General features: G+C 52.7%; 3 protein-coding genes across 10 annotated transcripts in view; 2 read left to right on the plus strand and 1 right to left on the minus strand.

Moving 5' to 3' along the window:
- Positions 1-1,577: 1,577 nt before the first annotated feature.
- On the minus strand, positions 1,578-16,796 carry LOC132381378 (N-acetylaspartate synthetase-like). Its single transcript, XM_059950742.1, has 2 exons — positions 16,658-16,796; positions 1,578-3,533 (listed from the first exon to the last, which is right to left on the minus strand). The coding sequence occupies exon 2, from the start codon at positions 3,484-3,486 to the stop codon at positions 2,746-2,748; it is 741 nt and encodes a 246-aa protein (XP_059806725.1). The 5' UTR covers positions 3,487-3,533; positions 16,658-16,796; the 3' UTR covers positions 1,578-2,745.
- LOC132381377 (N-acetyltransferase 8-like) lies at positions 16,294-30,619 on the plus strand. 6 transcript variants are annotated; one of them, XM_059950739.1, is made up of 4 exons: positions 16,294-16,317; positions 26,362-26,657; positions 28,017-28,073; positions 28,704-30,619. In XM_059950739.1, exons 3-4 carry the CDS (start codon positions 28,071-28,073, stop codon positions 29,544-29,546), a joined length of 846 nt encoding a protein of 281 aa, XP_059806722.1. In that variant the 5' UTR covers positions 16,294-16,317; positions 26,362-26,657; positions 28,017-28,070; the 3' UTR covers positions 29,547-30,619. The 6 variants fall into 6 exon arrangements, with proteins under 6 accessions (XP_059806722.1, XP_059806724.1, XP_059806719.1 ...); XM_059950741.1 differs by lacking the exon at positions 16,294-16,317 and adding an exon at positions 16,629-16,767 and having other exon boundaries at positions 28,017-28,099; XM_059950736.1 differs by lacking the exon at positions 16,294-16,317 and adding an exon at positions 16,629-16,767.
- A 19,787-nt stretch (positions 30,620-50,406) lies between these two features.
- slc22a17 (solute carrier family 22 member 17) overlaps positions 50,407-69,595 on the plus strand; it is a 20,335-nt gene continuing 1,146 nt past the window's right edge. The window contains exons 1-9 of one of the 3 annotated variants that reach the window (XM_059950744.1): positions 50,407-50,562; positions 63,925-64,402; positions 66,024-66,127; positions 66,212-66,366; positions 67,093-67,258; positions 67,677-67,822; positions 68,061-68,169; positions 68,393-68,616; positions 68,840-68,951. In XM_059950744.1, coding sequence (XP_059806727.1) covers positions 64,034-64,402; positions 66,024-66,127; positions 66,212-66,366; positions 67,093-67,258; positions 67,677-67,822; positions 68,061-68,169; positions 68,393-68,616; positions 68,840-68,951 — 1,385 coding nt within the window. In that variant the 5' untranslated portion in view covers positions 50,407-50,562; positions 63,925-64,033. Of the gene's footprint in view, positions 50,610-63,924; positions 64,403-66,023; positions 66,128-66,211; positions 66,367-67,092; positions 67,259-67,676; positions 67,823-68,060; positions 68,170-68,392; positions 68,617-68,839; positions 68,952-69,595 lie in introns of all 3 variants that reach the window. The other 2 variants (XM_059950743.1, XM_059950745.1) reach the window with 2 other exon arrangements.

Below are 69,595 nucleotides of genomic sequence, written 5' to 3' on the forward strand. Positions count from 1 at the left end.
CCTCCCTCACTAGCCCCCCGGGGTGACCCCTCTCCCTCCCTCACCAGCCCCGGGACCGATCCCTCCTCCGGAATCCCTCTCCCTCCCTCACGCAGCCCCGGGGCGACCCCTCTCCCTCCCTCACCAGCCCCGGGGCGACCCCTCTCCCTCCCTCACCAGTTCCTGGGCCGGGCCGCCGATACCAAGCGCCGACATTTTCGCAGGCGGGAGCGGAGCGAAAGTGAAACCGAAGTCGGAGCGGGACTTCCCGGCCCGGGGGCCCGCCGGGAGTTGGAGGCCTCGCCGTCTCCCGGTAACGGAGGGTGAGGAACATCGCGGTCTCCTTGGTAACGGGGGAGTGGGTGGGGGGCGTCACCACCAAACTAGGAGGTGGGAGGGGCATCAGTCCAGGAACGGGTGGAGGGGGTAATGTCGCCGTCACCATGGGAACTGGGGAGGTGGGTCCTGTCCCATCCCATCCCCGTGTATGTGAACAGGGTGCCAGGGTCTCTCCCCCTCACTGGGCAGCTTCACCCCCGTCCTCCTCCCACCCCAGCTTCCGATCGGCCGCTCGATCCCAACTCTACAGCAGAGGCTTCGGCCCCCCCCCCCCCCCCCCCCCGAGGTGCCTTCCTGACCCCCCTGCACCTGTCCGAGCGGTGACTCCCCTGCCTCCCCTCCCCTCCCCTCCGGCAGCTCGGGCCGGACACTCCACACCCTCTGATTTTAAAAAGAGCTGCCCCTCCCCTCTCCCCTGAAATCCAGAGGAAAAAGACAGTGACGATTCACCCCATGGGAGGGTCTCGGCCCGAAACATCCACCTTAATTCTCCAGTTGCTGCTGAGTTCCTCGGCCCGTCCCAGCAACATCCCGGTGCATCTTTCCTGCACCCCTCTCCCACCCTGTTTGTAACCAGAATCCCCCAGGAGAGCGCGGCCTCGCCAGATGCACATCCATGTGTCAAACTGAGTCTTTTCATTCCCCCGCACTCTGTGTAAAACAGAACTTGCCCACATATATCCCCCCTTTCACTTTAAATGCACGCCCTATGATTTTAGGCGTTTCCTTCTGGGGGTGGGGAGATACCAGCCGTATTTCAATGCCTCTGCCTCTGGAGAAAACAGCCCAAGTTTGTCCAGCCTCGTGGACCCTGCCCTCGAATTCAGGCAGCATCCAAGTGAGCCTCTTCCCCACCCTCCCTAAAGCCCCCACACCCTTCCCGTAAAGGGGCGACAGGCACTGCTCCCGATGCGGCCTAATGTCACCCTGTGCCGATGTGGTCTTGGACCCAAAGACACGACGCGGCCTAACCAGAGTTTTGTAAAGTTGTAACATGACTTCACAGCTCTTTGACTCAGTGCCTGAACTAATAACGTAAAGGCAAGGCTCGTCTTCCTTAGCGCCCTGTCAGACTGCGGCCACTTGGACCCTCTGTTACAGCGCCAGCGACCCGGGTTCAATTCCCGTCGCCGCCTGTACTTTCCTCCCGCAGTCCACAGACGCGCCGGTTAATTTGGTCGCATGGACGCCGTTGGAGCAGTGCGGGGCGGAATGGGTCTCTGACTGTGCTGTTTTGCTAAATAAAAACTTCGACAAGCTCGTCACGATCGATTTATTATTGCCACAGATTCTAAGTGCACACCAACCATCAGCACGTCGGTCAGCTGGTGGCGCGACGTAGTACACAGAGGAGGTGCGGTTCAGGGGGGAAGACATGGGGTCATCAGGACTTCCAACAGTTCGTCTTTATCTTAACGCCCGGCAATTTGAAGTTGCTGAGGTGAGACTGGAGTGAAGGAGGCCGGGAGGGGTGACCTAAACGAGGTTTAAACAATGGGCAGGAGGGGGAATCACACACCAGTCTACATTGTGAATGCGTGTGGGGGTCAGCCAACTTCAACATCTGGAAAGACATTTCGGCATCTTTCTTCTCCAAAGGGGTTGGACGTCACCCCACCCCCCCTCACCACACTGACAGCCCGACAGAGGCAGTGCCCCGACTGGTTGCTTCACGGTCCGGTTCGTATCTTGGAACCAGAGCCCACCAGTCCCTGAAGCGCGTTTAAATCAACCAATCAGGACACTTACCGCGGTCCCTCTGTTAACATTTGTTACGGTGTTCGGTGACAAGCCGAACCTCCTGGACCCCACCATCGGTAGTATCTACCGCGGGCGCTTTCTCAGAAAATCCCCCACCATCTCTCCAATGGGCAGGAGGTGCAGAAGCCCGAAGTCCCACCTCACCAGGAACAGCGACCTCCTTGAACCAACCAACCCTAATCATCTTCATCACTTTGATCATTTTGCACCAAAATATAGTTTTTTTTTCTTCCTTCCAATCGTATTTCTTGTAAAATAATTAAAAAGTTCAATCTGGAACCGCGAGAAGTGCTTCATTTAAAGGTCAGATCTGAGGGCAGATCTAGGGTCCTCAGCAGAACGGAGGAACGGGCATCTTGGGGTGAAAGTCCACCGATCTTTCAAAGTTGGTGTTTCTGCTCTGTAAAACTCTGGTTACACCACACTTGGGAGTGTTTTGTACAGTCCCGTTCGTCTCGTTACAGGGATGGAGGATAGGTGATGGGATGGGGTGGGGTGAGGGATTGGGGGATGGGTGACGGCATGGGAGATGAGGAGGGGGCGAGGGGAGTGGGAAGGAAGGAGGATGGGGAAGGGGATGGGAAGGAGGAGAGGGATGGGGAAGGAGTGGGGTGGAGCTGTGTTGGAGAAAATTCATCCATTGTTGGGGCGAGGAGCAGGGGGTGCCTAATTCTCATCCGGAACTCGCCGTCCCTCCCCTGTCCCCTCTTCCAGGTCCTTGATCATCTGGATCACGTATACGTTGGTGACCCAGGTCAGGAACGCCACCAGCGGGGGGTAGGACTGCTGGTATCGCTGGAGGTGGAACCCCAGCCGTCGGTACAGCCGGATGGCCGGCTGCTGGGCGGTGCTGGTGCCGAGGACGCAGCGCCGGTATCCATGGCAGCGGCCGAACTCCAGCACCTGCTCCACCAGCCGGCGGCCTATCCCCCGCCCGTGGCAGCGCACGTCCACGGCCAGGCGCAGCAGCTCGCAGGAGCCGGGGCCGTCCTCGGCCGGCACCGGGCGGACCGCCACCACGCCCTTCAGTCCGTCCGCGCCCCCCTCCTCTTCGGCCACCCAAAAGCCGGCCCCCGGCCGCCGCAGGTAGCTGCCCTCGATGTCGCCCATGTCTGCCAGGAGCTGCTGCCTCACGTAGTTGGCGAACATCATCCAGCAGGCCAGGTACAGGAGGACCAGCAGCCCGGCCCCCGACAGGGCGGCCCACGCAACCGAGCGGCTCAGCCCGTAGACGGCGCCGCCGCCGGCCAGGATGAGGGCGGGTGCCACCGGCGAGAGGAGGGCCCGTCGGAAGGCCGGCGACGGCAAGGATTTCATCCCCTCACTGAAGATCCGCCGGGCCTCGGCGCCGTCCCCCGGCCGGAACGGGCGCACGACCAGCCGGGGGACCTTCCCCGGCGCCTCCATCCGTCGCAGAGGAAGGGGTGCAGTGGATTCCTTCCAATGCCCAGGACCTGTTGGAAGAGGGGGAGCAGAGAGAGAGAGAGATGTCAGGGTGGAGTGTGTCAGGGCCACAATGGAGCCTTATTTTATGTCTACCATTAACCAAGGGGTCCATGGACGCTGGTTGGGCACCCCTTTCTGCATTGTAATAATAATGAAAAAGGAGCAATTGTGCAATACTTGATCTCCTGTTAGGAACTGAGACATGGAAGGTGACAGAAGTTTGTGTTGGGGACCACTTTGCATCTAGCGATCACAATGCCATTAATTTCTAAGTATATATATGAGGAAAATTTAGGTTTAGTCTGCAAGCTGAGATTCCAAGTTGGAGAAAGGGCAATTCTGATAGTATGAGGAAGTGTGGGCCAGGACAGCCGTTTTCTTGGAAAGTGAGGGACCTTCAAGAGTGAAATTTTGAGAGCACATTGCTCGTACGTGTGTTACAGATTCAAGCAACAATAAATATACAAGTTAGGCAGGGGTTTTTATAACAAATAACACGTTTATTAAACACTGAAAACAAACCCCCCCCAAAAGTAAACAAACCACTCGCATAACCGGAAATCAGCTGCTGTGCGGCAGCTTAAACAGTTCTTCAAAGTAGTATTGCAAAAGTTCAAAATGCTCACAGTCCATTTCAGGGAGAGACTTTTTAAGACGGGTTAAATTCTCTTTCACGTCGTCTTGTTGCAGTTCCCAGTCGAACCACACTTTTCCCACGAAGAATTTTACGAAGGTGAAAAATGAAACAGCTTAAAGGCACTGACCTTTCCTTTACAGAACTGTTCCCAATCCTTTCTGCTATTTCACAGGAATTAATACAAGAACAGTCAACGAATTCATTCCGAATGAGGATCAAACAAGGTCAAACCTGTTTCACCGTCGAAATCGATTCTCCTCAATCTTTTAACTCCCAAACTCCGATCTTCACTCTCCACTGATTCTCAACTTGCAGTATTGTAAAGAAACTGCTGGCAATGACCTTTTAAACTTTAGGCATTAGATAAAGCTTCATCTTTCAACTAAACTGCGTCATAACATTAAATCACACAGTGGCATGAAGTCAACATGGCAAATCCAGCCACGAACTGCCCTCCTCACAGGGAGGGGTCCTCTTTTTATACTGTTATGATCCCAGCCCCCTCCTTTGTGAGAATTGCAAGAGCACCCGTTGGGGGGGGGGTCAGTAGACCCAGGAAGTGAGAGAGAGAGAAACGTGAAAAATTGCACGTCCCACCAGGGATACAGAATAAGATGCCAGCAACTATTGTCTCATGGAGACCACGTGAAAAGCCCTCGGGCAAGGTGGGCTGGTTGAGAGAGAGATTGCATCATCCCAACCTGATTGACACCTGCGACCCCGTGAGGAAGTATAAAGGAGAGTCTCAGGGGGACAGCCCCTCAGACGCACCAAGAAGACACGAGAGTGATCCCGCAGCAGCGGGAAGCCATTCTGAAGGAAGCCACGTGCGTTAGATTCCGGAATTGGAATTTGTGGCTGGAATCACAGAAAACCATTTTAACTAACATCGAGGAGAGGAAACCAACGCTCCCCCGATTTCACGGAAGATTCATCGAAACTCGGCAAGTTCTTTCTCTTCTCCCCCCAATCTCTCTCTCTCGGTCGCCCCACGCAAAACCCAGCGATTTTCAAAGGGCTGAGGCCTGCAGACTTTCTGAGTGACTTTTATATTTCCAACGGACAATCAATTAACCCCTAGACACCAGCAGAGCTCACTTCTTAATGATGATTATTACTATACCCACGCTTTAGATTGAATGTTGACGATGTGCACTATCTGAATGTATGTATTAACCTTACTTTTGTGTCCCTTTATAAATAAAACGTTTGAAAATAGTGACATCAGACTTCAATAGACCTCTCTATCTTTGCTGGTAAGTTATCCAGTTACGGGATTCGTAACAATTGGGTTTCTCGTCCGGGATTTGACACCAAATTGGGAGGCCAGTGAATCGGGCTTGTAAATCAAAGACTTGAATCTGGTTATGCGGGTAGCCAGACGGGAAAACAGCAAAGATGGACGTGGGGGAATTTATGGAAAACTAGAGGCGGCCACCAAATCAGACTTGTTAAATTTGGCGAAGGGGTTGAACCTCACAGAAGTGAGGTCGTCCATGAAAAAGCGGGAGGTACGAAGGGCCATAACCCAGTATGACATTGGGAAGAAGGTGTTTGAAGCTGAGGTATTGGGAGATATCCCTGAAAAGGTACCATCAAGTGGGACGGTTCAGTTAGAGGTGGAGAAATTGAAGTTGGAACATGAAATTAAGTTAAAAGAGCTGGAAGCGGCTGAGAGAGAGAGGGAAAGGCAAAGGCAGCATGAAATTAACCTAAAGAAGCTAGAAGCAGAAGAGAAAGAGAGGGAACGGGCCGAGAAAGAGAAGGAACGAGCCAAGAAAGAGAAACAGAGGCAACATGACCGGGAAATTGAAAAGATGAAGAACGAACGAAGAGATCAAGGGTTAGATCAAGCAGAGCAGTTTAATGTTAGTAGGGAGTTGAGATTGGTGCCGCAGTTCGAGGAGACAGATGTCGATAGCTATTTCTTGCTTTTTGAAAAGGTGATAGTAAATCAGAAGTGGCCAAAAGAGCAGTGGGTGGCGTTGTTACAAAGTGTGTTAAAGGGGAAGGCCCAACGAGCATATGCGGCCTTGTCCCTGGAGGAGGGAGTAGCGGAGAATTATGATGTAAAAAAGGTAATTCTCCGGACTTACGAATTGGTACCTGAGGCCTATAGACAAAAGTTTAGAAATTTAAGGAAGGGGTGGAATCAAACGTATACCGAACTAGCCCATGAGAAGGGGGTGCTCTTGGACCGTTGGTGCACCGTGGAAATAGTGGGCGAGGATTATGGGTGTCTCGGAGTTGTTTTTGATTGAGGAATTCAGAAGTTGTGTTCTGGAGGAGATCCGGGTGTATTTGAATGAGAAGCCGGATAAGTCCATTTCAGAATTTGCTAGGTTTGCGGACGAATATGCCCTAACCCACAAGACAAAGACTTCCTCGAATAAAGGTCCCCAGCGAGACTGTGGGAACGATCGAGAAAGTCCGACGAGTGAGGCAGAGGTTCCACCGGGAGCAAGCGGTAAGGTTGAGGGGGAAAGGCAAGATGGCCACAGGGTTCCAGGTTTGACCTGTTTTAATTGTGGAAAGGAGGGGCACATTGCATCTCGATGCTTTGCTCCGAGAAAGGAGGTAGGAAGAGGGAAAGCCGCAGTCCCTATCAGGAGTGTCGTGGTAATCAGCAAATCGACCAGAGAGCCGAGGGTAGACAGAGTACGAGAAGGCTCTGGGAGTTGTCTGTCACACGGAACCGTGTCTGTGACGGAGGGAGACACACCAGTTTCCGTACGAATCTGGAGGGATATGGGCTCTGAATTATCCCTGGTTAGCCGTAAGGTACTAGAATTTGGTCGGGAAACGGGCATGGTAAAGGTGGAAGGAATAAATAAACGGATAGAAATGGAGCCCTTATATAAGGTCATTCTGGATTGTGAGCTGGTTTATGGATCAGTTGAAATAGGGGTGCCCTCAGAATTCCCGAGAGCTGACGTGGACATCCTGCTGGGAAATGACTTAGCAGAGGGTGAGGTTTGGTCAGCCATGCTGCCAACCTGCCGACCGGAGAGTGTGGTGGCCCCGTCCCTAGCGCCCAAGGACCATCTCGCCGGAGCGGTCACTCGCAGCATGTCAAGAGAGACAGCTGTGAACGAGAGCAGTTTAAATCTGGCCAGTTTTGATTTGGCCGAGACGTCTTTGCCGACCCTGTGCCATGAGGGTTTCGAGGGTGGTAAGACGAAGAGTAGTAAAGTGAAAGGGGGTAAGGGAGAGGAGATAGATCTGCCTTTAGCGAAGAGAAAGGTCCTAAAGGTAGGAAATAAAGATGAGAAACAGATAAAGCTGTTGAAAGGTCCAGAGTTGGACATGGATGATCTGTCTGGTTTGGCAGAATTGTTTGAAGAACTTGAGAGTTCTAAAGGTGTTCCCGATAATGAGAGGAGGGCAGTCCTAGATGGAAAGGATACCCTTGCCTCGAAGGAGTCTGCTGAAAAGGCCGAGGAGGTTGTTTCAGCTCGCAGGGTTGCGCCTTCCCCGGGTGGGAGCTGCCCAGAGAGTAACTGGGAGGATCGGGGGAAGTTAGAATTTGAAAAAGGTATGGGTGTTGAAAGCCTGGAAGAGGCCAATGTCCCGTTTTGAGTGTGTCCGAGATGGGGATGCACGTGGTGCTGAACTGGTAACGGAGCTCAGAAGAAGTCTGAGGTATCTGATTCAGGGGAACAGGGCGGCCGTCCTTGTGGGGCAGATGGACTCGGTTCAGTGGGAAAAGGGTTAACCTTGGTAACCGGGGAAAGTGTGAGTTCCCCGATGTCTGTACTCGAAGGAGTGTTCAAAGTTAATGCAGAATTTAAGAATGGGGGGGGGGGGGGGTGAGGATTGTTGGCGAAGGAAACGAGAAGTCTGTAGTTTCCAGATCGAAGGAAGAAATCTTAAACCTGGCAGATCGCTCACAGAGTGAGCCGGGGAATAGCGGGCCCCCCACTCTATTGTTATGCCAGGATGGGGTGTGAAAAGGCTGCCTTCGACAGGCTACTTGAGCGAAGAGTTCGAATCAAACACCAATAGCCTGAAGGGGACTGATAAAAGGGCCAGCCACCTGGGTAAAATCGAAGAATTGGGTGAAAAGGGTCTAAGTTTGGGGCATGGTGTTGCAAAAATAACCTCGATGAACGAGGCTGGCGGGAGTTCACCACGAAAAATTACTCAAGTTCCCCACGGGGGGGCTCACCGGAAAAGAGCCGACGGTTAATGGGGATGCCATTGTCAGACAGCCAGGTAGGTTGAACAGGTTTGCGCCAAAGCCTGTGAATAATAAAGACAGCCCTTTGGAGACCTGCCGGTTAAGTTAAATGACTGAAACGATTAGTATTCGCGTAAACTTTTGTAAATGCACCTAAGCTAAGGTCACACCTCCTTAGTTTTGTTGCTTAGAAAAAAAAATTAAATAGGTGGTTATTGAATTGAAGTCTGATGTACGGTTCGCAATGTTAAGATATGAGAGAAAGGGACACTGTAATCGTTAACTATTTAGATACTGACTTGTATGTCTAACGGTAGTATTTTGTGAAAAGAAAAACTTGTGTATTGTGTTAGATCCAAAACTCCTGTAGGACTGTGGACCACTCCGTTTTAACCGCTGGTAAAACATCTTTTTAAGAGGGGAGGTGTTATGATCCCAGCCCCCTCCTTTGTGAGAATCGCAAGAGCACCCATTTGGGGGGGGGGGGTCAGTAGACCCAGGAAGTGAGAGAGAGAGAAACGTGAAAAATTGCACATCCCACCACGGAAACAGAATAAGATGCCAGCAACTATTGTCTCATGGAGACCACGTGAAAAGCCCTCGGGCAAGGTGGGCTGGTTGAGAGAGAGATTGCATCATCCCAACCTGATTGACATCTGAGACCCCGTGAGGAAGTATAAAGGAGGGTCTCAGGGGGACAGCCCCTCAGACGCACCCAGAAGACACGAGAGTGATCCCGCAGCAGCGGGAAGCCATTCTGAAGGAAGCCACGTGCGTTAGATTCCGGGATTGGAATCTGTGGCTGGAATCACAGAAAACCGCTTTAACTAACATCGAGGAGAGGAAACCAACGCTCCCCCGATTTCACGGAAGATTCATCGAAACTCGGCAAGTTCTTTCTCTTCTCCCCCCAATCTCTCTCTCTCGGTCGCCCCACGCAAAACCCAGCGATTTTCAAAGGGCTGAGGCCTGCAGACTTTCAGAGTGACTTTTATATTTCCAACGGACAATCAATTAACCCCTAGACACCAGCAGAGCTCACTTCTTAATGATGATTATTACTATACCCACGCTTTAGATTGAACGTTGACAATGTGCACTATCTGAATGTATGTATTAACCCTACTTTTGTGTCCCTTTATAAATAAAAACGCTTAAAAATAGTGACAACAGACTTCAATAGACCTCTCTATCTTTGCTGGTAAGTTATCCAGTTACGGGATTCGTAACAATACCCTGTAAAAAAAACCTGTCACATGACCTCTACTGGCAGAACAATGACATCGCTCCACCATCACAAGACCATGACATCTTCAACCCCAGTCACGGGACAAGGGTACGTAACACATGCCTGTCAGAATAAAAGGCAAAGATAACAAGTGTAGGGAACTTTGGTTTTCAAGAGAAATTGAAAACCTGGCTAAGAGACAAAAAGCAGTTGCAGAGCGGGTATAGGCGGGTAGAAATAAATGAGTTGCTTATGAAGTGTGAGAAACCCAAGAGAACACTTAAAGAAATCAGGAAGGCTTAAGGAAAACATGGGACTGCCCTCACAAGCAAGATGAAGGAGAATCCCAAGGGATTCTACAGATATGTTAAGAGTAAAAAGATTTCAAGGCACAACATTCTCAGTGAGGCCAAATTTGAAGTATTGTTTGCAGTTTTGGATACCTAATTACAGGAAGGATATTAATAAGGTTGAAAGAGTGCAGGGAAGGTTTACAAGGATATTGCCGGGACTTGAGAAACTGAGTTAAAGTGAAAGGTTAAATAGGTTAGGACTTTATTCCCTGGAGTGTAAAAGGGGAGATATGACAGAGGTATATAAAATTATGATGGGTATAGATAGAGTGAATGCAAGCAGGCTTTTTCCACTGAGGCCAGGGGAGAAAAAAAAAACAGAGGGCATGGGTTAAGGGTGAAAAGTTTAAAGGGAACATTGGGGGGGGGGGCTTCTTCACACAGACAGTAGTGGGAGTGTGGAATGAGCTGCCAAATGAAGTGGTGAATGCGGGCTCACTTTTAACATTTAAGAAAAACTTGGACAGATACATGGATGAGAGGTGTATGGAGGGATATGGTCCAGGTGCAGGTCAGTGGGACTAGGGAGAAAAATGGTTCGGCACAGCCAAGAAGGGCCAAAAGGCCTGTTTCTGTGCTGTAATGTTCTATGATTCTAAAATTGGTAACACTGGACAAACAATGATTTTGCTTCCTGAATACTTTTGGGTGTATCTTATGAATTTTGGGCTGCTGATCACTGTGAAATTTCCCTATCACACAACTTTTTTATTGCCTGTATCTGTTATTTCAATTCATAATTCAAGTCAAAATAACGGATGCCAAGAAGGCATTTTCCTTGCTCCACAAATCAAACAGATCGTCAATGACAGGCAATCTGAAGAACTTTTAGTGGGACTGGAGAAAGTCAAGTGGAAAGCATTCAAGGACTTTGTTGAAAATTCTCTTGGCAACTGAAGAGCACCAAACTACGTGCAGCTGGTCGAAGCATACAAAACCACGAAGTGCGACATGACACTAAAGATTCAATTTCTACATTCCCATCTAGTGTGCTTCCCTGCAAAATCTTGGCACTGTTAGTGACAAGCATGGCGAAAGGTTTCACCGGGACATTGCAATCACGGAGAAACGGTACCAGGGCAACTGGAATCCATCAATGCTGGCTGACTATTGTTGGACACGTAAAGCGAGAAGCCTCAGACACTGGGTACAAATGAAAATCATTAACAAAATATTTTCAGCTTAGTTGAACTATTGCAAAGAGTCAGCACCATTATGCAATCAAACACACTATATTCAATAAAAGTTAATTGCTTACTTCTCCAAATTCCTACATGATAGAAATAGTCAGAAATTATACTTGAGTTCAGGTTCAAGCAGACTATTGTAAATTCTGAGGAAGCAACACTTTTGAAAAAAGTTTGCTGTGCAGTGATATCTGTGCGTGGAGATGAGAGACGGGGGAGATCATCAATGGAGTTTCTTTTGCATCCATATTTACTCGGGAGACGGACATAGAGTCTAAAGATGCGGGGCAAAGCAGCAGTGACTTCATGGCCCCTGTACAGATTACAGAGGAGGTGTTTGCTGTCCTGAGGCAAATCAGAGTGGATAAATAAATCCCCTGGGCTTGACAAGGTGCCGCTCATGCCCTGTGGGGGGCAGGTACAAAAATTGCAGGGGCACTAGCAGAGATATTTAAATCGTCCTTAGCGACAGGAGAGGTACTGGAGGATTGGAGGACAGCCAATGTTGATCCACTCGAGAAAGGATTCAAAAATAAACCAGGAAATTATAGGCCAGTGAGCCTGACAACCGTAGTTATTGGAAGCTATTCTAAGTGACTAGATATCTGAGTATTTGGATTGATTAGGGATGGCAGGTCATGTCTAAGCATTATTATAGAGTTTTATCAGGAAGTACGTGAAGGAAAGGCAGTGGAAGTTATCCTCGTGGATCTTGGCAAGGCATTTGACAAGATCCCAAATGGGAGGGTGGTCAGGAAAGTTCAGTCACATGGCATAAAAGATGAGACAGCAAATTGGATTGGACATTGGCTTTGTGGAAGAAGCCAGAGGGTGGTAGTAAATGTTCAACTAGCGGAGTGCCACAGGCATCAGTGCTGGGTCTGTCATTGTTTGTCATCTATGTCAATGACCTGGATGATAAAGTAGTGAACCAGATCAGGACAGTTGCAGTTGACACAAGACTGGGGTGGAGTGGACAGTGAGGAAGACTATCGGGGCAAGCTGGGGTGGAGTGGACAGCGAGGAAGACTATCGGGGCTTTCAGTGGGATCGGGGCAAGCTGGGGTGTAGTGGACAGCGAGGAAGACTATCGGAGCTTTCAGTGGGATCGGGGCAAGCTGGGGTGTAGTGGACAGCGAGGAAGACTATCGGGGCTTTCAGTGGGATCGGGGCAAGCTGGGGTGTAGTGGACAGCGAGGAAGACTATCGGAGCTTTCAGTGGGATCGGGGCAAGCTGGGGTGGAGTGGACAGCGAGGAAGACTATCGGAGCTTTCAGTGGGATCGGGGCAAGCTGGGGTGTAGTGGACAGCGAGGAAGACTATCGGGGCTTTCAGTGGGATCGGGGCAAGCTGGGGTGTAGTGGACAGCGAGGAAGACTATCGGAGCTTTCAGTGGGATCGGGGCAAGCTGGGGTGGAGTGGACAGTGAGGAAGACTATCGGGGCTTTCAGTGGGATCGGGGCAAGCTGGGGTGGAGTGGACAGCGAGGAAGACTATCGGAGCTTTCAGTGGGATCGGGGCAAGCTGGGGTGTAGTGGACAGCGAGGAAGACTATCGGGGCTTTCAGTGGGATCGGGGCAAGCTGGGGTGGAGTGGACAGTGAGGAAGACTATCGGGGCTTTCAGTGGGATCGGGGCAAGCTGGGGTGTAGTGGACAGCGAGGAAGACTATCGGAGCTTTCAGTGGGATCGGGGCAAGCTGGGGTGTAGTGGACAGTGAGGAAGACTATCGGAGCTTTCAGTGGGATCGGGGCAAGCTGGGGTGTAGTGGACAGTGAGGAAGACTATCGGAGCTTTCAGTGGGATCGGGGCAAGCTGGGGTGGTGGACAGCGAGGAAGACTATCGGAGTTTGCAGTGGGATCGGGGCAAGCTGGCAAAATGGCAGACAGAACTTAATGTTGGCAAGTGTGAGGCATTGTCTTTCAATCAGACCGACCAGGGCGGATCTCACACAGTGAAAGGTCGGGCACTGAGGAGTGTGGTAGACCAAAGAGATCCGGGAAGACAGGTCCAGGGTTACTTGAAAATTGTGTCACACATAGACAGGGCCGTAAAGAAAACTTCTGGCACATTGGCCTTCATAAATGAATGTACTGAGTCCAGGAGAAGGGATGTTCTGTTGAAGTTGTATAGGACATGGGTGAGGCCAAATTTGAAGTATTGTGTGCAGTTTTGGTCACTCAGTACTTACTTGGTCACTTAGGAAAGATATAAACAAGGTTGAAAGAGTACAGAGAAAATTTGCAAGGATGTTGCTGGGACCTGAATTACAGGGAAAGACTGAATAGGTTAGGACCTTATTCCTTGGAATGTGCAAGACCGAGGGGAGGTTTGATAGAGGTTGCGTTTTCCACTGCGGGTGGGCGGGACTACAACCAGAGGTCAGGGGTGAAAGGTAGAACATTTAGGAGGAACAGGAGGAGAAACGTCTTCATTTCCGACAGTCAGGAGAGTCTGGAACGAGATGCAAGAGTGGTGCACGCAATTTTGATTTCAATATTGAAGAGCAGTTTGGATAGGTGAATGGTAGGGGTATGGAGGGGCTACGGTCCTGATGCAGCTCGATGGGAGTAGACAGTTTAAATGTTTTGCTACAGACTAGATGGGCCAAAGGGTCTCTTTCTGTGCTGTAATTTTTTTCTGACTCTGAAACTCTTAAAAAAAGTAAATGGGTCACCAAAAATGATCTTTATCATTCTATAGAAGAGATTATATTTCAATTATGGAGAGAGAGTTGGGCAGGTTGGAACTTCATTCCTTGGAGTAGGGGAGGCCGAGGGGTGACCTTATTAAGGTATATGAAACCAGGAAAACATGAGATGCATAAAATCACAGACGACCTCACCTGGCCCCGCAATATCACCTCCTGATTAAGACAGCACAGCAGTGCCTCCATTTGCAGAGGAGATTGAAGTAGGGCTTCTCCACAACACCCTAACTGAGCACCATCGAGACAAGTTATTTCTCCGTCTGGTACGGGAGCAGTCGAGCATTGGACGGGAATTCCCAACAAAAGACCGTGAGAACAGCGGAGAGAACACCCTACCATCCATTGGTGGAATTTATCGGGAGCGCTGCATAATCAGAGCCATTCGTATTATTAAGGATCCCACCCATCAATCCAACATCCTCTTTGACCTTCTGCCGTCAGGCAGGAGACTCCGATAGAAGAACGGTCAGGATGGGAAACAGTCTCTTCCCCCAGGCCATTAGGCTTCGGAACCCCCTGCCACATCGTGTTCAAAGTGTCACCAGACAACGTCACCCTACTATACTTAATTTATGCACTTTACATAATTTCTGTGTAATTCATTTGTAGAATTATTTCCTACTTTCCTAGAAAATCATGTGTTATGTGTACAACTGAACTTTACTCTCTGGTCTGGAGCAACTTCCTCTTGTTTGACGGTATGCTTGTATACTGTTAAATGACGATAAATGAGGGGCAGAGAGAGGGTGAATGCTCACAGACTTTTTCTTCAAGGTTGGGGAATCAAGAACTAGGGAGGGGAAAGAGGGGGTGGGGGAGAGAGGGAGAGAGGTGGGGGTGAGAGGGAAGTGGGGGAGAGAGGGGGTGGGGGAGAGAGGGAGAGAGGGAAGTGGGGGAGAGAGGGGTGGGGGAGAGAGGGAGAGAGGTGGGGGTGAGAGGGAAGTGGGGGAGAGAGGGGGTGGGGGAGAGAGGGAGAGAGGGAAGTGGGGGAGAGAGGGGTGGGGGAGAGAGGGAGAGAGGGAAGTGGGCAGAGAGGGAGAGAGGTGGGGGTGAGAGGGAAGTGGGGGAGAGAGGGGGTGGGGGAGAGAGGGAGAGAGGGAAGTGGGGGAGAGAGGGGTGGGGGAGAGAGGGAGAGAGGGGGTGAGAGGGAGAGAGGTGGGGTGAGAGGGAAGTGGGGGAGAGAGGGAGAGTGGGGGTGAGAGGGAAGTGGGGGAGAGAGGGGTGGGGTGAGAGGGGGTGGGGGTGGGGGAGAGAGGGAGAGGTGGGGTGAGAGGGAAGTGGGGGAGAGAGGGGGTGGGGGTGGGGAGAGAGGAAGAGAGGTGGGGGTGAGGGAAGTGGGGGAGAGGGGGTGGGATGAGAGGGAAGTGGGGGAGAGGGGGTGGGGAGAGAGGGAGAGAGGTGGGGTGAGAGGGAAGTGGGGGAGAGAGGGAGAGAGGTGGGAGTGAGGGAAGTGGGGGAGAGAGGGGTGGGGTGAGAGGGGGTGGGGAGAGAGGGAGAGAGGTGGGATGAGAGGGAAGTGGGGGAGAGAGGGGTGGGGTGAGGGGTGGGGTGAGAGGGGGTGGGGGAGAGAGGGAGAGAGGTGGGAGTGAGGGAAGTGGGGGAGAGAGGGGTGGGGTGAGAGGGGGTGGGGGAGAGAGGGAGAGAGGTGGGATGAGAGGGAAGTGGGGGAGAGAGGGCTGGGGTGAGAGGGGGTGGGGGAGAGAGGGAGAGAGGTGGGAGTGAGGGAAGTGGGGGAGAGAGGGGTGGGGTGAGAGGGGGTGGGGGAGAGAGGGAGAGAGGTGGGGTGAGAGGGAAGTGGGGGAGAGAGGGAGAGAGGTGGGGGTGAGAGGGAAGTGGGGGAGAGAGGGGTGGGGTGAGAGGGGGTGGGGTGAGAGGGGGTGGGGGAGAGGGGGTGGGGGAGAGGGGGTGGGGGAGAGGGGGTGGGGGAGAGGGGGTGGGGGAGAGGGGGAGAGAGCTGGGATGAGAGGGAAGTGGGATGAGAGGGAAGTGGGATGAGAGGGAAGTGGGGGAGAGGGGTGGGGTGAGAGGGAAGTGGGGGTGGGGGAGAGTCTGAATCAGGTTATATGATGTGAACTTTGTTCTTTAGTGGCATCGTGTTATGTGCCATAGTGGTTATGGCGTTCGTCTAGTGATCTGTAGGTCGCTAGTTCGAGTTTGTATCCTTGAGCAAGGCACTTGACCACACATTGCTCTGTAAGGACACCGGTGCCGAGCTGTATTCCAAGCCTAGAGCCCTTCCCTTGGCTGGTCTTAAAAAACCTTACCCAGGCAATTCCAAATACAAAACGTACCAGAATTTACCAAAAACAGTGAACAGAAGAGTGGAGGGGTAGTGGGGGGGGGGGGGGGAGAGAGAAAAGGAAAGAAATCAGGTATACATGACGTCAGTCCTTATAGGCTGATCAGTTGATGCCAATTTCCATGGTGACCCCCCCCCCCCCCCCAGAGAGCACACCAGTCTATCGGGAGGTTAACCCCCATCTCAGAGTGGAGCATGGTGAGGCAGTGGGATTTAAAACGATCAAAGAAGAGGGTGGGAGAGGGCGGAGGAGAGGATCAGGGGTAGGGGAAAGGAGAAAGTGGCAGAGGGGGTGAGGAGGGGGGAGAGTAGGACAGTGAGGGGGAAGGGGAGGTAGGGAGGGGGAGAGGATCAGGGGTAGGGGAAGGGGAGGTAGGGAGGGGGAGGGAAGGAGAAGGGAGGGGGAGAGGTGGTGACGGGGAGGGGGAGGGAAGGAGAAGGGGGGGAGAGGTGGTGACGGGGAGGGGGAAAGATAGAGCGGGAGGTGAAGGGGGGAGACGGACGGGGCAGTGGGTGAGGGTTGAGCGGAGGTGCATACCGCCAGTCAGGACGATGAATGTGGAGGCCCAAGGAGACCAATGCAATGTTCCGGCCGCAATCTCCAGCGCTTCTTCCGGCCCCGTGCCCCCGCCGACTCGGAGTTTGTGGGTAAGAGGGAAACACGCAAGTTACCCATGATCTCCCATAAACCCTCCCCATCGCGCCGCCGTGACCTCCTCCCCTTCCTCCTCCTCCTCCTCCCTCCCTCCCTTCCCCTACCGGGGCCTGGCCACCCTCCGCGGCGGACATCTGCTCGCTCGCTCGCAGGTAAGCCCGTCTCTCACCGGGTGGAGGGCGTTTGAAACGGGTTCCGGACATGGGCAGGAAAGGTTTCCAGAGCAGATGGTGCGAGCATGGTGGGAATCTGGGTCTGAACGGACCCGTCACAGAGCCACAGAAACGGGCCCTTCGGCCCATCGAGACCGTGCCCGACCATTTAAACGGGCCTCTGCCATCGAGCCGCCCCGGGACCGTATCCCGGCCAAGCATGTACGCATCCAGACTTCTCTCAACATTGAAATCGAGCTCATTTCCACACTCCCACGACCCCCGAGTGAAAACGTTTCCCCTCATGCTCCCCTTAAACATTTCACCTTCAACCCGTGACCCTGCTTGCATTTACCCTATCTATACCCCTCATAACTTCGTATGCCTCTATCAAATCTCCCCTCAATCTTCTATTCTCCAAGGAAAAACAATCCCGCACACTCAAACTTTCCCTGTCACCCAGGTTTGCATGAGTTGACTATCCTTGTCAATTTTCTCTCTAATCTTTCAATCTTGTATCTTTCTCATAGGTAGGTGATCAAAACCTGCACACAATACTCCCGACTGGGGCTCACCCACACGTTATTCAATTTCAACATCTCCTGTACTCAATACCTTCATTTGTGAAGGCACAGCTTTCTACCTTGGACACATTTTCAATTAATTCTGTCCTACCACACTCCTCGATGCCCTGCCGTTCACCTGCCCTGGCTGGCCCTCACACTTGCCTGCATTAATTCCGCCTGTCATTTTTCAGCCTGTTTTACCAGCTGGTGCAGATCCCTCTGCAAGCCAGGATAGGGTTCCTCGCTGTCCACTGCCCCCCGAATCTTGAGGTGACCCACACATTTGCTGATCCAGTTAACCACATTATCCAGATCATCGATATACTCTGGACGACAAAGACCAGAGGGCCCAGCACTGATCCCTGCAGCACGAGGCACAGGCCTCCAGCACGGGCAGTGGGCCGATTGGCCTGGCCTTACACCCCAGGATGCCTGTGGCCCTGCTGCCAGACTTCCAGCTCCCCCTCCCTGCGCGTCCGTCTGCCTGTTCCAAAGCTCCCTTCATTGCCTTTATCACTCTCTGGTTTAAAAAATAAACACCCCTCACACCTCCTTTGACTTAACCCCCACCCCATCTCACCTTACAGATATACCACGGAGAACATCCTGACCAGCTAATGGGGGGAGATGGGGAGGGGGCTACTGCAGAGGATCAAAATGTAACCTCAGTCAGCTCCATCACGAGCACTGGACATCTTTAAGGAGCGGTGCCTCAAAAAGGCAGCGTCCATCATTAAGCACCCCCGTCACACAGGTCATGCCTGTTCTTATTGCTACCATCAGGAAGGAGGTACAGGAGCCTCAATGATTCAGGAACAGCTTCTTCCCCTCTGCCACCCGATTTCTGAATGGACACTGAACCCGTGAACACTACCTCACTAATTTTTATTTCTGTTTTTGCATTACTTGTTTAATTTGACTATTGTGTAACCCCCTGGGTCGCCTCAGGCTCGCTCAGCTCGTTCTCGTCTAGGGGGAGAAACCTTCGGCCCCGCCAAACTGGGTAATCAGCTGGTGTGGATGCTGTGTGATGTCCCCTCCTCACCCAAAAACAGACAGTACATCATATGCGATTAAATGAGTACAATTTATAAAGGTTACTATAACTAAGTGATTAATAACGATACAGTATATATGAAGGAAAAAAATAAAGAAAAGGCGCCAAACTTATCAAAGTCCAAACCACTTCGTGCACAACCGTTGGAGCTCAATTACTGAAGTCTTCTGGCCACCATTCGATCCCCTCCGAACTCCTCGACTCGCAGCTTAGGACCCTCCGAACTCCTCGACTCGCAGCTCAGGACCCTCCGGGTGGTCAACCAAGCACATCTAGCTTCATCCCCCCTCCTTGGAGTACCTCCGGGCCTCGGACCCCCGCTTGGGGTCCGTTCCTCGCCCAGCTTACAGCATTGCGTCCTCTCTCTCGACCCCCTCGCGCTGATCTGCCCAAAAGCCCGCCAACAACAGCTTACAGACTCAGAAGAAAGAACATTAATCCCCATTTGGTTTACAAAGGAATACAATTCTCGTTATCAGTAAATTTTAACCCAAACAAGCTTCCAGCACACTCTCGCAACAAAGAAGCATTCCTACTTTTAACAAAACAAAGAAGCCATTTTGATTAACATTAACAAAGAAAAAGAAGAAACCCCCTTTGCAATTGAATACACATACAATCTTACTGTAATTCACAGTTTTTTTCTCTCTGTTATCATGTATTGCATTGAACTGCTGCTGCAAAGTGAATAAATTTCATGCTGGTGATATTAAACCTGACTCTGATCCTCGGACATTTCCCACTCGCTCTGTGCCCCTCATGAGCCTCTGTGGGGGCTCCCCTTCAGCTTCCACCGCTCCAGAGAACACAACCCACGTTTCCAATTCAGGCAGCATCCCGGTGAATACCCCCCCGCCCCCTCTCCAAAAGCCCCCGCACCCTTCCGGCGATGGGGCGGCCGGAACTGAGGGCGACGCCTGACCGGAGTTTTGTAACATAACTTCCTGACTCAGTGCCCCGCAGGGTGGCAGGGTGCGCCTCCTTTACCCCCCTGTCGAACCGTGCGGCCACTTTCCGGGAGCTGTGCGCTTTGACCCCGCGGCCCCTCTGCTCATCAACACTGTTAGAAGTCCCCCCGCCCCTGGGGGCTCCCATGAGTGATAATGGTCTTTAAAACCTGGCGCAGAAGAGTTTTATGAAGAACAACATGAACAAAGACTGACAGACTATGTGCTAAAGACGACAAACTGCGCGAACAAACTGAAATCACCGAAAACCCGAGTTGTAAAGCTCCTTTGAACGCGAGTCCATCGGGCGTGCCGTGCTGGCGGCTGAAGGTACCTGTGGCCGCTCAGGAGCCCGGCGGGTGCTATGGGACCCGAGGCTCCTGTGCCTCCTGCCCAAGAGTGCCCCCCTCACCCCACCCCACTACCCCTCCCAGTCCCAATGAAGGATCTCGGCCTGATATGCTGCCTGCCCATTCCCCACAGGTGCCGCCCGACCTGCTGCGTTTTCCGAACACTGGCTCCGGATTTCCAGATTCTCCTTGTGCCCTCCTGCGTGCCGCCATTGGCCATGAAGTGGGGTGGCTCAGTAGCGTAACGGCTAGCACAAGGGCTTACAGTGCAGGCGACCCGGGTTCAATTCCCGTCGCTGTCTGTAAGGAGTTTGTGGTTCTCCCCGTGACCGCGGGGGTTTCCTCCGGGTGCTCCGGTTTCCTCACAGTCCAAAGACAGACGGTTTGGTAAATTGCTCCGTGATTTAGGATTAAACCGTGGTATTCCTGGGCGGCATGCCAGGGGTGGGGGATGCCTATACTACGTGGTAGATAGAAGTTAGGAGGTCAGGTTGCATCTTTACAGATCACTGGTGAGGCCACGCTTGGAATACTGTAATAATTTCTGGTCAGCACACTGCAGAGGAGATCCCCAGGATGCTGCCTGGGTCGGAGTCTTTGGTTAAAGGGAGAGGCCGGGACTGTTTTCCCCGGAGCAACAGAGACTGAGAGTGAGATGACAGAAACACAGACGTACGGCACTCTGCAATCCAGATTTCTTATGTGGTTTCAGCCCTGATTGAGGCTGTCTGGCTTACCTGGAGAGACAGAAAGAAACAAGACAGCCAGGGTCTGCAGAAGAACAGTGGCAAGTTCTCCAAGATGCTCGGAACAACCTTCCGGCCGATTTTCTTATAAAACTGCTTGACAGTGTACCGATAAGAATTGATACAGTTTTAAAGGCAGGGGGTGGGCATACCAAATATTGATTTGATTTAGTTTCCTGCTCCTCATGGTAAATTGTTTGATATTTAGAAACTTCTCGTTTCATTATTTTTGAAGTCACCTTTGCTTTACAGAATTTTTTTTTACACGCGTGCTGAAGACAGCAGAATACAGGCCCTTCGGCCCACAATGTTGTGCTGACCCTTTAACCTACTCGAACACTTCTCTCCCAAACAGCCCTCTATCTTTCATGGTCCAATCTGACAGAGGCTTAAACCACTCTTCTACCACCCCTGGCAGTGTAATTGCACCCACCACTCTGACATCTCCCCTAAAGTTTCCTCTGATCGTCTTAAAAGGCATTCCCCGTCAATGTGGCTGTCTCGGTTTTACATCTGTCACACTATCAACGTTAGGAAACGTTTTAGAACAGACTCTCCTTTGTCAAATAGTAATGATGTACAATTTTAAATTGAATTAAAGAGAGACTGGCACAGATCGAAGAGGAGTTAACCAACTTCAAAATCCGCAACCAATCCTCTGTTATCAGGGTCATGTTAAGCTCTCTCTCCCAATCTTGCTTAATCTTAAGTGAAGGATAATTGTGCTGTTGTAACAATAATTTATGAATTTTCCCAATAAAACCTTTCACTAAAGAGTTCATTTTTAAAATAATATCTAACAGGTCAGAATCCTGTATATATGAAAAAATATGTTTTGGTCGTGTTCTGTATTGAAACATTTTTGGAAGTCTATTTTCTCTACAATTTCTAAAGTTTAAAAAAGTAATTTACAATCTAATAAATTGACAGTTTTATTTGGTATAATCCCTCAATATATTCATGGTAATTCTCTGTCAGACCAACATGTAATTGTATTTGTTCCATTATTGGCCAGAAGGGCTATTTTGTCGAAATGGAAAGATGCTTCTGCTGCGACTTTGATACAGTGGTTTTCTCAGGTGATGTGATGTCTTAGTTTGGAGAAAATCAGAAGTCGAACTTTTCATCCTCGATTTGATTTTGAGAAAAGTTGGGGTTCATTCACCCGCGACTATCATCTGAGTTGAGTTAATCAATGCGGTTTCCTTCTGATTTTTCTTTAAATGGACTCGAGTTGGGGGATTGATGCTTTTCTTCTACGGGAGTTTGTATGATGTACAGCTCCGGGTTGTGCTCCCAATGGGGGTTTCATTTTTTTAATAGTTAGTAGGGGTTCTTCTTTTTCTTTCTTTTCTTTCAAAAAAATTCTTAACACTTTATTTTTTCTTATTATTGATATATTGCTTAGCTTAGCTCAGTTATTTGCTAATTTAATTCTTCATTGTACATAATAACATATTGACTTCATTACCTTAATGTATATTCTTGTTGATCTTCAATAATAGTTATTACGAACCCCGTAACTGGGTGTCTTATCAGCAAAGATAGGAGTATCCGTTGGAGTCTGGTGATACTATTTTCAACAGTATTTATTAGTAAAAGTACACAAAAATAATATCAATGCAAATATACAGATACTATACGTCATCAATACTAAACCTAAAAGTGCGGGTATAATAATAATCACTAATGAAACAAGCTCTATCGTTGTCTAGGGGATAATGAATTGTCCGATGGAAATATAAAGTTCAGTTCAGTTCATGCAGGCTGCGGTAGTTGTTGGTCACGGTGTTGTAATTGTTGGAGAGAGAGAGAGTAACAGCTATTGAATTGCCGACTTTCCTTTACGATCTTGATCCGTTGATGCATTGTTGTTGTGGCCATTCACGTATGACCCCTCCGTCCTTTAGCTAGACTGTTCCGTGGTGGACTCGTCACCCAGGCAAGGGGGGACACACACACAAGCCCCCACCGGTCTCGTAGCGTCTCTCCTGGTGCATCTGAGGGGTGTCCCCCAGACCTTACTTTTATCCCCACTCACGGGGTCTCAGGTGTCAATCAGGTTGGGATGATGCAACCCATCAAACCCGCCCCCTCTGGTTGCCCCCTGAGGGGTTTCAATGAATAGAACAGTACTCAATACAAAATCCTTCTCCAAGAGACAATAGCAGTAATCAGTGGTTCCGTTCCGCTTTTGTTAGGAGGAGACATTCCACTTTTGTGTATCTCTGCGTTGTCTCTCTCTCTCTCATTAACTGACATGAGCTGTTTATCAATAGCAACTATCTTTTGCTGTTATCTCTCTCATTTCCTTGGTATTTTGCGACAATAGCGATTTTGCAATTGTCAAAAGGGGGGGGGGGCGACTTTGCACCCTTCTGCCTATCAGAGTTGCTCCTCATTCGTAACATAATTAATAAAAAAGATTTTTAAAATGAAAAGGTGTTCCCTGGTATTGCCAGTGCTTCCTTAAGGAAAAGGTTCCGTCTGTTCATTGCTTTTATGCCTATTATAACACCTATAAATTTGCCTCTTACGTTCAGAGAGGAAAGCCCTGGCTCCCTCAACCTATCCTTATAAGATTTTATAATTAAGGTTTTGCAGTTTGCATGATTTGTTTTTGTTTTAGACGCAAGAGATGCTGGAAATCTAGAGCAGTGGCGCGCTGGAGGAGACCAGCAGGCCAAGGCAGCATCTATGGAAGGGAACAGTCGGCGTTCCGGGCCGAGACCTGCCCACGGCCGCTGCTGCCTGCCCTGCTGAGCTCCTCCACCGCATCGTGTCTGTTGCTTGTTCTTGATTTGTTGTGCGTAGCTTTTCTTCTGAACGGGTTCCATGCTGTGTCTGTGTTTCGTGGCTGTCTGTGGAGAAGACGAACCTCAGGGTTGTGTACTGCATGAAAGCTTTGATAATACATGAACTTTGGAACTTTTATTCTAATGCCGGCTTCACCCTGGACAATCCCCTCTGCACCTTCACTGTACCTTCCACCTCCTTGCTGTAACGAGGTGACCGAGACTGAGCGCAAAACTCCACACAACGTGCACAAAATGGCTGTTGAGGAGCTCCACATGCACTCTCGCCACTTGCCCTCGCTGGCTTGCAGTTGATGAACGTGGTCACCCGACTAACAGAGGGCAGCAGAAGAACAAGAGTCAGGTTTATTACCACCGTTGTATGTTGCGAAATTTGCTAACTCTGCAGCAGCGGTACATAATGATATAGAAAAAAATGAATTACAGGAAATATATAAAATAACTAAATTAAATTCGTAGTGCAAAAACAGAAAAAGAAAGGTAGTGAGGTATTGTTCATGGGTTCAATGTCCATTTGGGAATCGGATGGCAGAGGGGAAGAAGCTGTTCCTGAATCGTTGAGTGTGTGTCTTCAGGCTCCTGTACCTCCTCCCTGATGGCAGAGGGGAAGAAGCTGTTCCTGAATCGTTGAGTGTGTGTCTTCAGGCTCCTGTACCTCCTCCCTGATGGCAGAGGGGAAGAAGCTGTTCCTGAATCGCTGAGTGTGTGTCTTCAGGCTTCTGTACCTCCTCCCTGATGGCAGAGGGGAAGAAGCTGTTCCTGAATCGCTGAGTGTGTGTCTTCAGGCTCCTGTACCTCCTCCCTGATGGCAGAGGGGAAGAAGCTGTTCCTGAATCGCTGAGTGTGTGTCTTCAGGCTCCTGTACCTCCTCCCTGATGGCAGAGGGGAAGAGGCTGTTCCTGAATCGCTGAGTGTGTGTCTTCAGGCTCCTGTACCTCCTCCCTGATGGCAGAGGGGAAGAAGCTGTTCCTGAATCGCTGAGTGTGTGCCTTCAGGCTCCTGTACCTCCTCCCTGATGGCAGAGGGGAAGAAGCTGTTCCTGAATCGCTGAGTGTGTGTCTTCAGGCTCCTGTACCTCCTCCCTGATGGCAGAGGGGAAGAAGCTGTTCCTGAATCGCTGAGAGTGTGCCTTCAGGCTCCTGTACCCCCTCCCTGACGGCAGAGGGGAAGAAGCTGTTCCTGAATCGCTGAGAGTGTGTCTTCAGGCTCCTGTACCTCCTCCCTGATGGCAGCAATGAGACCAGGGCGTGACCTGGATGATGACGGTCCTTAAGGCACTGCTTCTTGAAGATGTCTTGGATACTACGGAGGCTGGTATTTCTGTAGTTGAGCTGACTATTTTTACAGCTTTACAACGTCCTATAGCTTCTTTCGGTCCTGTACAGTAGCTCCCACCCCCCCACTCATGCAGCCTGTCAGAATGCTCTCCACGGTACATCTGTAGAAGTTTTAGTTGACATACCAAATCCCTTCAAACTCCTAATGAAGTTTTTTCGCTGTCTTGCCTTCTTTATAGCTGCATCGATATGTTGGGACCAGGTTAGATCCTCAGAGATACTGACACCCAGGAACTTGAAATTTCTCACTCTTGCTCCTGTTCCCTCTTTGTGAAGTCAACAGTCAGCTCTTTGGTCTCGTTGACGAGGTTGTTGCTGTGACACCACTCAACTAGCTGGTATACCTCGCTCCTGTACGCCCTCTTGTCTCCATCTGAGACCCTGCCAACACAACATACACTTTCTTAACCTCCCTATTCACTTGCAGGCAGCGTCAAGTGATCCTACAATCCCTCTGTTCCTCCACATTGCTAGAAAGTCTGCCGCTAGCCCCGTTTTCCACCTCCAAGTCTGACCGTGCAAAGTGAATCACCTCACACTTTCCCCGCACTGAACTGCATCTGCCACGTCTCAGCCCAGCTTTGTCTATCAAATCCCGTTGTAACTTACAACCACGACACCACCAGCCAGGACGGTAGAACCTTGTGTGCAGGGGAATCGCAAGGAGCTGGGTGCTTAAGGTGAGAGAGAGGATATTTAAAGTGGGGGGGTGTTTTGAGGGTTCCTTTACACAGGGTTCTACTCTCAAAGATTCAGACGAAGTTAAGTTTATTGCTGTATGCACAAGTGAAGTGAAACGCACATCACGTCATTCATAAGAGAAGGCAACTTAATCTGAATTTATACAGTTTTGTTTACAAGATAAAAAATCAGAATCAGATTTATTATCACTGGCATATGTCATGAAATTCGTTGTAGCAATTCAATACAATACACAACAATAGAAAAAAAGAACTGTGAATTTGAGTAAATATATATATATACACTTAAATTTTTAAAAGTAGTGCAAAAACACAGAAATTTGAAAACAAAAGTAGTGAGGTAGTGTCCATGGGGTCAGTGTCCATTCAGGAACCGGATGGCAGAGGGGAAGAAGCTGTTCCCGAATCGTCTTAGAGTCAGTTTTATTACAAAGTGTTGAGCTCAAGGAAACATTTAACCTCCGAGTACAGACATGTCACCACAGTCAACCCCGAGATGCTTTTTCCTGCGGGCATACTTAGCAAATCTATAGAATGGGAACTGTAAACAGGATCAATGAACAACTGTGATTGTACTGAGGCAGGTGTCAGGGTCAAGAACCGGATAGTTTAGGGAAAGATGGTGGTGAGAAACTTCACCTTCACCAATCAGACATTTAAATAGGCATGGTACAGCAGGATATGGTGATATAAACACAGAAGGGTGACAAAGTCAAATGAAGTTGCGTTTATTGTTATTTAACTATATGCATGAATACCGTCAATCAAGACGATGTTTCTCTGGACCAGGGTGTAAAGCACAGTAGTACACATAACACACAATAACCTAGGAAAGTAAGAATTCAAATATTCAAAGTACATTTAATATCAAAGGAACATGTAAATTGTATGACCTCAAGATTTATCTACTTACAGGCAGCCATGAAGTAAGAAACTCAGCTGAGGAAAAGGAAGACTTTTCCTGGACCCAGTACGCAGGAAAAGAGAGGAACACCATGTAAACAAGCACAGAATTCGGAGCCGAATTGAGTCCATCCCTGGAGTAGGCCCAAAGCCTGGGTCTCAGTTCATCAGATTAGTGGGGCAATCGCTGCAGAACCCACAGACACGAGGCACAGCAGCCAGGGGAGTCTCACGGCCTCAGCACGAACTCGGCCCGACCCTCACCCCCGGTCCCGACACCCTCCTTTTCCAGTCATTTAAATCGTCAGGTACAGTACCAATTATCCGGTGAGATTTCGAATGCGATACACAGGGAGCTCAGGAGCTGAATGGCCGGAGGGAAGAAACGGTTTCCCATCCTGACCGTTCCTGTCTTTATGCGTCGGAGTCTCCTGCCCGATGGGAGAAAGTCAAAGAGGGTGCTGGGTGGACGGGTGGGATCTGTAATAATACTAATGGTCCTGCATTTGCGGTGCTCCTGAAAAATTCCCCGGATGGATGGTAGGGAGACTCGTTGATCCTCTCAGCTGTTCTCACACAGTCTTTTGTTGGGAATTCCTGTCCGATGCTCAGCTGCTCCCGTACCAGATGGAGATGCAACTTGTCAGGATGCTCTCAGTAGAGCTTCTGGAAAATTCAGATCACTGATCATTGCAGATGAAATAGAGAATTTCCAAAGGACACAGCGGGATGTGGATCAGTGGCAGAGAAATGGCAGGGACTTGTACTTGGGAGGCCAGCTGTAAAGGACAGTTAATGGCAGGGCTCCAGGACAGTGCTGATGTACAGAGGGAGACTGGTGGCCAAGTCCACGGCTCCCTGAAAGAGGCTGCTCGGCTGATAGGGTGGGACAGATGGCGCAGGGCACACTCACCTTTATTGGTCAACGAACTGAGTTCAAGAGTTGCTGCTTTATAAAACTCCGCTACAGATAGATATATCTGCCTGTCTGTCTATCTGTCTCCCCATCTGTCTGTCTCTCTATCTGTCTCCCCATCTGTCTGTCTCTCTATCTGTCTGTCTGTTTCTCTATCTGTCTCCCCATCTGTCTGTCTGTCTCCCCATCTGTCTGTCTGTCTCTCCATCTGTCTGTCTGTCTGTCTCTCTATCTGTCTGTCTATCTGTCTCCCCATCTGTCTGTCTGTCTCCCCATCTGTCTGTCTGTCTCTCTATCTGTCTCCCCATCTGTCTGTCTGTCTCTATCTGTCTGTCTCCCCATTTGTCTATCTGTCTCTCCATCTGTCTGTCTGTCTCTCTATCTGTCTATCTATCTGTCTCCCCATCTGTCTGTCTCTCTATCTGTCTATCTGTCTCCCCATCTGTCTGTCTGTCTCCCCATCTGTCTATCTGTCTCTCCATCTGTCTGTCTGTCTGTCTGTCTCTCTATCTGTCTCCCCATCTGTCTGTCTCTCTGTCTGTCTGTCTCCCCATCTGTCTGTCTGTCTCTCTATCTGTCTGTCTATCTACAGTGACATGCAGAAGTTTGGGTACTCCTGGTCAAAATTTCTGTTACTGTGAATAATTAAACGAGTAAAAGATGACCTGATTTCCAAAAGGCATAAAGTTAAAGATGACACATTTCTTTAATATTTTAAGCAAGATTACTTTTTTATTTCCATCTTTTATAGTTTCAAAATAACAAAAAAGGAAAAGGGCCTGAAGCAAAAGTTTGGGCACCCTGCATGGTCAGTACTTAGTAACACCCCCTTTGGCAAGTATCACAGCTTGTAAATGCTTCCTATAGCCAGATAAGAGTCTTTCAATTCTTGTTTGGGGGATTTTCGCCCATTCTTCCTTGCAAAAGGCTTCTGGTGCTGACCGTTACGCTACCCCACCCCCCTGCCACGTCTGAGTGTTGTCTGTGGTTCTGACTGGAAGGGTGAGGGTGGGGGTGGGGGAGGGGGTTCTCCAGGATTAGGGAGGGTGAGCTGCAAGAAGAGGTCGGACAAATTTGTTCAATCAGGAGAGGGGAGACCAGAGAAATTTTGTAAAATTTGGAAAAGAGGGGGGGATGGTGGAGAGGGGAGAATGGGCACAGGGAAACAGGGGAGACGGGATAGGTGATGGGGAATGGCAGGACTGGATGGAGGGAGGGTGTGTGGGGAGAGAGGTGTGGCAGGGGGTGAGGGGGAAGTGGGGCAAGCTGGGGAGGGAGGAGGGGGTAAAGGGCGAGATGGGGATGGGGATAAAGGGGAGGAGGCAGGCAATGGGGAGACGGGAAGGGGGGAGGGGGAGAGGGAAAGGTGAGAAAGCGGGAGGGCTGAGGGGTTGGAGGGAAAGGAAGGCTCCAACATCTGTCTCCTCAATCTCCCCAGGCTTCAAGCATGGCCGAGCCCCGCAGGAGGCGGATGGAGGAGGATGAGGAAGAAGAGGAGGCAGAGGTGGAGGAGGTCCCGGGAGGCTTCACCATCCGGCCCTGCCAGCGCAGCGACTTCGAGGCAGTACGGCGGCTGTACCGGGAGGCGGCAGCCGAGCAGGTGGGGACGGCCTTCCGCCAGGCTCTGCGGCGGCCCGCAGTCCGGACCCTGCTGAGCCTCTGCGCCGCCCTGCCCTGCCTGGGCCTGTGGCTGGGCCTGGGGCCCGGGCTTTGGGCCGCTGCCACCCTGGCGGGCCCAGCGCTGGCCGCCGCCTCCCTCTACGGGGCCTGCCTGCGTTTCGGCCGGGCCTCGGCCGCTGGACCGCTGCGGGAAGACCTGGCCGACATTGACGGCTACTTCCTGCGGCCCCGCGACGCCGGCCTCTGGGTGGCTGAGGTGGGTCGGGCCGGCCCGCCGGTGGGGATGGTGGCGGTCATGGCCGAGACCGACGGCCCGGCCGGCAGCTGCGAGCTGTGTCGGTTGGCCGTGGCCCCAGGGCTGCGGCGCCGCGGGCTGGGCTGGGCCCTCTTCAGCCGGGCGCTGCGCTTTGCCCGGGCCCGCGGCTACCGCCTCTGCCTCATCTACACCTCATCGGCAAACCCGGCCGCCCTGCCCCTGTACAAGGCGGCCGGTTTCCACCTGCACCGGGCCTACCCCCCGCCTGAGGTCGGGCCCCTGGTCCAACTCCTCTGCCAAGTCACTGACTACGTGCTGACCCTCCGCCTCTCAGACACCCACCCTAGGGTAGAGTGCACGGCGGGGCTCGGGGCCTACAATGGAGGGATGCAGGATGCCCGTTAGAGCACTGTGCGATTGTCCAATGAGGCTGAGTAGGAAATATCTGGTGGTCCCTCATTGAATTACACCCCATAGCGGGTATTGAGGAACGTGCAAACAGGGAATAGGACATTCCCTCAATGGCTGGTGTTCAGGAATGGCCCAGCAGTGCGGGGACTGATCTGCTGTTTATCAGTGCAGAGTATTGAGGGACAATTCCTCAGTGGAGTTGATTGATGCGCCCTTTTGAAGCTGGGGAGGGGAATTCAGGAATGATCCACTGTAGGGATAGGGGATTGAGGGACGGTCCCTTCTTGTTAAGGGAGGGATAAAAGGACTGAGCAATTGGGGGACAGTCCCTCAATGGTGGTAATCAGTCCATCGGTGTGGGGGATTGAGAGGTGGTCCCTTGGCTGAATTGATTGACCGTCCCTCAATGGGGTTACTGAAGGACAGTCCCTCAGTGGCATGAAAGGATTGCCCAGGCCCCTACTCTGTCCCTGTCTCATCCTGGGATCATATCGGGCAGGAGGGTGATGGGAGTGTGAGAGGGGACAGGGGAGGGGACTGATGATGGGCAGCACCTCTCTATCCCGCACAGACGGTGGAGAGCTCGATAGGGCACAGGGTCCACATCGTGCATTCTGTTGTCGAGCACCCTTCCACTACGTTGTATAACAGACAATAATTAGCTCAGAGTGGATGAAGCATAGGTGTGTTTACTCGCTGTGGGGGAAGACTGTCACCACACAACAGTCGGGGATGGCTTCCGGGAAACGGGCAGCAGAGTCACTACTTTATACACAAGTCTTATCGACCTGTGCTAGTTCAAGGAAAGGGTGCATTTTGGTTTGTCTGATTAATCAGTGTAGCTGACCGAATCCACGTGTCTTTCTGCAGTTTGTCAGACACTCAGGGTTCATTGACATCCTGTTGCACAAACACTATATGCAAAGCACGCTGGAACAGGACAGGTTCAACTTTGCTACAGACAAAAATGCCATTTTGTTACTCCAAGTAAAATACACTTCCACATCTACGGCAGATTGTAAACTGATGTACAAATAAAGGTGCTGGGAACAGCAGGTGAACACAGACCAGGTCTTCTGTGAGGTGTTCTGTGTGTCTGTCTGTCTGCGTGCCTGTGTGTGAATGTGTGTTTGTGTGCCTGAGTGTGCGTCTGTCTGTGTGCCTGTGTGTTTGTCTGTCTGTGTGCCTGTGTTTGTCTGTGTGTGTGAGTGTGTGTCTGTCTGTGTGCCTGTGTGTGTGTCTGTGTGCCTGTGTTTGTCTGTGTGTGTGAGTGTGTGTGTCTGTCCATGTGTGCGAGTGTGTGTCTGTGTGTGTGCCTGTGTTTGTCTGTGTGTGTGAGTGTGTGTCTGTCTGTGTGCCTGTGTGTGTGTCTGTCTGTGTGCCTGTGTGTGTCTGTCCATGTGTGCGAGTGTGTGTCTGTGTGTGTATGTGTCTGTCTGTCTGTGTGCCTGTGTTTGTGTGTGTGTCTGTGTGCCTGTGTATTTCTGTATGTGTGTCTGTCTCTGTGCACGTGTGTGTGTCTGTATGCCTGTGTGTGTGTGTGTGTGCCTGTGTATTTCTGTATGTGTATCTGTCTGTCTCTGTGCATGTGTGTGTGTCTGTATGCCTGTGTGTGTGTGTGTGTGCCTGTGTATTTCTGTATGTGTGTCTGTCTGTCTCTGTGCACATGTGTGTGTCTGTATGCCTGTGTGTGTGTGTGTGTGCCTGTGTATTTCTGTATGTGTGTCTGTCTGTCTCTGTGCATGTGTGTGTGTCTGTATGCCTGTGTGTGTGTGTGTGTGTGTGCCTGTGTATTTCTGTATGTGTGTCTGTGTGCCTGTGTTTATCTGTGTGTGTGAGTGTGTGTGTCTGTCCATGTGTGCGAGTGTGTGTCTGTGTGTGTGCCTGTGTTTGTCTGTGTGTGTGAGTGTGTGTCTGTCTGTGTGCCTGTGTGTGTGTCTGTCTGTGTGCCTGTGTGTGTCTGTCCATGTGTGCGAGTGTGTGTCTGTGTGTGTATGTGTCTGTCTGTCTGTGTGCCTGTGTTTGTGTGTGTGTCTGTGTGCCTGTGTATTTCTGTATGTGTGTCTGTCTCTGTGCACGTGTGTGTGTCTGTATGCCTGTGTGTGTGTGTGTGCCTGTGTATTTCTGTATGTGTGTCCGTCTGTCTCTGTGCATGTGTGTGTGTCTGTATGCCTGTGTGTGTGTGTGTGTGCCTGTGTATTTCTGTATGTGTGTCTGTCTGTCTCTGTGCACGTGTGTGTGTCTGTATGCCTGTGTGTGTGTGTGTGTGTGCCTGTGTATTTCTGTATGTGTGTCTGTCTGTCTCTGTGCATGTGTGTGCGTCTGTCTGTGTGCCTGTCTGTGTGGGTGTGTGTGCATATGAGTCTATGTGAAATGTTGTGTGACGGTCCCTGGGCGGAGAGATTTAGAGACGCTCCCACAGCCTTCCAATTCTGTCGGCAAACAATAAATGGAGGGTGTGCTCCTTTAACCCGTAGACGTCATCAGCAGGAGACGGAAGAGAGTGAATGAGAACGCCAGCTCCCTTCTCCGCTCCGTCGTGCCCCCCCACCATACTTACCCCGGGGCGTCCTGTCACCCTCTTACCCCCATGTGCGGCCCGGGTTTCCATCGCAACGTCGATCTGGCATTCACCGTCGGCAGGAGAAAGGAACTCCAGTCCTCATTGAGGGGTCAGAGTGGGAGGGTGAGCGTCTCGGAGGAATTGCCCTGGGCCCAACACGAAGGCAGCACCCCAGAGACGGTGGAGAGTGGTCTGGCTGGCTGCATCACCGCCGGGAATGACCGTTTGGCCCGTCGAGTCTGCTCCATTTCACCAGTTAATTCACAGCCCCAATCTCCTGCCTTCTCCCCGCATTCCTTCATGAGTAATCTAGGATCTATCAACCTGTGCCTTAAATATACCCAATCCTCGTGACAATGAATTCCCAGATTCACCACCCTCTGGCGAAAGATCATCCTCCTCATCTCTATTCTAAATGGACATCCCTCTATTCTGGGGCTGTGTCCTCCGGTCTCAGACTCCCCATCATGGTAAACATCCTCTCCATCGTGTCCTTTCAATGTTCGTTAGGTTCCGTGATCCCCTTCCCCACCCCTCGTTCTTCTGAATTCCAGTGAGTACAGACCCAGAGCCCTCAAACACTCCTCATGTGATGAGCCTGTCAATCCCGGAATCATTTTCACGAACCTCCTTTGATCCCTCTCCAATGTCAACACATCCTTTCTCAGATAAGGAAAAGAGCCCAGAACTGCTCACAATACTCTTAAGTGAGGTCTCACCAGCTCTTCATAAAGCTTCAACGTCACATCCCCGCTGAAATGAAGGCAAACATGGCATTTGCCTTCCTCAGCCTGCAGACTAATCTCGGGAATCCTTCATGAGACCCCAAGGCCCTTTGCACCTCAGACTTTTGAATTTTCTCTCCATTTAGGAAATAGTCAAACCTTTCAGTCCTTCTACCAAACTGCATGAGGGTACACTTCCCGACACCGTGTTCCACGTGCAGAGAGTCGCCAGCTCCATCTCCGACCCTCCCCACCGTCAGACATCTTCAACAGCAGCTGCCTCAAGAGGGTAGCAGTCGTCATGAGGGTGCCCGGCATCAGGACCTGCCCACAGTTGGTTACACCCATTAGGCAAGAGGGACAGGAGCCTGGAGAGACACTCGAGGCTTCTTCCCCGCTCCCTTTGGGTTCTCGAACCCCCCTGAGAAACCTTGACACTACCCAGAAGGAACTTCTCTCTTTCGTCCTCAATTTTACGTTAGCTGGAACACCGAACAGTACCAACACCCCCCGAACTCCGCATCAAATCCATCCGAGCAAGTCTGGGTGAACTTTAATGACCGACAAGCGAGATACCTCTCAGTGATCAGCTGTCGGAATGATCCCCTGACTCTGAGAGGAGGGGGTATCGGTGGTCCTCAATGTCAGGGTGTTGAGTTTACCAGGAGACAAAGACTGCAGGGACGAGAGGTTTCCTGTTGACTAGTACACCGTGCATGGACCCCGCTGGCAAATCTGGTGGTGTGACCCGAATCGAGACAAGCACCATGCTGCCCACTCCACCAATAACACGGCACAGCCGGACACATAACAGGGGACTTTACATCAACAACACTGGATTCAGTGATGAAACCCCTGATTAATGTTGTTGTCCCACGTCTTTTCAGAGACTCTTTGATAGGTACATGGAGCTTGGAAAAATAGAGGGTAATTCTACGAAGCTTCTAGAGCAGAGTACATGGTCAGCATGACAGTGTGGGCCGAAGGGCCTGAAATGTACTGTAAATTTCTGTGTTCTAAACACAGCAACAGAACCTACAGCCCTCTGATGTGTGTGTGAAATCTGTTAACTTTTGCAACAGCAGTTCAATGCAATATATATGATAAATATAGAAAAACACGTGAATTACAGTAGATGCACATATCTAAGGAGAATATATATACTATATATACAAAATTATTAAATAAAAAGTGCAAAAAATGGGAATTAAAAAGCAGTTAGGTTTGCATTCACTGGTTCAATGTCCATTCAGAAATGGGATGGCAGAGGGGACGAAGCTGTTCCTGAATCACTGAGTGTGTGTCTTCAGGCTCCTGTACCTCCATCCTGATGGCAGAGGGGACGAAGCTGTTCCTGAATCACTGAGTGTGTGTCTTCAGGCTCCTGTACCTCCATCCTGATGGCAGAGGGGAAGAAGCTGTTCCTGAATCGCTGAGTGTGTGTCTTCAGGCTCCTGTACCTCCTTCCTGATGGTAACAATGTGAAAAGGGCATGGCCTGGGTAACGGGGATCGTTAATAATGAATGCTGTCTTTTTGAGGCGTCACTCCTTGAAGATGCTACGCAGACCAGTGCCCCGATGGAGCTGACTGAGGTTACAGATCCCTGCAGCTTATTCTATCCTGTAGGAGCGCCCCACACCAGACCGTGATGCAGCCAGTTAGAACGCTCTCCACGGTACATCTGCAGAAACTTGTGAGTGTTTTAGGCAACAAACCAAATAATCTCAGACTCCTAATGAAACATAGCCACTGTCGTCTCTTCTTTGTAGCTGCAGTGATATGTTGGGACCAGGTTAGATCCTCAGAGATACTGACACCCAGGAACTTGAAATTGCTCACTCTCTCCACTTCTGATCCCTCCATGAGGACGGGTTTGAATTCCCTCGACCTACCCCCCAAACAGCTCCTTGGTCTTGCTGACGTTGTTGCTGCACTTTGCCAATTAAACTAGTGACTAAATACCCCACTAATCCAGCCCCTCTCAGCTGCACAACCCCCAGTCCCGCACATCCATGTACCTCCCTAAGAGCCTCTTAAATACCTATCATATCTGCCTCCACGACCACCCCCTGGCTGCACTTTCCAGACCCCCATCACTCCCTGTGTGACCAAGAAACCTTCCCCCATGCATCTCCCTTCAACTTGCCCCCCTCACCTTAGATGCAAGCCTTCCGGAATCAGGCATCTCCGCGCTATCAGATCTTTATACCTTGGAATCCTCTCCAATGGCTTCTCTACCTCTGACGTGAGACTCACCGGACTGCAGTTTTCGGAACGACGGAACAAAATTAGCAACTCGCCAGTCCTCTGGGACCTCGTCCATGGTTGGAGAGGAGACAAGGCCCCAGCAGCCTCTTGCTTCCCTTAATATCCTGAGATTTATCCCATCAAGCCCTGGGGACTTATCCACCTTAAATCCCTTCAACCTCCAATGGAATCTCCTTCTTTATCTTGTAAGCAGGGGAGCAGTGCTAGTTTTTCAGGTGCCGGAGCTGACAAAACGCTTGCCATCCTCTCTGTATATATGTCACAGCCAATGTGTGTACCTGCTCATTTCATGTACTGGGCAACGTAATGAGCAGGTACACAGATTGGGTGTGACATGAATAGGGCTTCTTATAATGTCAAGCACTAAACCACGATGAAAGAAATATATGAATTCCAGAGCTCCACAGAAATATAGTGGTAGTTAAAACATCAACAAGATTATAGCCTATCACTACATTTCAGTGTATAACTGGTACAATAAAACATATAATACTTAATTTAATAACATGACAAAGTATTGCACGGTTGCACTCACTAATTGTCATAAAATATAGTTATCAAGCAAGTAAAGAAAAAGACAGTAATCATGTATTTTACCAGTTTAAAAGTTAATTACCTACTTACCAAATACCACCAATGAGAAGTCTCACAATAATTCCCACAAAGGGTCGGGTGTAAAACGTGTTCGGGGGTGTGCTGGTGAACATCAATGAGAACAGAAAATTTGCCACTTATCTGCTTGATACGCTGGCAAATTTTCTTTTTCATATTAATGGCTGTGTGATTAATTATCTCTGTAGCACTACTGTGGGGATTCAGTCCAATTCCAATGTCAATACCATTTTTTTTGAAGTTCCAATAAGCCAAAGTGACCAGAGTACAGTCTGCCATTCTGAGCTAAATAACATGCAGAACGAAAAATTGAACAAGTTGCCTTTAGATGCGAAGCGTTCGTGGTGTCACATAATTTCCCAAGAGCATCTTTGCTTAGCTATATTTTCAACACTTAAAGCAGCAGCGTGAGGTTGGAGGAACAACACATTATATACCGGCTGGGTAGCCTCCAACCTGATGGCATGAACATTGACTTCTCTAACTTCTGTTAATGTCCCTCCTCCCCTTCTTACCCCATCCCTGATATATTTAGCAAACAGTTCCCACCCCCTCCTTCTTTTTCTCTCTTTCTGCCCATCACTCTGCCTGTTCTCCATCTCCCTCTGGTGCTCCCCTCCCCCTTTCTTTCTCCCGAGGCCTCCCGTCCCATGATCCTTTCCCTTCTCCAGCTCTGTATCACTTTTGCCAATCACTTTTCCAGCTCTTAGCTTCATCCCACCCCCTCCGGTCTTCTCCTATCATTTCGCATTTCCCCCTCCCCCCACTACTTTCAAATCTCTTACTATCTTTCCTTTCGGTTAGTCCTGACGAAGGGTCTGGGCCCGATATGTCGACATCGCTTCTCCCTATAGATGCTGCCTGGCCTGCTGTGTTCCACCAGCATTTTGTGTGTGCAATGTGAGCTTTTGATAGTTTGCGATCAACAATCTTTTTTCTGAGAGATTTCAAGCGTGTACTTCGATCGGCTCCATAACAGAATACGTAGTACATCTGCCGTTCATTTGACAGCATCAAACCCTTCGAAGTGAGAAGTGTCAGATAGCTTTACAAACTTTACACCCAAGTCTAACCAGAAATAAGTTTCCTTCTTTTCCTTCCACATTTCTCCGGCCCAAACTTCTGAACAGGGATACAAGTCTGATTCCGAAGGACCATGACTTTCAGAACTGCATTTGGGCCCGGTTAGAAAATTTGAACTGGAAGCAGGCAAAACACAACTTTTGTCACTTTCACTGTTATCAGTCTCTTGTATGTTATTCTTGTTACACTCCCCAGCTTGTTTATGAAAGAAAGTTAATGTTGTTTGCTTAGAAGCCATAGGTTGTTAGTGAGAAAGATCTACTTTTGTATTCGCGAGTAATACGCGGACCACCACAGATGCAGCCTTACTGATACAACTGAGTCAGAGCAGGCAGCAGGGCCCATAGCGTTCAGCAGTGTTCCTAAGCAGGTATGAGAATAACAGAAATAAAGCAAATAGGTTTCTTTACACTTTTAGCCACCTAAATTGTTTAATTTTAATGTTAATAAGTAATGAGATAGTCCCAAATTAAGGAATAACAGCGGGTGTTCACGGGCCATTCAGAAACCCGATGGCAGAGGGGATCCTGTATTGCTGAGTGTGGGTCTTCAGACTCCTGTATCGGTGGAGTAGAAGGAATTACAGGAGCATAAGAGAGGAGTTGGTCAGAATTGATTGGAAAAGAACACTGGCAGGGATGACGGAATTTCTGGAAGTAATTCAGAAGGCACAGGATATATACATCCCAAACAGGAAGAAGTATTCTAAAGGAAAGATGACTTAACTGTGGCTGACAAGAGAAGTCAAAGCCAACATAAAAGCCAAAGAGAGGGTATAAAGAGCAAAAATGTGAAGGAAGTTAGAGGATTGGGAAGCTTTTAAAAACCAACAGAAGGCAACTAAAAAAAGTCATTAAGAAGATATAGAGGGAATGCCAAAGTAAAATATTAAAGAGGATACCAACAGTTTTCTCGGATACATAAAGTGTAAAGGAGGGGCGAGAGAGGATATTGGACTGCTGGAAAATAATGCTGGAGAGGTAGTAATGGTGGATGAAGTGAATAAATATTTTGCGTCAGTCTTCACTGTGGAAGACACCAGCAGTGTGGTGGAAGTTCCAGGTGACGCGGGCAGGAAGTGTGTGGAGTTATCATAACTGGAGAAACTGAAAGGTTTCTTGGGAAACTGAAAGGTCTAAACATAGATAATCACTTGGACCAGATGGTGTACACCCCGGTGTTCTGAAAGACGTTGCTGGAGATCATAGAGACATTAGTAATGATCTTTCAAGAATCACCACATTCTGGAATGGTTCCAGAAGTCTGGAAAATTACAAATGTCAATTCACTCTTCAGGAAGGGAGAGAGATGGAAGAAAGGAAACTATGGGCCAGTTAGTTTCACCTCAGTGGGTGGGAAGATGTTGGAATCGATCGTTGAGGATGTGGTTTTGGTGTACTTGGAGGCACAGGATAAAATAGGCAGAAATCGGCATGGTTTCCTCAAAAGAAAATCTTTCCTGATAAATTGCTTGGAATTCTTTGAAGAAATAACATGCGGAATAAACAAAGGAGAATTGGTTGATGTTGTGTACTTGGATTTTCAGAAGGCCTTAGACAAGGTGCCACACAAGAAGCTGCGCAACGAGCTACAACCCTATAGTTTTCCCAAGGAATGATTCGAGCATGGATAAAGCAGTGGCTGATTGGCAGGAGGCAAAGAGTGGGAATAAAGGGAACCTTTTCTGGCTGGCTGCCGGTGACTAGTGGTGTTCCACAGAGGGCTACGTTGGGACCAATTCTTTTTACGTTATACGTCAGTGATTTGGATGATGGAATTGATGGGTTTGTTGCAAAGTTTGCAGATGATATGAAGATGGCTGGAGGAGCAGATAGGTTTGAGGAAGTAGAGAGGCTACAGAAGGACTTAGATGATTAGGAGAATGGGCAAAGAAATGGCAGATGGAATGCAATGTCGGGAGGATTATGGTCATGCACTTTGGTAGAAGAAATGAGTGTTGACTATTTTCTAAATGGAGAGAAAATACAACAAACTGAGGTGCAAAGGGACTTGGGAGTCCTTGTGCAGGATTCCCTAAAGGTTCATTTGCAGGTCGAGTCTGTGGTGAGGAAGTTAATGCAATGTCAGCATTCATTTCAAGAGGACTAGAATATAAGAGCATGGATGTAATGTTGAAGCTTCGTAAAGCCCTGGTGAGGCCTCGCTTGGAGTATTGGGAGCAGTTTTGGCCCCCTTGTCTTAGGAAGGATGTGCAGAAACAGGAGAGGGTTCAAAGGAGGCTCACAAAAATGATTCCAGGGTTGAATGGCTTGTCATATGGAGAGCACTGATGGCTCTGGGCCTGTATTTGCTGGAACTCGGAATAATGAGGGGTGACCTCAATGAAACCTATCGAGTGATGAAAGTGCATATGCAGAGGGTGTTTCCAATGGCGGGAGAGTCTAAGACCAGAGAACACATCCTCAGAATAGAGGAGCATCCTTTTAGGTAGGAGCTGAGGAGGAATTTCTTTGGCCAGATGGTGGTGAATCTGTGAAATTCTTTGCAGCTGTGGAGGCCAAGGCAGAGGTAGATCAATTCTTGATTGGTCAGGGCATGGAGGGATATGGGATGAAGGCCGGAGATTGGGGCTGAGAGGATATTGGATCAGCCATGATGAAATGGTGGAGCAGATTCGATGGGCCAAATGGCCTAATTGTGCTCCAGTAACTTATGGTCTTATGGTACGTCCTCCCTGGTGGTGGCATGTTCTGGACAGTGAGATTCCATAGTGGTGGGTGTCACCTTCTTCAGCTACAACTGCTTGAAGGCACCCTCAATTGAGGAGACCTGGCCGAGTGTATGACCCACCTGGGTACCCTCAACGCCAGATGGTGGTACAACTAGTCAGAACGCTGCCCACCATACACCTGCAGAAATTTGCTAGAGGTTCCATAGACGTACTGACAAACTATAGCCACTCGTGTGCCTCCTTCGTCATTGTATCAGGATGCGGAGCCGAGGACAGACCCTCGGGAATGCTGATGCCCACACTTACCACCGCTGGCCCCTCACGAGGGCTCTGTGTCTTCCCCTGACTTCCCCTTCCTGGTCTTGCTGACAGATTCATAGAATCACAGAGAAGTACAGCACAGAAACAGGCCCTTCGGCCCATCTAGCCCATGCCAGACCATTTAAACTGACTCCTCCCTTCAACCTGCACCGGGACCACAGCCCTCCACGCCCTTACCATCCACGCACCTATCCCAGCTTTGCTTAGACTTCGAAATCAAGCTCCCATGCACCATTCGCGCTGGCAGCTCGTCCCACACTCTCTGAGTGAAGATGTTTCCCCTCATGTTCCCCTTAAACTTCCCTTTCTCTCCTTTCTGAGGTCCTACCCAAGCTCAGTGGAAAAAGCCTGCTTGCACTTGCCCCAGTTTTGTACAGCTCTATCAAATCTCCTGTCAGTGACCGATGTTCCAAGGAATCAGGTCCTAACCTATTCAATCTTATCACTCAGATCCTCCAGTGCCAGCAACGTCCTTGTAGATTTTCTCTGTACTTTCAACCTTATTTACATCTTTCCTGTTGGTAGGTGACCAAAACTGCCCACAATACTCCAAATTCGGCCTCACCAATGTCTTACACGACTTCAACATAACATCCCATTGCTTCGACTCAATACATTGCTTAATGAAGGCCAACGTACCAGAAGGTTTCTTTATGACCTGATCTACCTGTGATGCCACTTCCAACAGATGACGGACTGGCATTCCCAGATCTCTCTGTTCCACAGCCCGGATGCTGAGCGCAGGGTTGTGGCTGCAACACAGCACTACCAGCTGATCCGACTCACCACCCGTCACCACCCGAGAACCAGCCATTGCCGTCGGTGAACCGCGAGGCGCCGTCTGCGCAGTCATGAGGAGAGCACGCACGCTTCAGGTCACTTTCAGAGAGGAGGAGACGTTACTGATCCACAGTGATGGGGGTCTCCCGAAAGTGGAGCAACTTGAAGATGCCCTTGATGTTGGGGAGGGTTGTGCCCGTCATGTGGCCGACTGCGACAAAAACGATCGTGTGCGTTGAAGCCTCCAAACCAAACAAGAGTCTGGGTGGCATACCAGACCAACTCAAGCAGAGCTCACGGAGTTGTAATGACCAATGTAATCCGAGTCCATGGTCAATCTACCCCTTCCCCCCTACACGGCTCATAACCTCCATTTGTAATCCGAGTCCATGGTCAATCTACCCCTTCCCCCCTACACGGCTCATAACCTCCATTTGTAATCCGAGTCCATGGTCAATCTACCCCTTCCCCCCTACACGGCTCATAACCTCCATTTGTAATCCGAGTCCATGGTCAATCTACCCCTTCCCCCCTACACGGCTCATAACCTCCATTTGTAATCCGAGTCCATGGTCAATCTACCCCTTCCCCCCTACACGGCTCATAACCTCCATTTGTAATCCGAGTCCATGGTCAATCTACCCCTTCCCCCCTACACGGCTCAAAACCTCCATTTGTAAACCTAGTCCATGGTCAATCTACCCCTTCCCCCCTACACGGCTCAAAACCTCCATTTGTAAACCTAGTCCATGGTCAATCTACCCCTTCCCCCCCTACACGGCTCAAAACCTCCATTTGTAATCCTAGTCCATGGTCAATCTACCCCTTCCCCCCTACACGGCTCAAAACCTCCATTTGTAAACCTAGTCCATGGTCAATCTACCCCTTCCCCCCCTACACGGCTCAAAACCTCCATTTGTAAACCTAGTCCATGGTCAATCTACCCCTTCCCCCCTACACGGCTCAAAACCTCCATTTGTAATCCGAGTCCATGGTCAATCTACCCCTTCCCCCCTACACGGCTCATAACCTCCATTTGTAATCCGAGTCCATGGTCAATCTACCCCTTCCCCCCTACACGGCTCATAACCTCCATTTGTAAACCTAGTCCATGGTCAATCTACCCCTTCCCCCCTACACGGCTCAAAACCTCCATTTTAATCCGAGTCCATGGTCAATCTACCCCTTCCCCCCTACACGGCTCATAACCTCCATTTGTAAACCTAGTCCATGGTCAATCTACCCCTTCCCCCCTACACGGCTCAAAACCTCCATTTTAATCCGAGTCCATGGTCAATCTACCCCTTCCCCCCTACACGGCTCATAACCTCCATTTGTAAACCTAGTCCATGGTCAATCTACCCCTTCCCCCCTACACGGCTCAAAACCTCCATTTGTAATCCGAGTCCATGGTCAATCTACCCCTTCCCCCCTACACGGCTCATAACCTCCATTTGTAATCCTAGTCCATGGTCAATCTACCCCTTCCCCCCTACACGGCTCATAGCCTCCATTTGTAATCCGAGTCCATGGTCAATCTACCCCTTCCCCCCTACACGGCTCATAACCTCCATTTGTAATCCTAGTCCATGGTCAATCTACCCCTTCCCCCCTACACGGCTCATAACCTCCATTTGTAATCCTAGTCCATGGTCAATCTACCCCTTCCCCCCTACACGGCTCATAACCTCCATTTGTAATCCTAGTCCATGGTCAATCTACCCCTTCCCCCCTACACGGCTCATAACCTCCATTTGTAATCCTAGTCCATGGTCAATCTACCCCTTCCCCCCTACACGGCTCATAACCTCCATTTGTAATCCTAGTCCATGGTCAATCTACCCCTTCCCCCCTACACGGCTCAAAACCTCCATTTGTAATCCTAGTCCATGGTCAATCTACCCCTTCCCCCCTACACGGCTCATAACCTCCATTTGTAATCCTAGTCCATGGTCAATCTACCCCTTCCCCCCTACACGGCTCATAGCCTCCATTTGTAATCCGAGTCCATGGTCAATCTACCCCTTCCCCCCTACACGGCTCATAACCTCCATTTGTAATCCTAGTCCATGGTCAATCTACCCCTTCCCCCCTACACGGCTCATAACCTCCATTTGTAATCCTAGTCCATGGTCAATCTACCCCTTCCCCCCTACACGGCTCATAACCTCCATTTGTAATCCTAGTCCATGGTCAATCTACCCCTTCCCCCCTACACGGCTCATAACCTCCATTTGTAATCCGAGTCCATGGTCAATCTACCCCTTCCCCCCTACACGGCTCATAACCTCCATTTGTAAACCTAGTCCATGGTCAATCTACCCCTTCCCCCCTACACGGCTCATAACCTCCATTTGTAATCCTAGTCCATGGTCAATCTACCCCTTCCCCCCTACACGGCTCATAACCTCCATTTGTAATCCTAGTCCATGGTCAATCTAATCTTCCCCCCTACACGGCTCATAACCTCCATTTGTAATCCTAGTCCATGGTCAATCTACCCCTTCCCCCCTACACGGCTCAAAACCTCCATTTGTAAACCTAGTCCATGGTCAATCTACCCCTTCCCCCCTACACGGCTCATAACCTCCATTTGTAATCCTAGTCCATGGTCAATCTACCCCTTCCCCCCTACACGGCTCATAACCTCCATTTGTAATCCTAGTCCATGGTCAATCTACCCCTTCCCCCCTACACGGCTCATAACCTCCATTTTAATCCTAGTCCATGGTCAATCTACCCCATTCCCCCCTACATGGCTCATAACCCTCCATTTTAATCCTAGTCCATGGTCAATCTACCCCTTCCCCCCCTACACGGCTCATAACCTCCATTTTAATCCTAGTCCATGGTCAATCTACCCCTTCCCCCCCTACACGGCTCATAACCTCCATTTTAATCCTAGTCCATGGTCAATCTACCCCTTCCCCACTACACGGCTCATAACCCTCCATTTGTAAACCTAGTCCATGGTCAATCTACCCCTTCCCCCCCCTACACGGCTCAAAACCTCCAATGTAATCCGAGTCCATGGTCAATCTACCCCTTCCCCCCTACACGGCTCAAAACCTCCATTTTAATCCTAGTCCATGGTCAATCTACCCCTTCCCCCCCTACATGGCTCATAACCCTCCATTTTAATCCTAGTCCATGGTCAATCTACCCCTTCCCCCCCTACATGGCTCATAACCTCCATTTGTAAACCTAGTCCATGGTCAATCTACACGTTCCCTCCTACACGGCTCATAGCCCTCCATTTGTAATCCTAGTCCATGGTCAATCTACACGTTCCCTCCCTACATGGCTCATAACCTCCATTTTAATCCTAGTCCATGGTCAATCTACCCCTTCCCCCCTACACGGCTCATAACCTCCATTTGTAATCCTAGTCCATGGTCAATCTACCCCTTCCCCCCTACACGGCTCAAAACCTCCATTTGTAAACCTAGTCCATGGTCAATCTACACGTTCCCCCCTACACGGCTCATAACCTCCATTTGTAATCCTAGTCCATGGTCAATCTACCCCTTCCCTCCTACACGGCTCAAAACCTCCATTTGTAAACCTAGTCCATGGTCAATCTACCCCTTCCCTCCTACACGGCTCAAAACCTCCATTTGTAAACCTAGTCCATGGTCAATCTACCCCTTCCCTCCTACACGGCTCAAAACCTCCATTTGTAAACCTAGTCCATGGTCAATCTACCCCTTCCCCACTACACGGCTCAAAACCTCCATTTGTAAACCTAGTCCATGGTCAATCTACCCCTTCCCCCCCTACACGGCTCAAAACCTCCATTTGTAAACCTAGTCCATGGTCAATCTACCCCTTCCCCACTACACGGCTCAAAACCTCCATTTGTAAACCTAGTCCATGGTCAATCTACCCCTTCCCCCCTACACGGCTCATAACCTCCATTTGTAATCCTAGTCCATGGTCAATCTACCCCTTCCCCCCTACACGGCTCATAACCCTCCATTTGTAAACCTAGTCCATGGTCAATCTACCCCTTCCCCCCTACACGGCTCATAACCCTCCATTTGTAATCCTAGTCCATGGTCAATCTACCCCTTCCCCCCTACACGGCTCATAACCCTCCATTTGTAATCCTAGTCCATGGTCAATCTACCCCTTCCCCCCTACACGGCTCATAACCCTCCATTTGTAAACCTAGTCCATGGTCAATCTACCCCTTCCCCCCTACACGGCTCATAACCCTCCATTTGTAATCCTAGTCCATGGTCAATCTACCCCTTCCCCCCTACACGGCTCATAACCCTCCATTTGTAATCCTAGTCCATGGTCAATCTACCCCTTCCCCCCTACACGGCTCAAAACCTCCATTTGTAATCCTAGTCCATGGTCAATCTACCCCTTCCCCCCCTACACGGCTCATAACCCTCCATTTGTAAACCTAGTCCATGGTCAATCTACCCCTTCCCCCCTACACGGCTCATAACCTCCATTTGTAATCCTAGTCCATGGTCAATCTACCCCTTCCCCCCCTACACGGCTCATAACCTCCATTTTAATCCTAGTCCATGGTCAATCTACCCCTTCCCCACTACACGGCTCATAACCTCCATTTGTAATCCTAGTCCATGGTCAATCTACCCCTTCCCCCCCTACACGGCTCATAACCTCCATTTGTAAACCTAGTCCATGGTCAATCTACCCCTTCCCCACTACACGGCTCATAACCCTCCATTTGTAATCCTAGTCCATGGTCAATCTACCCCTTCCCCACTACACGGCTCATAACCCTCCATTTGTAAACCTAGTCCATGGTCAATCTACACGTTCCCCCCCTACACGGCTCATAACCCTCCATTTGTAATCCTAGTCCATGGTCAATCTACCCCTTCCCCACTACACGGCTCATAACCCTCCATTTGTAAACCTAGTCCATGGTCAATCTACCCCTTCCCCCCTACACGGCTCATAACCTCCATTTGTAATCCTAGTCCATGGTCAATCTACCCCTTCCCCCCCTACACGGCTCATAACCTCCATTTTAATCCTAGTCCATGGTCAATCTACCCCTTCCCCACTACACGGCTCATAACCTCCATTTGTAATCCTAGTCCATGGTCAATCTACCCCTTCCCCCCCTACACGGCTCATAACCTCCATTTGTAAACCTAGTCCATGGTCAATCTACCCCTTCCCCACTACACGGCTCATAACCCTCCATTTGTAATCCTAGTCCATGGTCAATCTACCCCTTCCCCCCTACACGGCTCATAACCTCCATTTGTAATCCTAGTCCATGGTCAATCTACCCCTTCCCCCCCTACACGGCTCATAACCTCCATTTTAATCCTAGTCCATGGTCAATCTACCCCTTCCCCACTACACGGCTCATAACCCTCCATTTGTAAACCTAGTCCATGGTCAATCTACACGTTCCCCCCCTACACGGCTCATAACCCTCCATTTGTAATCCTAGTCCATGGTCAATCTACCCCTTCCCCACTACACGGCTCATAACCCTCCATTTGTAATCCTAGTCCATGGTCAATCTACCCCTTCCCCCCTACACGGCTCATAACCCTCCATTTGTAATCCTAGTCCATGGTCAATCTACCCCTTCCCCCCTACATGGCTCATAGCCTCCATTTGTAATCCTAGTCCATGGTCAATCTACCCCTTCCCCCCTACACGGCTCATAGCCTCCATTTGTAATCCTAGTCCATGGTCAATCTACACGTTCCCTCCTACACGGCTCATCCTGGTTAAATCTCCTCTGTCCCCTCTCTCGGGTGAGGTGACCCGAACTCCACACCCGGTTTCTGAAGCTGCAACATTACCTCACGGCTCCTGAACTCATCATCATCAAAATGCCTGTTTAGGGCAGCAACAAAGGTTCTCCATCTCTGTCCGACCTTGGCCACCCAGGGTCCTCCTTTCTGCCTCTGCGGTCCGGTGTTGGTCTCCAGCGTTTCCTCCGCCCTTCATGGGTCCGGTGAAGTGCTGCCCTGGTGACACACATTCTCCTCTCCTCACGTTCGCAACCCATCTCCAACGTTTCCTCAGCGTGACTGCGGCCACGGTGACACTGAAGGAGTAGGGCATGGTCGGAGATCTTTCTCGGCCAGAAGATGCGGAGGATCTTCCAGAGGCTCATGTTGTTGAAGGGCAACAGCTTGGCAAAGTTTACTTCTGTCACATCTTGAACTCAGTCCCCTGATTAATGAAGGCCAACACATCGTGCGCCTTCTTAACCACCTTATCAACTTGCGCTGCAGTTTTGAGGGATTGAACTTCATCTGCCATTTGTCAGCTCAGCTCTGCATCTTGTCACTGTCCTGCTGTCACCTACAACAGCCATCTACACTATCATTCATGAATTGTTCTGTTGTGAATAACTTAAGTTAATTTATGCATACATTATCTTAAATAGTGTATAATTCATGTCAATATATGCATAATTTATGTTAATTTGAACACAATTTATGTTTGTAATTTGTTACTGGTGGAAAGAGTTAATTTTTCAAGTACTTATCCCGAGTTTGTGTGCCCTTGACGGCAATAAACTTGGTAAATCCTATGTAAACAGTCATTGTGCAGTGTGGAGTCCCGGACACAGAGTGGCGCTGTTGTTCAATGGTGAGACCAGTATTGTCTCTGGGTCTAGGTTGAAGGGTGGGGTGGGGGGGGGCGGTCAGGGGAATGCATCCCCCTCCCAGGCCCGCACTGTCCCACTGTGGAACAGTACAGCCATTCCTCCGTCAATCCGAGAATCCCCTCCCCCACATGAACAGGGTGGGTGCGGTGGGAACGGTTTAAAAATCTGATCATATGGATCCTCACAGCCTCTCACTCACACTATCCCATCCCGGCCCCTACCCAGCCAGGGAGGGTGGGAGGCAGAAAGTGAGACAGAAAAGCACCCTCTCCAACTCGCTTCCCCGACCTTCCCTCTCACCACCCCTCTCCATCCTGAACCTCCCTCTTATCCACTCCTCGCCTCTCTCATTCCCTCCATCATCCCAACTCTTCTTATCCCTCTCCTCTCTCTATCCCTCACCCCTTCCCTTTGTCCTCCCCTCTCCCTCTTCCACTCCTCTCCCTCATCCCTCTCCCCTCTCTCTATCCCTCACCCCTTCCCTTTGTCCTCCCCTCTCCCTCTTCCACTCCTCTCCCTCATCCCTCTCCTCTCTCTCTATCCCTCACCCCTTCCCTGTCCTCCCCTCTCCCTCTTCCACTCCTCTCCCTCATCCCTCTCCCCTCTCTCTATCCCTCACCCCTTCCCTCTGTCCTCCCCTCTCCCTCTTCCACTCCTCTCCCTCATCCCTCTCCCCTCTCTCTATCCCTCACCCCTTCCCTCTGTCCCCTCTCCCTCTTCCACTCCTCTCCCTCATCCCTCTCCCCTCTCTCTATCCCTCACCCCTTCCCTCTGTCCTCCCCTCTCCCTCTTCCACTCCTCTCCCTCATCCCTCTCCCCTCTCTCTATCCCTCACCCCTTCCCTGTCCTCCCCTCTCCCTCTTCCACTCCTCTCCCTCATCCCTCTCCCCTCTCTCTATCCCTCACCCCTTCCCTTTGTCCTCCCCTCTCCCTCTTCCACTCCTCTCCCTCATCCCTCTCCCCTCTCTCTATCCCTCACCCCTTCCCTCTGTCCTCCCCTCTCCCTCTTCCACTCCTCTCCCTCATCCCTCTCCCCTCTCTCTATCCCTCACCCCTTCCCTCTGTCCTCCCCTCTCCCAGTCTCCTCTCATCCCTTTCCTCTCTCTCTATCCCTCACTCCTTCCCTCTGTCCTCCCCTCTCCCTCATCCCTTTCCTCTCTAACCCTCACCCCTTCCCTCTGCCCTCCCCTCTCCCTCATCCCTTTTCTCTCTCTATCCCTCACCCCTTCCCTGTCCTCCCCTCTCCCTCATCCAGTCTCCTCTCCCTCATCCCTCTCCTCTCTCTCTATCCCTCACCCCTTCCCTCTGTCCTCCCCTCTCCCTCTTCCACTCCTCTCCCTCATCCCTCTCCCCTCTCTCTATCCCTCACCCCTTCCCTTTGTCCTCCCCTCTCCCTCTTCCACTCCTCTCCCTCATCCCTCTCTCCTCTCTCTATCCCTCACCCCTTCCCTGTCCTCCCCTCTCCCTCTTCCACTCCTCTCCCTCATCCCTCTCCCCTCTCTCTATCCCTCACCCCTTCCCTCTGTCCTCCCCTCTCCCAGTCTCCTCTCATCCCTTTCCTCTCTCTCTATCCCTCACTCCTTCCCTCTGTCCTCCCCTCTCCCTCATCCCTTTCCTCTCTAACCCTCACCCCTTCCCTCTGCCCTCCCCTCTCCCTCATCCCTTTTCTCTCTCTATCCCTCACCCCTTCCCTGTCCTCCCCTCTCCCTCATCCAGTCTCCTCTCCCTCATCCCTCTCCTCTCTCTCTATCCCTCACCCCTTCCCTCTGTCCTCCCCCTCCCAGTCTCCTCTCCCCTCATCTCTTTCCTCTCTCTCTAACCCTCACCCCTTCCCTCTGCCCTCCCCTCTCCCTCATCCCTCTCCCCTCTCTCTATCCCTCACCCCTTCCCTCTGTCCTCCCCTCTCCCTCTTCCAGTCTCCTCTCCCTCATCCCCCCCTCTCTTCTCTCTCTATCCCTCACCCCTTCCCTCTGTCCTCCCCTCTCCCTCTTCCAGTCTCCTCTCCCTCATCCCTCTCTCCTCTCTCTATCCCTCACCCCTTCCCTCTACCCTCCCCTCTCCCTCATCCCTTTCCTCTCTCTAACCCTCACCCCTTCCCTCTGTCCTCTCCCTCTTCCAGTCTCCTCTCCCTCATCCCTCTCTCCTCTCTCTATCCCTCACCCCTTCCCTCTATCCTCCCCTCTCCCTCATCCTTCTACTCTCTCTCTATCCCTCACCCCTTCCCACTGTCCTCCCCTCTCCCTCTTCCAGTCTCCTCTCCCTCATCCCTCTCCCCTCATCCCTTTCCTCTCTCTCTATCCCTCACCCCTTCCCTCTGTCCTCCTCTCCCTCTTCCACTCCTCTCCCTCATCCCTCTCCCCTCTCTCTATCCCTCACCCCTTCCCTCTGTCCTCCCCTCTCCCTCTTCCAGTCTCCTCTCCCTCATCCCTCTCCGCTCATCCCTTCCCTCTGCCCTCCCCTCTCCCTCATCCCTTTCCTCTCTCTATCCCTCACCCCTTCCCTGTCCTCCCCTCTCCCTCTTCCAGTCTCCTCTCCCTCATCCCTTTCCTCTCTCTCTATCCCTCACCCCTTCCCACTGTCCTCCCCTCTCCCTCTTCCAGTCTCCTCTCCCTCATCCCTTTCCTCTCTCTCTATCCCTCACCCCTTCCCTCTGTCCTCCTCTCCCTCTTCCACTCCTCTCCCTCATCCCTCTCCCCTCTCTCTATCCCTCACCCCTTCCCTCTGTCCTCCCCTCTCCCTCTTCCAGTCTCCTCTCCCTCATCCCTCTCCGCTCATCCCTTCCCTCTGCCCTCCCCTCTCCCTCATCCCTTTCCTCTCTCTATCCCTCACCCCTTCCCTGTCCTCCCCTCTCCCTCTTCCAGTCTCCTCTCCCTCATCCCTTTCCTCTCTCTCTATCCCTCACCCCTTCCCTCTGTCCTCCTCTCCCTCTTCCACTCCTCTCCCTCATCCCTCTCCCCTCTCTCTATCCCTCACCCCTTCCCTCTGTTCTCCTCCTCTCCCTCTTCCACTCCCTCATCCCTCTCCCCTCATCCCTTCCCTCTGCCCTCCCCTCTCCCTCTTCCACTCCGCCCTCCCCTCTCCCTCTTCCACTCCTCTCCCTCATCCCTCTCTCTCCCTCGCCCCTCTCGAATCTTCCCCTTTAAGGATCCTGCCCTTTAACTGCTTCCGACGCCGGGTCGGACGTCGCCTTTTATTCCGGGAGACGGAAGGAGGGAGCGAGGAGAGACCGGCACCGGGATCAGATCGGGATCAGGCTCAGTACCGGGACCGACACCGGGATCGGATCGGAATCAGGACCCGGATCAACACCGGGACCGGGACCGGGACCGGGTGGAGGTGCCCGATAGGGAGGCCGAGTCCCAGCGGTGGGGACAGAGCGACCGGTACCGGAGGGTGAAGGGGGGCGGGGAGGTGGAGATCGGGAGAGGAGGGGAGACTGAAGAAGATAATGTTCGGGGATGAGGGTGAGGGAGGGAGGGAGATGGACAGAGGGTGAGGGAGGGAGAGATGGACAGAGGGTGAGGGAGGGAGGGAGATGGACAGAGGGTGAGGGAGGGAGAGATGGACAGAGGGTGAGGGAGGGAGGGAGATGGACAGAGGGTGAGGGAGGGAGAGATGGACAGAGGGTGAGGGAGGGAGGGAGATGGACAGAGGGTGAGGGAGGGAGAGATGGACAGAGGGCGAGGGAGGGAGAGATGGACAGGGTGAGGGAGGGAGGGAGATGGACAGAGGGTGAGGGAGGGAGGGAGATGAACAGAGGGCGAGGGAGGGAGAGATGGACAGAGGGTGAGGGAGGGAGATGGACAGAGGGTGAGGGAGGGAGAGATGGACAGAGGGTGAGGGAGAGATGGACAGAGGGCGAGGGAGGGAGAGAGGGAGATGGACAGATGGTGAGGGAGGGAGAGATGGACAGAGGGCCAGGGAGGGAGGGAGCTGGACAGAGGGTGAGGGAGGGAGAGATGGACAGAGGGTGAGGGAGGGAGAATTGGACAGAGGGCGAGGGAGGGAGGGAGGGAGATGGACAGAGGGCGAGGGAGGGAGGGAGATGGACAGATGGTGAGGGAGGGAGGGAGATGGACAGATGGTGAGGGAGGGAGAGATGGACAGAGGGCAAGGGAGGGAGAGATGGACAGGGTGAGGGAGGGAGGGAGATGGACAGAGGGTGAGGGAGGGAGGGAGATGAACAGAGGGTGAGGGAGGGAGAGATGGACAGAGGGTGAGGGAGGGAGATGGACAGGGTGAGGGAGGGAGAGGGACAGAGGGTGAGGGAGAGATGGACAGAGGGCGAGGGAGGGAGAGAGGGAGATGGACAGATGGTGAGAGAGGGAGAGATGGACAGAGGGCCAGGGAGGGAGGGAGCTGGACAGAGGGTGAGGGAGGGAGAGATGGACAGAGGGTGAGGGAGGGAGAATTGGACAGAGGGCGAGGGAGGGAGGGAGGGAGATGGACAGAGGGCGAGGGAGGGAGGGAGATGGACAGATGGTGAGGGAGGGAGGGAGATGGACAGATGGTGAGGGAGGGAGAGATGGACAGAGGGCCAGGGAGGGAGGGAGGGAGATGGACAGAGGGTGAGGGAGGGAGAGATGGACAGGGCGAGGGAGGGAGATGGACAGAGGGTGAGGGAGGGAGAGATGGACAGAGGGTGAGGGAGGGAGGAGAGGAAGATGGAGGGAGAGAGAGTTTGGCTTATCAAGAGAAAGGAAAAACACTTTGAGATGATGGGGTATGGAGGAAGGGGGAACGGAGAACTAGAGAGAGCAAAGCCAGTGGGAAGAGGTGGTGGGTAAAGGGGTGTCAAGTGGATGGGGGGAGTCTGACACCTCAGGGGGTACAGGTACAGTCAGACAGAGGGAGAGCGATGGATGGGGGTACTGGTGGGCCACCATCCCAGGCTCCTCTCTAAATGCATCATAATCAGTCACAATTAAAGGGGGAGTGTGTGATGGGACGGTGTGGAGGGAGATTCACTCTGTCTGACCCCGGGAGTGTGAGATGGGACGGTGTGGATGGAGTTTCACTCTGTGTCTGACCCCGGGAGTGTGTGATGGGATGGTGTGGAGGGAGATTCACTCAGTGTCTGACCCTGGGAGTGTGTGATGGGACGGTGTGGAGGGAGATTCACTCAGTGTCTGACCCCGGGAGTGTGTGATGGGACAGTAGGGAGGAAGATTCACTCAGTGTCTGACCCCGGGAGTGTGTGATGGGACAGTGTAGAGGGAGATTCACTCTGTATCTGACCCTGGGAGAGTGTGATGGGAGGGTGTGGAGGGAGTTTCAGTCTGTGTCTGACCCTGGGAGTGTGTGATGGGACGGTGTGGAGGGAGATACACTCTGTGTCTGACCCCGGGAGTGTGTGATGGGACGGTGTGGAGGGAGATTCACTCTGTGTCTGACCCCGGGAGTGTGTGATGGGACAGTGTGGAGGGAGATTCACTCTGTGTCTGACCCCGGGAGTGTGTGATGGGACAGTGTGGAGGGAGTTTCACTCAGTGCCTGACCCCGGGAGTGTGTGATGGGACGGTGTGGAGGGAGTTTCACTCTGTGTCTGACCCCGGGAGTGTGTGATGGGACGGTGTGGAGGGAGCTTCACTCTGTGTCTGACTCCGGGAGTGTGTGATGGGACAGTGTGGAGGGAGATTCACTCTGTGTCTGACCCCGGGAGTGTGGGATGGGATGGTCTGGAGGGAGATTCAGTCTGTGTCTGACCCCGGGAGTGTGTGATGGGTCGGTGTGGAGGGAGCTTCACTCTGTGTCTGACATTGGGAGTGTGTGATGGGATGCTGTGGAGGGAGTTTCACTCTGTGACTGACCCCGGGATTGTGTGATGGAATGGTGTGCAGGGAGTTTCACTCTGTGTCTGACGCTGGGAGTGTGTGATTGGACAGTGTGGAGGGAGATACACTCTGTGCCTGACCCCGGGAGTGTGTGATGGGACAGTGTGGAGGGAGCTTCACTCTGTGTCTGACCCCGGGAGAATATGATGGGACGGTGTGGAGGGAGTTTCACTCTGTGTCTGACCCCGGGAGTGTGTGATGGGACGGTGTGGAGGGAGCTTCACTCTGTGTCTGACGCTGGGAGTGTGTGATGGGACGGTGTGGAGGGAGCTTCACTCTGTGTCTGACGCTGGGAGTGTGTGATTGGACAGTGTGGAGGGAGATACACTCTGTGCCTGACCCCGGGAGTGTGTGATGGGACGGTGTGGAGGGAGCTTCACTCTGTGTCTGACCCCGGGAGAATATGATGGGACGGTGTGGAGGGAGTTTCACTCTGTGTCTGACCCCGGGAGTGTGTATGGGACAGTGTGGAGGGAGATTCACTCTGTGTCTGACCCCGGGAGTGTGTGATGGGACGGTCTGGAGGGAGATTCAGTCTGTGTCTGACCCCGGGAGTGTGTGATGGGTCGGTGTGGAGGGAGCTTCACTCTGTGTCTGACACTGGGAGTGTGTGATGGGACGGTGTGGATGGAGTTTCACTCTGTGACTGACCCCGGGAGTGTGTGATGGGACGATGTGGAGGGAGCTTCACTCTGTGTCTGACCCCGGGAGAATATGATGGGACGGTGTGGAGGGAGTTTCACTCTGTGTCTGACCCCGGGAGAATATGATGGGACGGTATGGAGGGAGATTCACTCTGTCTGACCCCGGGAGTGTGTGATGGGACGGTGTGGAGGGAGATTCACTCTGTCTGACCCCGGGAGTGTGTATGGGACAGTGTAGAGGGAGATTCACTCTGTGTCTGACCCTTTTTTTTTATTACAAAATCCTTTATTACAAATATCGGTGCTATACAATATATACAAAACAGTGGCAAACACAATTACTGCACTACAAATAGACAATAGACATTACACCAGAATGTTGCCATCCCTATCTACGATGGCATTTACACCCCGCGGAGGCCAACGGTCTCGAAACTCCTCCAAGGCCGCTGTGGACTGCGCGTGTTCCTTTTCTCCCCGGGCACGGACATACCCCCTAAACATTGCCAGGCAGTCTGCCCGGGGAGATCCTCCCGCCACCCGTTTCCAAGACCCACGGATGGCGGATTTCGCCAGCCCAGGAGCAAGTTGACTAGGACATCCTCATCCCTCCATGCCCCCTTCCTTACTGGATGACCATATATAAACAGGGTGGGACTAAAATGCAGCCAGAAGGCGAGAAGCAGCCCACGCAAATATGCAAAAAGAGGCTGCAGCCTCACACACTCCATGTACATGTGGTACACGGTCTCCTCCAGCCCGCAGAAGTGGCATGTGGGTGGGAAGTCCATGTACAAACTGAAAAACTTATTGCAGGGCACTGCCCTATGCAGTACCCTCCAGCCGAGATCCCCCAGGTGCATGGGAAGAACCCCGGCGTAAAGGGACTTCCAGTGGGGACCCTCCTCACCTCTGGGTGGAAGGACCGACCGCCATGGCGTGTCGGGACGGTGTACAAGGGCAAGGAAGTGGAGGATGTGGAGTAGCAGCCCATACAGATACCTCCTACTTGCATCCCTGAATGGGACTGTGGGTATCGATGAGAGACGGCTCAAGTTGTGTGGACACGGCTCCCGGAGAATGTTGCGGGGTCTGGGCCCGACCAGCAGCTCGGCCTGAGTCGGTCCACACAACTGAGCCGCACCGACAGCCACTGAGGTAGGGCAAGGGCCGGCCAGGACCCTGCCCTCCGCCTGAGGAGGGGATTCCCGGCCTGAGGTGACCATGTTCCAGACTCTCAGTAGGTCCTGATAGAAGCTGGGCAGACACCGCAAAGCAGTACGGCTGACACCCGCCGGTGGTAGCTGCATGTCTTCATGAAGACAGCAGCCCCTCCGGAGGAAGAAAGTCGCCAACACGTGCCACCTGGGAGGGTGCTCGGCGTCCAGGAATCTCTGCAGAGTCCTGAGGCGGAGAGCCGCCAGCTGCGTTCGGACGCACACCAGCGACTGTCCGCCCTCTCCCACTGGGAGACTCAAGACCGCTGCAGAGACCCAGTGTTTCCTGTTGCCCCAGAAGAAGTCCACTAATTTCCTCTTCAGTCTTGCAACAAACGGGGCAGGAGGGGCCAAGGTGACCATCCGATACCACAACATGGAGGCCACCAGCTGGTTTATGACCACCACCCTGCCTCGATAAGAAAGCACCCTGAGAAGGCCTGACCAGCGCCCCAGCCGGGCCATGACTTTCGTCTCCAGGTCCTGCCAGTTCGCCAGCCAGGTCTCCCCAGAAGGACTCAGGTAGACTCCCAGATAGAGGAGACGCCTAGTACTCCACTCTAAAGCTCTCATCTCCTCCGGCAGGGAGTCCACCTGCCACTGACCCACTAAGAGTCCGGAACATTTCGCCCAGTTGATCCTGGCGGAGGATGCCGCCGAGAAAACGTCTTGGCACTCGCGCATCCTCCGCAGGTCATTGGGATCTGTCATCATGAGGAGTACATCATCGGCGTAGGCCGAGAGGACGACCTCCATGTCCGGTTCACGCAGAACCAGACCTGTCAGTCTTCACTCAGGAATGGCTCGACACAGATCGCATACAATTGACCGGACATGATGCATCCCTGACGTACTCCTCTCCTGAAGGGAATGGGTGCTGCCAGTGATCCATTGACCTTAAGGGATGGTCTGGAGGGAGATTCAGTCTGTGTCTAACCCCGGGAGTGTGTGATGGAACGGTGTGGAGGGAGTTTCACTCTGTGACTGACCCCGGGAGTGTGTGATGGGACAGTATGGAGTGAGATTCACACTGTGTCTGACCACGGAAGTGTGTGATGGGACGGTGTGGAAGGAGATTCACTCAGTGTCTGACCCTGGGAGTGTGTGATGGGACGGTGTGGATGGAGTTTCACTCTGTGTCTGACCCCGGGAGTGTGTGATGGGATGGTGTGGAGGGAGATTCACTCAGTGTCTGACCCTGGGAGTGTGTGATGGGACGGTGTGGAGGGAGATTCACTCAGTGTCTGACCCCGGGAGTGTGTGATGGGACAGTGGGGAGGGAGATTCACTCAGTGTCTGACCCCGGGAGTGTGTGATGGGATGGTGTGGAGGGAGTTTCACTTTGTGTCTGATCCTGGGAGTGTGTGATGGGACGGTGTGGAGGGAATTCCATTCTGTGTCTGACCCTCTGTGATGGGACGGTGAGGAGGGAGATTCACTCAGTGTCTGACCCGGGGAGTGCGTGATGGGACGGTGTGGGGGGAGATTTACTCTGTGTCTGACCCCGGGAGTGTGTGATGGGACGGTGTGGAGGGGAATTCACTCTGTGTCTGACCCTGGGAGTGTGTGATGGGACGGTGTGGAGGGAGATTCACTCTATGTCTGATTCCAGGCGTGTGTGATGGGACGGTGTGGAGGGAGTTCCATTCTGTGTCTTACCCTCTGTGATGGGACAGTGTGGAGGGAGTTTCACTCTGTGACTGACCCCGGGAGTGTGTGATGGGACGGTGTGGAGGGAGATGCACTCTGTGACTGACCCCGGAGGTGTGTGATGGAACGGTATGGAGTGAGATTCACACTGTGTCTGACCACGGAAGTGTGTGATGGGACGGTGTGGAGGGAGATTCACTCTGTGTCTGACCCCGGGAGTGTGTGATGGGACGGTGTGGAGGGAGATTCACTCTTTGTCTGACCCCGGGAGAGTGTGATGGGAAGGTGTTCAGGGAGTTTCACTCTTTGTCTGACCCCGGGAGAGTGTGATGGGAAGGTGTTCAGGGAGTTTCACTCTGTGTCTGACCCTGGGAGTGTGTGATGGGACGGTGTGGAGGGAGATGCACTCTGTGACTGACCCCGGGGGTGTGTGATGGAACGGTGTGGAGGGAGTTTCACTCTGTGTCTGACCCCGGGAGTGTGTGATGGGACGGTGTGGAGGGAGATTCACTCAGTGTCTGACCCTGGGAGTGTGTGATGGGACGGTGTGGATGGAGTTTCACTCTGTGTCTGACCCCGGGAGTGTGTGATGGGAAGGTGTGGAGGGAGTTTCACTCTGTGTCTGACCCCGGGAGTGTGTGATGGGACGGTGTGGAGGGAGATTCACTCAGTGTCTGACCCTGGGAGTGTGTGATGGGACGGTGTGGATGGAGTTTCACTCTGTGTCTGACCCCGGGAGTGTGTGATGGGATGGTGTGGAGGGAGATTCACTCAGTGTCTGACCCAGGGAGTGTGTGATAGGACTGTGTGGAGGGAGATTCACTCAGTGTCTGACCCCGGGAGTGTGTGATGGGACAGTGGGGAGGGAGATTCACACAGTGTCTGACCCGGGGAGTGCGTGATGGGACGGTGTGGGGGGAGATTCACTCTGTGTCTGTCCCCGGGAGTGTGTGATGGGACGGTGTGGAGGGAGATTCACTCTGTTTCTGACCCCGGGAGTGTGTGATGGGACGGTGTGTAGGGAGCTTCACTCTGTGTCTGACACTGGGAGTGTGTGATGGGACGGTGTGGAGGGAGATTCACTCTGTGTCTGACCCCGGGAGTGTGTGATGGGACGGTGTGGTGGGAGATTCACTCTGTGACTGACCCCGGAGGTGTGTGATGGAACGGTGTGGAGGGAGTTTCACTCTGTGACTGACCCCGGGAGTGTGTGATGGGACAGAATGGAGTGAGATTCACACTGTGTCTGACCCCGGGAGTGTGTGATGGGACGGTGTGGAGGGAGTTCCATTCTGTGTCTGACCCTCTGTGATGGGACGGAGTGGAGGGAGATTCACTCAGTGTCTGAACCCGGGAGTGTGTGATGGGACAGTGTGGAGTGAGATTCACTCAGTGTCTGACCCGGGGAGTGTGTGATGGGACGGTGTGGATGGAGTTTCACTCTGTGTCTGACCCCGGGAGTGTGTGATGGGATGGTGTGGAGGGAGATTCACTCAGTGTCTGACCCTGGGAGTGTGTGATGGGACAGTGGGGAGGGAGATTCACTCTGTGTCTGACCCCGGGAGTGTGTGATGGGATGGTGTGGAGGGAGTTTCACTTTGTGTCTGATCCTGGGAGTGTGTGATGGGACGGTGTGGAGGGAATTCCATTCTGTGTCTGACCCTCTGTGATGGGACGGTGAGGAGGGAGATTCACTCAGTGTCTGACCCGGGGAGTGCGTGATGGGACGGTGTGGGGGGAGATTCACTCTGTGTCTGACCCTGGGAGTGTGTGATGGGACGGTGTGGAGGGAGATTCACTCTATGTCTGATTCCAGGCGTGTGTGATGGGACGGTGTGGAGGGAGTTCCATTCTGTGTCTTACCCTCTGTGATGGGACAGTGTGGAGGGAGTTTCACTCTGTGTCTGACCCCGGGGGTGTGTGATGGGACGGTGTGGAGGGAGATTCACTCTGTGTCTGACCCCGGGAGAGTGTGATGGGATGGTGTGGAGGGAGTTTCACTCTGTGTCTGACCCTGGGAGTGTGTGATGGGACGGTGTGGAGGGAGTTCCATTCTGTGTCTTACCCTCTGTGATGGGACAGTGTGGAGGGAGTTTCACTCTGTGTCTGACCCCGGGGGTGTGTGATGGGACGGTGTGGAGGGAGATTCACTCTGTGTCTGACCCCGGGAGAGTGTGATGGGATGGTGTGGAGGGAGTTTCACTCTGTGTCTGACCCTGGGAGTGTGTGATGGGACGGTGTGGAGGGAGTTTCACTCTGTGTCTGACCCCGGGAGTGTGTGATGGGAAGGTGTGGAGGGAGTTTCACTCTGTGTCTGACCCCGGGAGTGTGTGATGGGACGGTGTGGAGGGAGATGCACTCTGTGACTGACCCCGGAGGTGTGTGATGGAACGGTGTGGAGGGAGTTTCACTCTGTGACTGACCCCGGGAGAGTGTGATGGGAAGGTGTGGAGGGAGTTTCACTCTGTGTCTGACCCCGGGAGTGTGTGATGGGACGGTGTGGAGGGAGATTCACTCAGTGTCTGACCCTGGGAGTGTGTGATGGGACGGTGTGGATGGAGTTTCACTCTGTGTCTGACCCCGGGAGTGTGTGATGGGATGGTGTGGAGGGAGATTCACTCAGTGTCTGACCCTGGGAGTGTGTGATAGGACTGTGTGGAGGGAGATTCACTCAGTGTCTGACCCCGGTAGTGTGTGATGGGACAGTGGGGAGGGAGATTCACACAGTGTCTGACCCGGGGAGTGCGTGATGGGACGGTGTGGGGGGAGATTCACTCTGTGTCTGACCCCGGGAGTGTGTGATGGGACGGTGTGGAGGGAGATTCACTCTGTGTCTGACCCCGGGAGTGTGTGATGGGAAGGTGTGGAGGGAGTTTCACTCTGTGTCTGACCCCGGGAGTGTGTGATGGGACGGTGTGGAGGGAGATTCACTCAGTGTCTGACCCTGGGAGTGTGTGATGGGACGGTGTGGATGGAGTTTCACTCTGTGTCTGACCCCGGGAGTGTGTGATGGGATGGTGTGGAGGGAGATTCACTCAGTGTCTGACCCAGGGAGTGTGTGATAGGACTGTGTGGAGGGAGATTCACTCAGTGTCTGACCCCGGGAGTGTGTGATGGGACAGTGGGGAGGGAGATTCACACAGTGTCTGACCCGGGGAGTGCGTGATGGGACGGTGTGGGGGGAGATTCACTCTGTGTCTGTCCCCGGGAGTGTGTGATGGGACGGTGTGGAGGGAGATTCACTCTGTTTCTGACCCCGGGAGTGTGTGATGGGACGGTGTGTAGGGAGCTTCACTCTGTGTCTGACACTGGGAGTGTGTGATGGGACGGTGTGGAGGGAGATTCACTCTGTGTCTGACCCCGGGAGTGTGTGATGGGACGGTGTGGTGGGAGATTCACTCTGTGACTGACCCCGGAGGTGTGTGATGGAACGGTGTGGAGGGAGTTTCACTCTGTGACTGACCCCGGGAGTGTGTGATGGGACAGAATGGAGTGAGATTCACACTGTGTCTGACCCCGGGAGTGTGTGATGGGACGGTGTGGAGGGAGTTCCATTCTGTGTCTGACCCTCTGTGATGGGACGGAGTGGAGGGAGATTCACTCAGTGTCTGAACCCGGGAGTGTGTGATGGGACAGTGTGGAGTGAGATTCACTCAGTGTCTGACCCGGGGAGTGTGTGATGGGACGGTGTGGATGGAGTTTCACTCTGTGTCTGACCCCGGGAGTGTGTGATGGGATGGTGTGGAGGGAGATTCACTCAGTGTCTGACCCTGGGAGTGTGTGATGGGACAGTGGGGAGGGAGATTCACTCTGTGTCTGACCCCGGGAGTGTGTGATGGGATGGTGTGGAGGGAGTTTCACTTTGTGTCTGATCCTGGGAGTGTGTGATGGGACGGTGTGGAGGGAATTCCATTCTGTGTCTGACCCTCTGTGATGGGACGGTGAGGAGGGAGATTCACTCAGTGTCTGACCCGGGGAGTGCGTGATGGGACGGTGTGGGGGGAGATTCACTCTGTGTCTGACCCTGGGAGTGTGTGATGGGACGGTGTGGAGGGAGATTCACTCTATGTCTGATTCCAGGCGTGTGTGATGGGACGGTGTGGAGGGAGTTCCATTCTGTGTCTTACCCTCTGTGATGGGACAGTGTGGAGGGAGTTTCACTCTGTGTCTGACCCCGGGGGTGTGTGATGGGACGGTGTGGAGGGAGATTCACTCTGTGTCTGACCCCGGGAGAGTGTGATGGGATGGTGTGGAGGGAGTTTCACTCTGTGTCTGACCCTGGGAGTGTGTGATGGGACGGTGTGGAGGGAGTTCCATTCTGTGTCTTACCCTCTGTGATGGGACAGTGTGGAGGGAGTTTCACTCTGTGTCTGACCCCGGGGGTGTGTGATGGGACGGTGTGGAGGGAGATTCACTCTGTGTCTGACCCCGGGAGAGTGTGATGGGATGGTGTGGAGGGAGTTTCACTCTGTGTCTGACCCTGGGAGTGTGTGATGGGACGGTGTGGAGGGAGTTTCACTCTGTGTCTGACCCCGGGAGTGTGTGATGGGAAGGTGTGGAGGGAGTTTCACTCTGTGTCTGACCCCGGGAGTGTGTGATGGGACGGTGTGGAGGGAGATGCACTCTGTGACTGACCCCGGAGGTGTGTGATGGAACGGTGTGGAGGGAGTTTCACTCTGTGACTGACCCCGGGAGAGTGTGATGGGAAGGTGTGGAGGGAGTTTCACTCTGTGTCTGACCCCGGGAGTGTGTGATGGGACGGTGTGGAGGGAGATTCACTCAGTGTCTGACCCTGGGAGTGTGTGATGGGACGGTGTGGATGGAGTTTCACTCTGTGTCTGACCCCGGGAGTGTGTGATGGGATGGTGTGGAGGGAGATTCACTCAGTGTCTGACCCTGGGAGTGTGTGATAGGACTGTGTGGAGGGAGATTCACTCAGTGTCTGACCCCGGTAGTGTGTGATGGGACAGTGGGGAGGGAGATTCACACAGTGTCTGACCCGGGGAGTGCGTGATGGGACGGTGTGGGGGGAGATTCACTCTGTGTCTGACCCCGGGAGTGTGTGATGGGACGGTGTGGAGGGAGATTCACTCTGTTTCTGACCCCGGGAGTGTGTGATGGGACAGTATGGAGTGAGATTCACACTGTGTCTGACCCCGGGAGTGTGTGATGGGACGGTGTGGAGGGAGTTCCATTCTGTGTCTGACCCTCTGTGATGGGACGGAGTGGAGGGAGATTCACTCAGTGTCTGAACCCGGGAGTGTGTGATGGGACAGTGTGGAGTGAGATTCACTCAGTGTCTGACCCGGGGAGTGTGTGATGGGACGGTGTGGATGGAGTTTCACTCTGTGTCTGACCCCGGGAGTGTGTGATGGGATGGTGTGGAGGGAGATTCACTCAGTGTCTGACCCTGGGAGTGTGTGATGGGACGGTGTGGAGGGAGATTCACTCAGTGTCTGACCCCGGGAGTGTGTGATGGGACAGTGGGGAGGGAGATTCAGTCAGTGTCTGACCCCGGGAGTGTGTGATGGGACGGTGTGGAGGGAGTTTCACTCTGTGTTTGACCCCGGGTGTGTGTGATGGGACGGTGTGGAGGGAGATTCACTCTGTGTCTGACCCCGGGAGTGTGTGATGGGACGGTGTGGAGGGAGATTCACTCTGTGTCTGACCCCGGGAGTGTGTGATGGGACGGTGTGGAGGGAGATTCACTCTGTGTCTGACCCAGGGAGTGTGTGATGGGACGGTGTGGAGGGAGATTCACTCTGTGTCTGACCCTGGAAGTGTGTGATGGGACGGTGTGGAGGGAGATTCACTCTTTGTCTGACCCCGGGAGAGTGTGATGGGAAGGTGTTCAGGGAGTTTCACTCTTTGTCTGACCCCGGGAGAGTGTGATGGGAAGGTGTTCAGGGAGTTTCACTCTGTGTCTGACCCTGGGAGTGTGTGATGGGACGGTGTGGAGGGAGATGCACTCTGTGACTGACCCCGGAGGTGTGTGATGGAACGGTGTGGAGGGAGTTTCACTCTGTGTCTGACCCCGGGAGTGTGTGATGGGACGGTGTGGAGGGAGATTCACTCAGTGTCTGACCCTGGGAGAGTGTGATGGGACGGTGTGGATGGAGTTTCACTCTGTGTCTGACCCCGGGAGTGTGTGATGGGAAGGTGTGGAGGGAGTTTCACTCTGTGTCTGACCCCGGGAGTGTGTGATGGGACGGTGTGGAGGGAGATTCACTCAGTGTCTGACCCTGGGAGTGTGTGATGGGACGGTGTGGATGGAGTTTCACTCTGTGTCTGACCCCGGGAGTGTGTGATGGGATGGTGTGGAGGGAGATTCACTCAGTGTCTGACCCTGGGAGTGTGTGATAGGACTGTGTGGAGGGAGATTCACTCAGTGTCTGACCCCGGGAGTGTGTGATGGGACAGTGGGGAGGGAGATTCACACAGTGTCTGACCCGGGGAGTGCGTGATGGGACGGTGTGGGGGGAGATTCACTCTGTGTCTGTCCCCGGGAGTGTGTGATGGGACGGTGTGGAGGGAGATTCACTCTGTTTCTGACCCCGGGAGTGTGTGATGGGACGGTGTGGATGGAGTTTCACTCTGTGTCTGACCCCGGGAGTGTGTGATGGGATGGTGTGGAGGGAGATTCACTCAGTGTCTGACCCTGGGAGTGTGTGATGGGACGGTGTGGAGGGAGATTCACTCAGTGTCTGACCCCGGGAGTGTGTGATGGGACAGTGGGGAGGGAGATTCAGTCAGTGTCTGACCCCGGGAGTGTGTGATGGGACGGTGTGGAGGGAGTTTCACTCTGTGTTTGACCCCGGGTGTGTGTGATGGGACGGTGTGGAGGGAGATTCACTCTGTGTCTGACCCAGGGAGTGTGTGATGGGACGGTGTGGAGGGAGATTCACTCTGTGTCTGACCCTGGAAGTGTGGGATGGGACGGTGTGGAGGGAGTTTCACTCTGTGTCTGACCCCGGGAGTGTGTGATGGAACGGTGTGGAGGGAGTTTCACTCTGTGTCTGACCCCGGGAGTGTGTGATGGGACAGTATGGAGTGAGATTCACACTGTGTCTGACCCCGGAAGTGTGTGATGGGACGGTGTGGAGGGAGATTCACTCAGTGTCTGACCCTGGGAGTGTGTGATGGGACGGTGTGGAGGGAGTTTCACTCTGTGTCTGACCCCGGGAGTGTGTGATGGGACGGTGTGGAGGGAGATTCACTCTGTGTCTGACCCTCAGAGTGTGTGATGGGATGGTGCGGACCAACTTTCACTCTGTGTCTGTCCCCCAGTGATGGGACGGAGTGGGTGTTATAGGGTAATGTCGCTGACTGCCTGTCCCTCATTTCTCTCTGTAGAGCTCCCACCGACCTTGAGTCTTGGAGTCAGGATTTGAACTGCTGCCCCATTCAACAGTCCCTCTCCCTCCCCGGAATCTCAGACCCCTCCCCTCCCCTTCGCTGGGCGATGGAGGGTGAGGGGGTGCTGGCTGACCCAGACTCTGCCCCTCCCTGTCAGACCTCCACCCCCCAGGAGCCATTTGGGGGGATGGTCTCACGGCTGGGGGGCTTCGAGACGCTGATGGGGGGCTTCGGCCGACACCAGCGACTGGTCTGTGTCCTCAGCTGGCTCCCCCTGCCCCCCCTGGCCTTTGCCCTCCTTTCGGGGTCATTCCTTACCCTGGTGCCGGCCCACCACTGCCGGAGGGGGGGCGAGGCCGAGGGCGAGGGTGCGGGAGCGGGATCCTGCCAACTCAATAGCAGCGACCGTCGGCCTTGTCCGTATGGCTGGACCTACCAGCCCTCAGAGGGTCTGAACACCAACATCATCACCCAGGTAGGTGGAGTGACCCCCTCATCCCTCCCTACCCTCTCACCTCCTGTCCCTTCCTCCCTCACTCCTCAGTGAGCCTCATCCTCTCTCTGCCTCTACCCTCCTTTCCACCGTTCACTCCCCTCCCGACTGCTACTCATTCCTTCACTCCCCTCGCTCTCCCCGTAACTACCATTCCCTCTCCCTCTCCCCCTCCACCCTCCTTCCTCACCATCCCCCCCGTTTCCTTTCTCCCTCCTCACCTTACTCCTTACAGCTTCTCTCCCTTATCCGATCTGCCGTGTGGGGTTCGAAACCGTCCCCCCTCTGGTTTTGTGCAAGTCACATTCTCTCTTCACCTCTAACTTGCCGTCTCCATCTCTCTCTCTCCCTGCACTCTCGTTCTCTCTCTGCCCTCTTTCCACCCTCTCTCTCGCCCCGTCCTCTCTCTCTTTCCCTCTCCCCATCCTCTCTCTCTCCCTATCGTCTTTCTTTGCCTCCACTCTCTCACTCTCTCTCTTTCTCTGTGCTCTTTCCCTGCTCTGTCCCTCTCATCTGGTCCTTTCACTCTCCCTGTCCTCTCTTTCTCCCTCTCCCTCTGCCCCCCTCTCTCTCTCCCTCCCTCACTCTCCCCCCCCCCTCCTCTTTCCCTGCTCTGTCCCTCTCATCTGGTCCTTTCATTCTCCCTGTCCTCTCTTTCTCCCTCTCTGCCCCCTCTTTCTCTCCCTCCCTCTCACTCTCTGTCTCCCTCCCCCCTTTCTCTCCCTCTGTCTCCCCCCTCTCTCTCTCCCTCCCTCTCTCCCCCTCTCCCTCTCTCCTCTCTCTCCCTCCCCCTCCCTCTCTCTCTCTTCTCTCTCCCTGCTCTGTCCCTCTCATCTGGCCCTCCTCTGTTCCCCCTCTCTCCCCCATTGCCCCTCTCACTCTCTCTCCCTCCCCCCCTCTCTCTCTCTCCTCTCTCCCTGCTCTGTCCCTCTCATCTGGTCCTCCTCTGTTCCCCCTCTCTCCCCCATTGCCCCACTCTCCTCTCTCCCCCTCTCACTCTCTCTCTCCCTCCCCCTCCCTCTCTCTCTCTCCTCTCTCCCTGCTCTGTCCCACTCATCTGGTGCCCCTCTCTCTCCCATTGCCCCTCTCACTCTCTCTCTCTCCTCTCTCCCTGCTCTGTCCCACTCATTTGGTGCCCCTCTCTCTCCCATTGCCCCTCTCACTCTCTCTCTCCCTCCCCCTCTCTCTCCTCTCTCCCTGCTCTGTCCCACTCATCTGGTGCCCCTCTCTCCCCCATTGCCCCTCTCACTCTCTCTCCCTCCCCCTCTCTCTCTCTCCTCTCTCCCTGCTCTGTCCCACTCATCTGGTGCCCCTCTCTCCCCCATTGCCCCTCTCACTCTCTCTCTCCCTCCCCCTCTCTCTCCTCTCTCCCTGCTCTGTCCCACTCATCTGGTGCCCCTCTCTCTCCCATTGCCCCTCTCACTCTCTCTCCCTCCCCCCCTCTCTCTCTCTCCTCTCTCCCTGCTCTGTCCCACTCATCTGGTGCCCCTCTCTCTCCCATTGCCCCTCTCACTCTCTCTCCCTCCCCCTCTCTCTCTCTCTCCTCTCTCCCTGCTCTGTCCCACTCATCTGGTGCCCCTCTCTCTCCCATTGCCCTCCACAGTGGGACCTGGTGTGTGATTCCTCCTGGAAGTCGTCGTTGGAGGAGATCTGCTTTGTGCTGGGCTGCCTGGCAGGCTTTCTGCTACTGGGGTACTTGGCGGATCGGTAAGTGCCCCTGCTGCCCTCGGGGACCCACCACCGTGCTCACTCCCCCCCCCCCAGTTACTCACCTCTTCTCTCCCCCTCCAGGTTGGGACGAAGAATCTCCTGCCTGCTGTCCTTGAGCCTCTCCATCCTCTTTGCGATCCTGGTGTCTGTCGCCCCCAGCCTCCCTGTCTTTACCCTGGCTCGGTTCTTCCAGGGATCTGCAGTTGCCGGCCTCCTACTCTCCCTCTACCTCATCCGTGAGTGGGGCAAGGCTGGGGAGGGAGGGCAGCTGGTGGGGGCAGCAGAGAATGGAGCACGAGGGGGAGGTGTGTCAATCTATACATAAACCACCAAAATCCTGGATCAGATCCCAACCTGTAACCCACTCCCATGGATCTGTTATTCTATATATAAACCCCCTGAACCCCTGGATCAGATCCCAGTCTGTAAACCACTCCCGGGGATCTGTTATTCTATATATAAACCCCCTGAACCCCTGGATCAGATCCCAGCCTGTAACCCACTCCCGGGGATCTATTATTCTATATATAAACCCCCTGAACCCCTGGATCAGATCCCAGCCTGTAACCCACTCCCGGGGATCTGTTATTCTGTATTTAAACCCCCTGAACCCCGGGATCAGATCCCAGCCTGTAACCCACTCCCAGGGATCTGTTATTCTGTATATAAACCCCAGAACCCCTGGATCAGATCCCAGCCTGTAACCCACTCCCAGGGATCTGTTATTCTATATATAAACCCCTGAACCCCGGGATCAGATCCCAGCCTGTAACCCACTCCCGGGGATCTGTTGTTCTGTATGTAAGCAGACTGAACTCCTGGGGAGCTGGATAACTGGATGGTTTGTGTGCAGAGGGAGTGGGACGGGGTGTGAGGCCTCCGTCGTCTCTCAGGAGCTGTGGGACATGGTGGGCATCCTGGGGAGTGTACAACTGACTCTCTCTCCCATTTCCCCCTCCCAGGGTTGGAGGTCTGCGACCCCCCTCACCGGCTGCCAGTCTCCATGGTATCTGGTCTGTTCCTGGTGGGGGGGGAGTTCCTGCTCCTGGGCCTGGCTGTGGTCTGCCGGGACTGGAGGCTCTTCCAAGGGGTCATCACTGCCCCCCTTGGCCTCTTCTTGGTCTTCTGGTGAGTGACCCCTGACCCCTGGCAAACTGGCGACGACCCCTGACCCCTGGCAAACTGGCGACGTCCCCTGACCCCTGGCGCACTGCCGATGACCTCCTGAACCCAACATTTTGGCAAGCACTTCCTGATCACTGATACGCCGGTGATGACCCCTTGACTCTGACAACCCAGTGGTGACCTGCTGATTTCTGGGGCTCCGTCAATGACCCCTATCACTCTAGCAACGACCTTCTTGCCCCCAACACCCCTGCAACAACCCTCGAGCTTGTCACCCCGGCGATAGCCTACTGACCCCAGCGATGAACCTCTGACCCAGATACCCTCGTGATGATCCGCTGGCACGTCCCGCTGACCCTCGGCCACGACCCCCGAACACCCCTCCTCTGTTAACGACCCCTGACCTGCCGCTATCCCGAAGCTGTCCACAGGTCCTGCCGGAGTCCCTGCGCTGGCTCCTTTCGACGGGACGCGTGCCGGAGGCCAGGGCCGCACTGGGATGGATCCTGGAGCGGAACAGGCAGAGGGAGGATCGGGAGCCTCTGGAGCTGGAGTCCTCTTTCACCGGTGAGGAAAGCCCGGAGTGCAGACGGTGCTCCAGTGGGACGGGGAGGCAGGAACTGCACCCCCAGCAGGGCAGGGGGCTGGGGGTGGCGATCTCGGCGTTAGAGGGACACCGACCGGGAGATGGGGAACGGCGCTCCCGATGTGACAGGAAGACGGGGAGATGGGAACGGTGCGCGGTGTGGTTCTTGAACTGATAGTGATGGTCTTCACCCTTTCCCCCTTCTTCCTGATCTCTCAGACCTGGATTCCTCCTACCCCGGGAATCACGAGTCAGAGCGGGAGATCCTCTGCAAGCTCCTGAAATGCAGGAACATTTGGAAAAATATCCTAATCCTGGGCTTCACTGCGTAAGTCCATGCTGTGTTTGATATCAGTGCTGATTGTGAGGGGAGCGGTGAACTCTGCAATCACCTGCTGGAGTCTGTTATACCCTGATCTCCATTAAAGTTTGTCGGGGGGGTGGAATGTGATTACATAACACTTACCCCTGTGGATGGGTAACGTGACATGTTTACATAGCATTTTCCCACTGTGTTTCTGGAATGGTTGATCCCAATCCCACTTTTGCAGGTTTATCGGACACGGGATCCAGCATTGCTACGGAACTTTCCGAAACAGCGTCCTGGGCACCAGGCCGAGTTTCTCTGTGATGTATCTGTTGTCAGCGGGGACCGGGGGCCTGGCTTGCCTCTTCCTGTGCGCTACCGTTGACCGGTGTGGGCGCAGGGGCATCTTGCTGCTGAGTATGACACTGACTGGCCTCGCCTCCCTCATCCTCCTCGGGCTCTCTGAATGTGAGTGGTGGGTTCTGCTTTGGAGATCCCTCACCATCCCCCCTTCCCTCCCACTGCAGTTCCTCATTCCTTGCCAGCCCTGCTTCCCTCCTTTGCTCAACAATGCACGCTCCCTTCATGACCCCCTCTGCTACCCCTCCCACGGAAACTTCCAGAAGTTTTGTCGTTGTTGAAGCTGTTGTCAATTACCTCTCAACTTTCTGCCCCTCCCTCCCCCCCACAGACCTGAACGATGTGACCATCCTGATATTCTGCTCGTTGGGTTTATTCTCCTCCCGCGCTGTGGGGACCCTCAGCATCTTCTTCTCCTCCGAGGTCATTCCTACTGTCATCAGGTGAGTCACCTCCCATGGGTCTCCCATTCCCTCAGGCTCTTCCTGTGCAATCTAGGGTCTCTGGTCACCGTGGGATCTTTCTGTGCAGTCTAGGGTTTCCTGTGATCCTTGGGATCTTCCTGTGCAGTCTAGGGTCTCTGGTCACCGTGGGATCTTCCTGTGCAATATAGGGTCTCTGGTCACCGTGGGATCTTCCTGTGCAGTCTAGGGTATCCAGTCACCATGGGATCTTCCTGTGCAGTCTCTGGTCACCGTGGGATCTTCCTGTGCAGTCTAGGGTGTCCAGTCACCGTGGGATCTTCCTGTGCCGTCTAGGGTTGCCTGTGATCCTTGGGATCTTCCTGTGCGGTCTAGGGTTTCTGGTCACTGTGGGATCTTCCTGTGCAATCTAGGGTCTCTGGTCACCGTGGGATCTTCCTGTGCAATCTAGGGTCTCTGGTCACCTTGGGATCTTACTGTGCAGTCTAGGGTTGCCTGTGATCCTTGGGATCTTCCTGTGCAGTCTAGGGTATCCAGTCACCTTGGGATCTTACTGTGCAGTCTAGGGTTGCCTGTGATCCTTGGGATCTTCCTGTGCAGTCTAGAGTCTTGATGCCTTGCCTGTTGGATCTCCTCCCTCATGCTGGGATGATCCTGTGCACAGT

The sequence above is a fragment of the Hypanus sabinus genome, chromosome 26, assembly GCF_030144855.1.
Source record: "Hypanus sabinus isolate sHypSab1 chromosome 26, sHypSab1.hap1, whole genome shotgun sequence".
Taxonomy (NCBI): domain Eukaryota; kingdom Metazoa; phylum Chordata; class Chondrichthyes; order Myliobatiformes; family Dasyatidae; genus Hypanus; species Hypanus sabinus.

What these genes read in the sequence shown, in the direction of transcription:
- LOC132381378 (XM_059950742.1), bottom strand. Translation starts at nt 3,486, where the DNA reads ATGGAGGCGCCGGGGAAGGTCCCCCGGCTGGTCGTGCGCCCGTTCCGG.